This window comes from Gobio gobio, assembly GCF_949357685.1.
Source record: "Gobio gobio genome assembly, chromosome: 25".
NCBI classification, from domain to species: domain Eukaryota; kingdom Metazoa; phylum Chordata; class Actinopteri; order Cypriniformes; family Gobionidae; genus Gobio; species Gobio gobio.
Genome location: NC_137121.1, coordinates 8620768 through 8692856, shown reverse-complemented (window position 1 = coordinate 8692856; position 72089 = coordinate 8620768). Strand labels below are relative to the sequence as shown.

At 40.0% G+C, this 72089-nt stretch overlaps 1 protein-coding gene across 1 annotated transcript; it reads left to right on the top strand.

Annotated features, from left to right (window-relative positions):
• Positions 1–19454: 19454 nt before the first annotated feature.
• Positions 19455–38754, top strand: LOC307121804 (beta-1,4 N-acetylgalactosaminyltransferase 1-like; the record flags this gene model as incomplete). The annotated part of the gene is made up of 9 exons (XM_079809562.1): positions 19455–19606; positions 21216–21322; positions 22051–22088; positions 22304–22484; positions 22772–22858; positions 24278–24459; positions 24544–24687; positions 24819–25047; positions 38573–38754. 9 exons carry the CDS (start codon positions 19455–19457, stop codon positions 38752–38754), a joined length of 1302 nt encoding a protein of 433 aa, XP_079665688.1.
• Positions 38755–72089: the final 33335 nt, after the last annotated feature.

The window sequence follows — 72089 nt, the reverse complement described above, 5'->3', positions numbered from 1 at the left end:
TAACAACTAGTGTAGTTCCAACGTGGCATTTGTAGTAGAAGCACAATAAAAACAACCTTAGTTGTAATGTGAAGTTTGTTGTAAATAGACAGTAGCCACAACACTTACCATGCTTTTAATGCCTTTTAATGTAAAATCCAAATATTGTGATGTAAATAGTACTTTGTCCTGTATATAATGTATGTGTTATATATTATGACTTTTTCTCTTTCTTTTTTTTTTTTACCTGAAAAGACCAAAAGGGCCTTTCGGACTCAGTCAGCCCATTCTTGTTCATGGAAAAGTAATGGAGAAGACCGAAAGCAGCAACAGCAAATATTTGCAATGGTAAGTATGTGTTGGTTTGAACTCTTTATCAAGCATTTGTTGTTTCTTAAACATATTCTTACAAACCCCATGGCTCAATCAGTGAGAACATATTCTTAATAATTCACAAGATTTAACAAGCTGTCAAATTCATATGATACTCGTACATATTTGTACAAATACTCGTACATAATCCTGCAGCTTTTACTCCGACTCCTGCCATTGGCTACAGCCTCAATTCCTGTACATATTTATCATGATTTTTGTAAATCAGTTGCGCCCCTTCTTGGAAAGCAGTCCCAGAAAGAAAAGTTTATATTAGGTCCAATGTATTCTTTAAAATGATTACAAATTGGGCCATTGGGGAGGTCTCTTCACACCTCATGACCTACCTCTGTTTGCAAGAGTGGAAATGCTCACATAACATCAGATATTCAATTATTTTGTCATCAGTTGCACTGCTGATAACGTCCCGTTGGCATGTAAATAATTTACGTGATCAAAAGATCAAGTAAATAATCAACATTTTTAAACAAATTCATATGTGCTATTAAAAATATACTTTTAATAATGGAAATGCACACCTATCAGTGAACTTGTTTCATAAATGTATTTAACATTTAATTATGCAACACTTTTTAAAGAAAGAAACAGTTATGTATGAAATCACAACTTGCATGCAATGTAATGAAATTTCCTTTCTTTCTGTTTTGCAGGATTACTTGCAGATTACTTTTATGAGCCAACCCTCACAAGAGCTACTAGTTAGTTGTAGCAAATCTTGGCGTAATCAGGTAAATAATATTTTTAGTATATCAGTATTTACTCATGAAATGCTCCCCTGAATCGTATGTAAATTCATTTTATTGTAACTGTCTTAATTTATATGTTTCAAAAACAATAGTAATTGCAAATAGAGTAAGTTTAGAGTAAGAGACTTTCTTGTTTTACAGCAGAGAAGAAAGACCAGACCCTTATTTCGAAGCAAGCTAATCGAATAAGTCCTTTGTTTAGGGTGAGGAAGGAACATGGCCATCTTGTGCCCAAAGACGACAGAAAAGTGCGCAAGTCCATTGGTATGTCTTGTATTGATGTATTGTCTTGCTTTAATATGTAGTACAGAATTTGATGTTGATCTCTCAAAGGACAGCTGTGATCATTCTTTCTATACTCTGATAAAATATACACCATTATTCATGTCTAAATCTTTTTATAACTCCTAAAATGAGCAAATTAGGTTCTGTATCTTGGATTTATCTAAAATGGTAAATATTTGTTTCCCTTTTTGATACAATTATTATTAAAATGATTGCCTTTTAGCATAAAGGCTGGAACACTTTTGGCCTTCAATTCTTAAAAATGGCACCGTCTGTTTGTCTTAGATAAAAGCAGACATGTATTGAAGGGTTAAAAAAAAACATTTAGTTGGTATAAACTCCAGGTATTTCTCTATTGTTTTGTAGACCATGGGTGGTTCTGTGTAGCTTTGGAAGATAATGAGTTGTGGCATATATTAGGAATCAAATAGTAAATGTTCTTTGAATTATGTGAAATATCTGGTTAGTTTTTTGGCTTGAAACAAGGCTTTATACTCCACAGACTAAAACACATTGCATTTGTGTTTTAAGATGGATAGCAAGAGAAGGCACACACTTCAGAAGATTCTACAGGAAAAGACTAATGTGCAGCCAAGGAGGAATACAAGAGGCAAAAACTCCAGTCTCTGAGAACTATGCATGGCCATGGGTGCTTCATAAGCATGGTAAGTCTTGTGCCTCTGTACCTATTGTATTGCCGTATTTTAACAATTTTACATTGTGCAGGCTATCACAAGTGATGCTCTTGAAACAAGTGACAGAAGAGTATGTTGTCTTAAAAGAAATCTAGCATCACTGGCAAAGGCTAAGAAGAGACCATGCCTTTCTAAAATATATTTTTAAAGATCCGCTGTTTAAAAGGTTGCTGTTGATATGGGTAAAATATTTTTGTCAGTACTTGGCTAATATTATGTGCTGCAATATTATATACATAATGCTCCAATGTGTATATTATATAATGTACTGACTGCGGCTTTGTAAATTTAAATTAGGAATGGGCAACTCTGGGCCTTTTGAAATGGAGAGTTTACCTCCAAGACTAATCGAGCATGCCTGGAATTTGTAACTAAAGTCTTCAGGTTTACTTATAGATAATTATAGGCAGGCAGGTGGGTTTGAGGTTGGAGCTAAATCTGCAGGACAATGGATGCTGAGGCCCAGAGTAGCCAACCACTGCTTAAATCATGCAGAACATATGCTAACCTGACTACATTAAATTTAATTTGAATTGTGTTTTTTCTTTTACTTTTAGACCAGGACTGGAGAATGCCTGACAATGGGATGTTACAACTTCTTCCTCTGGTTGAGAAAAGGCTACACCACATCAGTGACCACATCATCTGTTTATCAATTATACACTATTGGGTACAAGTGGGCAAACTGTTTAGAAGAAGAAGAACAGGATAGAACATGAACATGATAGAGGGAAGAACAAGAAACCAGTCTAGCTGTGATAATGAATCATTATTTTTCAACACAATATCAAATCTGTTTTCTGTATCATAGTTGACTGTATTGGACTTATGTCAGGTTGCTATTTATTGACTATAGCTCAGCCTTTAACACCATAGTTCCCATTAAGCTAACACACAAACTCCTGGATCTAGGCCTGAATTCTTCTCTCTGCCTCTGGATTGAAGATTTCCTCACTGGCAGACCCCAGGCGGTGAGAGTAGGCCAGTTCACCTCCACCTCCATCACCCTGAGTGTTGGAGCTCCACAGGGCTGTGTGCTGAGTCCCCTGCTCTACTCTCTCTACACCCATGACTGTTTGTCCACACACAGCTCCACCTCGATCATCAAGTTTGCTGATGATACTGTTGTCCTGGGTCTCATCTCCAACAACAATGAGACGGCATACTTGGACGAAGTGGAGCAACTGACATCATGGTGCCAGGACAACTGTCTCTCTCTGAATGTTAACAAGACCAAAGAACTGATTGTGGACTTCAGGAAGAGACAGCATCGGTCATACTCCCCTCTCATGATCAGCGGGACACCGGTAGAGAGAGTGAGCAGCTTCAAATACCTGGGTGTGAACATCTCCGAGGATCTGACCTGGACTACACACATCCAGACACAGGTGAAAAAAGCCAGGCAAAGACTGTACCACCTGCGCCAGCTGAGGAAATTCAGGGTTTCACCAGCCATCCTGAAAACTTTCTATCGAGGGGCGATAGAAAGTGTCCTGACTCAGTGCATCACAGCGTGGTACGGGAACAGCACCAGTCACGACTGCAAAGCCCTGCAAAGAGTGGTGCGCTTATCCGAGCGCATCTCAGGCTCAGCTCTCCCGTCTCTGCAGGACATCTACACCAAACGCTGCAGAGGTAGAGCTACCAAAATCATCAGAGACATTAATCACCCTGCAAACTCTCACTTCACCCTGCTGCCATCTGGTAAGCGCTTCCGTAGCCTGATGGCAAAGACTGAAAGACTCAGGAGGAGTTTCTTCCCCCAGGCCATCAGACTCCTGAACTCAGTCACGTGACTTCACTTCACCACGCACACGCATAAGCATACGGTTTTTTAACATTAACATCCACATACTGCAATTGCACTGCACTTTACTTTCCTATTGTTACTGCGTAACAACCTGTAATAAACCTTGCACATTATACTTCTTTATATATACATATATATATATTTTATGTTAACCACTTATTTTTAAGTCTACAGTTTATCTCACTTATCATATCCACATATTTTTTATATTTTTATTTTATCTTATTTCCTATTTTTATCTTTACTTGATTTATTTATAATTCTACTTATGTTAATACTTTTTATTCTAATTTTATTCTATTTCTATTTTAATTTCTTGTAACTGTTATTTGCACTGTCCATGGAGCGGACCTGTTTACATTTCACTGCCAGTTGTATATTGTGTATATAACTGTGTATGTGACAAATAAAACTCTTGAATCTTGGATTCTGTGGCACTCATTTGTGTGGCTTCAGCAGCTGTGAATGGATTAATATGATCTTAATGTATTTTTGAAGACACATTTTTATTTATCTTGAATCAAATTTTTCTTTATGCTACTTTATCATCTGTATACTGTATCCTCCAATAAAGAGTTGAGTGATAAAGTATGGTGAATATTGTGTATGGTGTTTTTAAAGTAAATACACATTTTATGAGTTGATTTAGGTTATCTAAGTAATTAACAATATTATTTTACTTGAAACATAAACATTTTTCATCTGGTTATATTATATTTGGTACAACAATGCACCAAAAAGTTGCATTTGCATGCTGTGACAATATGCCAGTTTTCAGTGAAATAAAGGGAAGGATTTCAAACACAGCTTAACTGACGATGATCCATGTTGATAAATCCGGTACATCTACTACTGCAATAAAAATTAAAGCATGCACATTACCGATGTCAGGTACGTGAAAATACATAAAATTTTGGCAATGTCTCTTTTGTTATTTTACTTAATGGTGCATTGTCCTATATTTAATAATAATAGTGAAGTGTAAATCTAAATAGTTTTTGTTTAGACTGGAAACTGGATAATGGCAAGTTGTTGTGGGTTCATCCATTATATTTATGGGTGTTTATCCATAAAAGAAAATAAATATTCATAATTATATTACATTTCTTTCAAATATTTCTGTATTTCATCAGATGGTCTCACAAAACCCATCAAAACCTAATACAAGCATGATGTTAGAATAGAAAAGAGAAAATACTCTGATATTTAAATGTGACTCAAAGTTTGTTGTCCATGATGAGGAAAATAGATCTGTGTATGTTGTACTGCCCTTCCGCCCTCAGGGACCCAATGAAGGCCCCTGGAAGAGCAAAAAAAAGCACATTTCAAATGGCTGTTACTCAAAGTCTGGTTAGCGTATCACAGAGAAAATTGGCAGGACAACTGCTTATGCTATGTTTACTAAATAATGTTGGGCACAGTTTTCAGACAGATATGGAAAGCTGGCATAAAGGTTTTCTAAAAGTGCTCACAGTAAAATATCAAATTTCAGCCTGCCCCTCATATATGTCATAAAGGTTTACACAATGAACATAATTAGATATCCAGTTGTCCATTAAAGATGTCATCTACTTAACATTTATTGTCTCATTATTAAACGTTTTAAACGACATTACCCATATACCTTTGTCAGTGTATCAATGCAATGGGAAACATGGCGCTGTAGTTCATTGAAGTGTGCAGAAATGCTTAGGGTTAGGGTTGGGATCTCGGTAAAGGAGTAATTTCTCACAACATAGCGACACTTTATAGTTAACTTAACGTATTACTAACGTAACAATAACACCAAAACATACTTTGTAACATGAAACGCCGTTTTATATCGGTTAAAAGATAGTCCAATCACAGCGAGTTCTGCGATAAAGTCCTAGCCAATGACAACGCAGCAGAACAGAGGCGTCACACTTACTTGTCCATTTATGGAAAATGATGACAGATCTCATCCGGTTCCAACTGAAGGGATATCCTTAAATATTTAATATTTAGGCTGCTAAATATTTATTTCTTCTAATTAATCAATACAACTCACATTTTAAAACAAAAATCTCCTTTGTGTGGTTAAACTGATGCATAGATATATTTGGAAGAGAAAACTTTCTCTCTCTCTCTCTCTCTCTCTCTCTCTCTCTCTCTCTCTCTCTCTCTCTCTCTCTCTCTCTCTCTCTCTCTCTCTATATATATATATATATATATGTGTGTGTGTGTGTGTGTGTGTATTTATATATATATATATATATATGTGTGTGTGTGTGTGTGTGTGTGTGTATTTATATATATATATATATATATATATATATATATATATATATATATATATATATGTGTGTGTGTGTGTGTGTGTGTGTGTGTGTATTTATATATATATATATATATATATATATATATATATATATATATATATATATGTGTGTGTGTGTGTGTGTGTGTGTATATATATATATATTAGATCACTTCTTTATGCCATCGTTCACCATCTGAACTCTTGGAATTAAAATAAATGTAACAAAAGCATAATGAATGCACACAATTTTGTAAGCATATTCCAATATTTAATGTCAAACAGTTTAAATACAAATGTAGCGGCCAAACTACTGCACAACAGTATAAAATAACCATGCTGCGGTACAAATAAAAGAAATGAGGTTCAACTTTATCTGAAAATATATTGGTTTCTTGCCTTTAAGAAATAAATAGGCAAAAACATTAAGAACATTTTACATTCTCAACTTTAAAACTAAATAAACTATATCCTTGTGATTATTGTTCACTTCTATTGTAACTAAATGAAAGGCCAATTCAAATAGATAATGGTTGTTATAAATGTTAACCATTTTCAGTAAGAAAATGCTTTAATAAAATACATTCATGTTACATTTACATTAGCAAGGTAGTGATATAATGATACCATATATTTAGTTATGGTGGACATTTACTATAGTGAATACTATCCCACTGTAATAAAAGGTTTAATGAATACATATTGATTTCAAAAGGTGTTCACTCTCACTATCTTCATTTGTTCAAACAAACACTGTTATACAAATGCATATATATGCAAATATACAAATGCAGATATATACATTGGAATATAGCATCATGAAGTCGATGGCAATAAATATGTCCTTTACTAAAACTCCTGATGAGCACTGATGCTTTTTTGATAAAGGCATAAGCAGACATCAAGTACAGTTTATGAATATTGGTTCTGCATATATCGAAGAGATCATGAGGAGGAGTGGTACTCCACGTGAAGACTTTGAGAAACTGTGACATAGCAAAGGGTGCACCTCACTGGACATATCCTACGCATGCCCAAACAACAACACCCCAAAACAGTTATGAAGTGGACACCACCAGGAAGACGCAGGAGACAGGGAAGACCAAGGAAGACATGAGACAGATGTTTCGTGAAGACCTGAAGAATGCAGGTGTTCCATGAGAAGATGTGAAGAACGTGGCCACAGATCGAATATGTTGGAGGACACATGTTGCCCAGTGTGCCCAGGACAGGACATGATGATGATGTTGTTGTCCCTTTACATAACTGTAGGATTTCCTTCTGTAAAAAGTGTTGCATAATTAAATGTTAAATACATTTATGTAACAAGTTCACTGATAGGTGTGCATTTCCATTATTAAAAGTATATTTTTTTTTAATAGCACATATGAATTTGTTTTAAAATGTTGATTATTCACTTAATCTTTTGATCACGTAAATTATTTACATGCAAACGGGACGTTATCAGCAGTGCAACTGATGACAAAATAATTGAATATCTGATGTTATGTGAGCATTTCCACTCTTGCAAACAGAGGTAGGTCATGAGGTGTGAAGAGACCTCCCCAATGGCCCAATTTGTAATCATTTTAAAGAATACATTGGACCTAATATAAACTTTTCTTTCTGGGACTGCTTTCCAAGAAGGGGCGCAACTGATTTACAAAAATCATGATAAATATGTACAGGAATTGAGGCTGTAGCCAATGGCAGGAGTCGGAGTAAAAGCTGCAGGATTATGTACGAGTATTTGTACAAATATGTACGAGTATCATATGAATTTGACAGCTTGTTAAATCTTGTGAATTATTAAGAATATGTTCTCACTGATTGAGCCATGGGGTTTGTAAGAATATGTTTAAGAAACAACAAATGCTTGATAAAGAGTTCAAACCAACACATACTTACCATTGCAAATATTTGCTGTTGCTGCTTTCGGTCTTCTCCATTACTTTTCCATGAACAAGAATGGGCTGACTGAGTCCGAAAGGCCCTTTTGGTCTTTTCAGGTAAAAAAAAAAAAGAAAGAGAAAAAGTCATAATATATAACACATACATTATATACAGGACAAAGTACTATTTACATCACAATATTTGGATTTTACATTAAAAGGCATTAAAAGCATGGTAAGTGTTGTGGCTACTGTCTATTTACAACAAACTTCACATTACAACTAAGGTTGTTTTTATTGTGCTTCTACTACAAATGCCACGTTGGAACTACACTAGTTGTTATTATTAAATATGAATAACTGTTTAAAAGGTCTATAGCACGTCACGTGACAGTGTTTAATCGCCCTATTAGCAAGGTGTGTTGATTTAGAAAGCAAAGAAAAGCGAAGCCTGAGTGGAAATGAAAGATATAATGCAGTGACTGAACATAATCTGATGAATAACGACAGAAAATACTTTATATCAAACATTCATGGCTACTCACCAACATGTGGCCCACGTGCACTGATGCCAAACATCGCGATGTATTCTGAATGAGACTTCTTCAGCGAGATTTCACACCGATAGAATACCGGCAAAGGTTTCCCATTGAAAGCAATGGAGTTCCCAGTTCGTCTATAGTCTGACGCCGGGGGGTATCGCCGTACCTGTGGCGTCTTCAATATGACGCCGCGGGGCGGATGGAAACGCAGATCGCTTTTGGGTCTTTTCTTCACACAAATCAATCGTTTGGCCTCGGAACAGTTGGAATACTTGACATTTTTCAATAAAGTGTGCATGTTGTCTGTTATATTCTGTGTTTTATATCATATAACGCAAATGGGTAGGTTAAGGGGCGGGGTTGGGCTACTTTCAAACGTGTCTGAATAGCGTAAATACAAATCAATAAATGTAAATAAAATAATGCTGGCTGATTAAATTGAGAATCATACTCCAACATGTCATAATGGAAAAATTATAACCCAATAAATAGTTACATCGTGATAACATTCACATGCCCAACACGTCTGTGTATGACGCCAAAGGTGTCTCATTGGAATCACTGCAGTACCCTTAACGTCGAAAAATGCCTTTCAAGGGGTACCCTGTACGTAAAAAAGTGACGACGAGGGGTCCTGACCAAGCGTCAATATGTGACGAGTGGGAGTGAGACTGTGTTGGTTTTACAGGTGGGGGAGTCCCTTTTAGAAGTACGCTATTATATTTTATACTTTTATTAATTCTTTTGAGAAACCATGAGAAAAAGATGAATAATGACTGAGAGTCAATGTCCAGAAATGATTAATTATTATTATGTTTTTAACTATTTTGCGATGTTTGCTGTCAAACTCAAAAAGAGTATATTTTTAATGATTAAAAAATGCCATTATTTTATTTAAAAAAGTTAGTCATTGTATTTTATTGACAAAATATTTTAGTTTGTCTTGGATTTTATTTTATTATATCAGATATCATTTTAAGCTGTCATTTGGTCATGTAACAATGTACCCCTCACATGTTACAATGTGCCCCTCACGTGTTGCAATGTGCCCCTCACGTGTTACAATGTGCCCCTCAAGTGTTACAATGTGCCCCTCACGTGTTACAATGTGCCCCTCACGTGTTACAATGTGCCCCTCACGTGTTGCAATGTGCCCCTCACGTGTTACAATGTGCCCCTCATGTGTTACAATGTGCCCCTCACGTGTTGAAATGTGCCCCTCACGTGTTACAATGTGCCCCTCACGTGTTACAATGTGCCCCTCACGTGTTGCAATGTGCCCCTCACGTGTTACAATGTGCCCCTCACGTGTTACAATGTGCCCCTCACGTGTTGCAATGTGCCCCTCACGTGTTACAATGTGCCCCTCATGTGTTACAATGTGCCCCTCACGTGTTACAATGTGGCCCTCACGTGTTACAAGGTGCCCCTCACGTGTTGCAATGTGCCCCTCACGTGTTGCAATGTGCCCCTCACGTGTTACAATGTGCCCCTCAAGTGTTACAATGTGCCCCTCAAGTGTTGCAATGTGCCCCTCACGTGTTACAATGTGCCCCTCACGTGTTACAATGTGCCCCTCACGTGTTGCAATGTGCCCCTCACGTGTTACAATGTGCCCCTTAAGTGTTACAATGTGCCCCTCACGTTAGAATGTTCCCCTCATGTGTTACAATGTGCCCCTCATGTGTAACAATGTGCCCCTCAGGTAATACAATGTGCCCCTCATGTGTTGCAATGTGCCCCTCAGGTAATACAATGTGCCCCTCATGTGTAACAATGTACCCCTCAGGTAATACAATGTGCCCCTCATGTGTTGCAATGTGCCCCTCAAGTTTTACAAAGTGCCCCTCACATGTTAGAATGTGCCCCTCAAGTGTTACAATGTGCCCCTCACGTGTTACAATGTGCCCCTCATGTGTTGCATGCAATGTGCCCCTCACGTGTTAGAATGTGCCCCTCACGTGTTAGAATGTGCCCCTAACGTGTTGCAATGTGCCCCTCACGTGTTAGAATGTGCCCCTCACGTGTTAGAATGTGCCCCTAACGTGTTGCAATGTGCCCCTCACGTGTTGCAATGTGCCCCTCACGTGTTGTAATGAGCCCCTCACGTGTTGCAATGTGCCCCTAACGTGTTGCAATGTGCCCCTCACGTGTTACAATGTGCCCCTCACGTGTTAGAATGTGCCCCTAACGTGTTGCAATGTGCCCCTCACGTGTTGCAATGTGCCCCTCACGTGTTGTAATGAGCCCCTCACGTGTTAGAATGTGCCCCTAACGTGTTGCAATGTGCCCCTCACGTGTTAGAATGTGCCCCTAACGTGTTGCAATGTGCCCCTCACGTGTTAGAATGTGCCCCTAACGTGTTGCAATGTGCCCCTCACGTGTTGCAATGTGCCCCTCACGTGTTGTAATGAGCCCCTCACGTGTTAGAATGTGCCCCTCACGTGTTACAATGTGCCCCTCACGTGTTAGAATGTGCCCCTAACGTGTTGCAATGTGCCCCTCACGTGTTAGAATGTGCCCCTCACGTGTTAGAATGTGCCCCTAACGTGTTGCAATGTGCCCCTCACGTGTTGTAATGAGCCCCTCACATGTTGCAATGTGCCCCTCGTGCGTATACAACGCGTCTGCTAATGTCTGATTCGCGAACCAATGACTCCTTTGAATCGAATCATTTTAGCGACTGGTTAGAACAACTGATCCATCCAACACTGAACGACCGAATCAGATTCAGTATATTAATTTACTCAGAACACCTCTGAAACGAGAACACAAGTGTGCTTACCCAATTTAGCAAGAGTGGATAGTAAGAATTAGTTTAATCATCCACAGTCATTTAGCTTATTTATGTTGACAATGTGTAGTGAAATATAATTTAGTGTAAACTGGAGTTAGGTGAGACCAGAACAAAGTTGTTAGCTAGCTGATAATTTTACAAAATTGTATATGGTAGAAAATTAGGCTATTTGTTAATTTTTTAATGCTACTTTTTAATATTGATATGATTATACCAAAACAATTATCAGTAAATATTGTAAAAAAAATGAGGATCAAACATCAAGGTAGAGATCATACATAATATCAGATGTCAAAATAAGATAAGTAAAAATTACAAACGGTTTCTTTGCATTTATTTTAAATGTATTGTCAGTATTGCGCTCACAGATCACGTAGGTAGAGTACTTCTTTACTGTGTGTGTGGATGACCATGTCTGTCAGACACCACCGAAGACCATTTTTGACCTAGGAAAAACCCTGATTTGTTGAACTACTGTAGAGTAAACAATTGAATTGTTGAAGGTGCAAAGACGACAGTCAGTATAGTATAGTTGTGATTGTGCTGTAAAAAATACGTTTTATTATGTATGAGCTCCAGTAACACACACACGTCTTCAAAGTGGATTTACATAAACCATATAAAAATGCTTACTAAATGTTTATTTAACATCTGACTGGAACATTTTTCGTTAAGTATTGCAGATGACATCACAGCATGAAATATAATAGACATCTGATCAGAGTGATGTGTGTGTGCTATAATGTAGAGTTCACTGTTGTCAACACTGCTTACTTTACATGAATGTAATGTTAATAGATCTACATAAATAACTAAACATAAGTTATCTTTTTTATTTGTCCATACTGTTGATGAATTGAGGAACATTAACACATCAGCAACTACCTCAACATTTAAATGTAGTATTGAGCACATAAACTTTTATGCTTTTATCAAGGTTTAAGATCCAGGTAACGTGAATGTTGTCTGATGTTACAGGGGCAGAAGAGCACGTGTGTGTTTATATGGTGGAGACTGGAGAGAGGGTGATGAAGGAAGCCTGTCATCAAAGGCTTTGAGTGAGTACACTACAGAAATGAATAAAACATCAATTTAAATCTTAAAGGAGCTGTATGTAGGACTGTGGCCAAAACTGGTACTGCAATCACTTTCAAATTACTGTAGAGCGGTGTATCCCCTCTCCCCCTCCCCCTGACTCGAGGCTGCCAGATAGGCTGCAGGATCCAGCAGGAACGTAGGCTGCTACAAGAAGCTTTCAATGGCAAGTGGCGAGTCGTACACAGTCAGTTTTTTTTCTTTCTGTTAATTATGTTTATGCTTCAAGAGCGATGTTTTGTGAAGTAATTATGAATCGCAAAAATTTACTAATGGCGATTAGCCAAATATAATCGTAAATATGAACGCTCGTATGTGACAGTACATTCCCACATGAAAAAATACTATAGTAAAATTACAGCAAAGCTAAATAACATTAGCAATGGTCATACAGGTCAACTTGCAGCATGTTTTGTCCACTATATATGCGAAGAACGAATGAGGAATAATGTTTACAGAGGTAACATTAGGCTACTGTCTCAAATACGTTTTCACATTGCCATAATAGGCGTCCTAATGTTGTTTTCCTCAGCGTCCCAGCATAATGACAGAGAAACGGGCTCTGATAATGCATTACTAATGTTAGCAATGACGACTCGCCGTTTTTATTTACCAAACAATTCCTTAACGTTACCTTTCCAATTCAATGACCCACCTCCTCCATCTGCGCTAACCTAACGTTACTTTGCACGAACATGCATAACTTTGTTCGACTGTCATGAATATTTGAAATGTCCATTTACATTAAGTACAAGTTAGCCAAACATAGATGAACCTTAACGTTACCTGTCCAGGAGAAAATTAGCAACGTTGGCATCAGTCTTCAAATTATTCTCCGTTTTCAGCCGTCTCCATCTTTCAAAGGCATCTCTTATACAAATCCTTGTTTTATTTCGGACACTGTCACAATGTTTTTCTGATTCATAACGAGGTTGTTTAGGTTTCGTAAAGTTAGACATTGTTTATCCAAAAAAGTTTGTAGCTGCAGCTGTGTTAACTAGAGCAGAGCTGGCAACCCGAATGCAGAAACACTACCGACTTTGTGATTGGTAGATAGGTGGAGGGTGGCGCTTCAGGCCAAAACACAACATGTCAACATCAACATCAGTTGAGGGCTGCAACTTCACTTTTAAAATGACAATATCTTGGCCTGACAACTGTTGTCAGTGATATAAGTATTTTTAATTAACATGATTTCTTAATGTCTAGTGACATATCAGGGCCATTTTATGATGAATTGAAATACATTTCTAACATACAGTTCCTTTAAGTTGTATTTTATTTTAATTTCAAACAGAGTTATTTCAGCACTTTTCTGATTCTTTATGTCTGTGCGTTTGCTGCAGAGCTTCTGTGGTTGAGCCTTGCTCAAGGAAACCTTCTGCTTATCAGTTCAGTGTTTAGCCCACTACACCACAAAAGTCATAAAGCTACAATACAAATAGCATGTAATTGTAAAAATATTAAATTAAATATGGCAAGAAATGGGATGCTGACAACATGAATTGTAAAGCGTTTTAAGTAGTCGTGCTGATGGAGAGCAGGCACACGGATGTTTGGAGCAGACATCAGCAGTCAGAGATTGTCCCGCACATGTTCTCACTCTTGCTTCAGGGTTGTGGGGTTCAGGAGGGACATGATGGACGGCTACGACAGGCGAAGGTGTTCACGGTGGTCAACTGCTTCATCAATATAAAGCCACAGAATTGGCACAGCTGTGTTGAGATGGCAGCAGATGTGGGGTTCACCGCCTGTAAATGCGTGATGGTTTGTTAGAACAATATGTTTGAATAAAGCTTTGTTTCATGTGTTGGTGACTTATTCATTTGTGATGTTTACTTTTATTCATTCTTTTACTCATTAATTAATGTTTCCTATTGTTGTCAGTAAATAAAATATTTTATTAACTCATGCATTTATTCATTGCTTGACTGAAAATTGGTATTCACATTGGCTGCATTTGTCTAGTGTGTATTCATGCATCGCTATGTCATATGACAAGTTGCATTTTGCTTGTTTTACTAAAACAATATATTTTTCAGTAAAAAGAACAAGTAATATAATTAAGTATTGGCCAGCATTTGTTATTATTATTGTAAGTGTTTTAGTGGGCTAGCAATGCAATTCATTCTGGGGTAATCTTAATTTTTAATAGTGATACTTACATTTTTCGAGTATAAAATAAACAGTTTTCTCCAAAGGTGAGATCCTTGAGCAGCTGAAAGACGTCTCTGTGCAGACACTGAGGGAAACCGCACAGGTCGGGCTGTGGAGTTACTGATGCTGTGAGCTCTCACTGCACCTGTCACTCATATCTTTTATTTTATAATTATTACATGGTTGTATCTTTAACAATCATAATGATAAAACAAAACAAATATCATGGGTTTGCATACATTATATACAAAGAAAAAAAACAATAACAAGGTTATCTTTGAATAATTCATCATAATGCAATAAAAATGTTATTTCATAAGCTTGAGGGATGAAACCGGAGTTACATTTAACAAGGAAAAGGAAAATATAAAGGAGATCTAGGCCAATTTTGCTTGTGGATGAAATTTTTTGCATATATTTCAACATATTAAAGAGATCACGATTTTGGGTTTTGGTAAGGATAAAACTGGGTCAGATTAGAAGGGTTAATATCACAAAATAAATGGGCAGCTGTTTCTTCAACAAGACCACAAAATTAGCAAGTTTAACCAATATTAAGATATGTATAGATCGATGAATTAAACCTGTCACTCGTCTTTCAAGTCGTTGCGCTTGAGATAACGTTGTAGGTCACATGATAACGTCAACATGGCGCATAAAGTGCGGCTCGCATTCATACTTAAGGAGATCAGGCAATATAGTACCTACTCTTTTAGAGCTCGTTAAGTAAGTAGCCTACTTATTGAAAATGAATAGGCTACCTACTCAATGAGTAGGCCTATGCGGTTTCGAACGTAGCCGACGTGAAAGTGGATGTTTTCTTCCTTGTATTCTGATGGATCCCAACAAAACTTACAACATTACCGCCACCAACTGTTGAGCATGAACCAAGCTATACACAGGTTATACTAAATAAACCAATCAAAATCCCTCTGGAAGTTTGTAGCCTACAGTCCACTTGTGGTTAAAGCTCCACCCACTTGCTGCTGACCCGCCCATTTGCGGCTCCGACCTCCGTTTATTTACCCATCTCGCCGGCTGCAACTCCCAGTCCCATCATCCCATATCCACCTGCTGCTCTGCACCAGGTAACGAACACTGGCACTTATGGCTCTTTATTGACACAGGTCTATTAGCGTCATTTGACGTTTCAACTTTTTGATATATCTTTTTTTATGCATAAATATAGCCTATACATATAAATAACGTTGTTTTAATTGTGATTGAATCGTGGCAGATTTAATCATGAACAGAAACCTCAAAAACATTTTCATCGTCATCATTTTATCGGGTTTGCTGACGTTCTTTTATACTGACGCGGGGTTCTGGAGTAAAGCTTTAGCTCAGATATTAAGGTAAGTGTCACTGTTTCGTGTGACTTACACTCTGAAAATTAAAACCTGAAAACCTTTGTTGTTGTAATGCAACCTAATATTTTGGACCTCGATTGGGCTACTGAATTGTAGCTAAGGCAGAAAATAAGGCTCTCAGTGATTTCTGTAATCTTGTTGGGTATTAAAAAGCCAGGCTGTTCAGAATATCAATCACCATTAAAACGGAACACATTTTATACATGGAGAAATCTATCTGGGTCTATAATCATGAAGGGCTTTGAAGCCCTAATTGATTCTACCTTGTACCTGCCATCATAGTTCTTACGATTACATGAAATCAATGTGTGTTAAGAGAAGGGGATGGACATTTTCAGTAGAAGAAAATCTAAGTGGAGTTATAGTTGAAGTTAAAATTCACAATACATTTCTTGAAGAGTTTCCCGATGTTTAAATAACATAACATACTCCATATTTTTGTATGCAAACAAGGAATTATGTTTATTATTCACACACACACACACACACACACACACACACACACACACACACACACACACACACACACACACACACACACACACACACACACACACACACACACACACACACACACACACACACACACACACACACACACACACACACACACACACACACACTACCAGTCAAAAGAAACATGACTATTTTCCATGTTTTTGAAAGAAGTCTCGTCTACTCATCAAAGCTGAATTTATTTGATCAAAACAGCAGAAGCTTTAATATTGTGAAATATTTTTACAATTTAAAATAACAGTTTTCTATTTGAATATTTAGTAAAATGTTATTTATGTGATGTTAAAGCTGAATTTTCAGCATCATTACTCCAGTCTTCAGAGTCACATGATCCTTCAGAAATCATTCTAATATGATGATTTGATGCTCAAGAAACATTTATTATTTTTATTAATAATGTTGAAAACAGTTGTGTACAATTTTTTCCCCCCAGGATTATTTAATGAATAGAACGTTTATCTGAAATATAAAGCTTTTACAACATTATAAACCTCTTTACTGTCACTTGATCAATTTAATGCATCTTTGCTGAATACATTTATTAATGTCTTTGAGTCCCCCCCCCCAATACATTTTTTATTATTATAAAAAATATAATAATATTTTTTTATTATTATTATTATATATTTTTTTTTTTACAAAAATATATATATTTGGTTTTTAAAGTGCCCTATTATGCTATTTTAAAGTTTCCTAATTTATTTTTGGAGTCTCCAACAACAGGTTTACATGCATCATAAGTACACCAAAAAATAGAGGGGTCTGAAAGTGCAAAAAATAAAATAAGTGCACTGGTATTTTTTGTTGTTTTAGATTTTGTTTTAGATTTTGACCCCATGCTCACATTCATTTGGCATTCTTTGCAAACTGCCAGCCCTGGCAATGACTGAGTGAAGTAAGTCCATACTTCACTTTGGGGTTTCCTCCTTTCAGTCATCTTTAAAAAAGTGTTGAAAATTAGTAGTCTTTCATATTAATTTGAATCTTCATGTCACAAAAATAATTTTATTTATAAAAAGCATCAGCAGCAACTAATGTCAACAATAAGCAAAATAAATGTAGAATGTGTAATGTTTTCAAATGGAGAAAATGTATTAAAGACAGGAGTCATATCAACTTTGCAGAAATGTAATACTTAATTTTAAACTACAGTTTTAGTAGATTTATAAACTGTTTAATAGGTTAAAGAGTGAAGAATAATTCGCTGGATAATGTTAAATAACTGAATACAATTCTCTGGAATATTGGAATATAACAAACAAAACATCGTAATTTATTGCATTTCTCAAATGGTATGTTAAGTTATATCAGAATTATTCATGTTTTTGTCGTTCTAGATTATGAAATATCTGCTGACAAACTAATGTTTATCTATGCATTACACAGAACTACTCAAACTGCGATCGTTCGCGGAGATAATAAATAATGAATATCCATAGAGTTTTTTAGCCTACTTTGATGTTTATTAGCGAATTAATGGTTAAGTAAATGTTTATATAATTAATTACGATGTTTTAAACAAGTGAACCCGAAATACAGACGACTTCACGAGACTATTGATGAGCATAGACAACAGAGAGAGAACTAAATTCAGCGCTTTTATTTCCAACATGTGCTCATTCATGGCCGTATTATTTAATTCCTGCAAAGTTGCATCTGTATTTGGACAGGATTTGACAGATTATTTTACGTGGCTCGGTGAGCTTGTCTCTAAGAGAGACGAGCTCACGGAGGCAAATAATCCGTCAAATCCTGAATAAACTAGCTAGATTTCAGGCATTAATGTAACATCTAATTCGTGTATTAATGACTTATGTTAAATAAAGTTTATTAATTACAGCAAAGCAGGCAAGTACCTGGGGACGCCGTTGTCTCGTCTCGAGAATTGCTTGCGCGCAATTCTCAAAACGCCCACAAGATGGCGCCGTTTATCGGTAAATCCGATATTACAAAACCGATATCCGATTATGGTAAAATGCTTAAATATCGGGGAAAATATAGGTAAATCGATATATTGGTCAATCACTAATCATACGTTTATGCACAGGTTTATTTTCTCATAATATAGGCTACATTGCACATCTCCACAATGTTCAAAGATTCTCAAACGACTCGATGGATGAATTAGTCTCTCTAAATCCCTCCTTTCTGAGAGCATACTGTGCTCTGATTGGTCAGATAGCCCAGTCTTTTGTGTTTGGTCTACCGCTTGGTCTACCGCGTAGCCTACAGCGTGTATTTCGGAAGCTAGATGCTCATTACCTTAACTGAACTCCAGCTCTGTTCGGAGGCTTCCTAAAGCTCAGCGATTGTACACACTGTAAAGACCGTAACGATGATGTCGATTTTACACCAATCCTAGCGTGAGTCCGAATCGACGATGAAACATTGGAAGAACGATGGGAACATTATGAGATGTTTCAACTGTAATTCTTCACCATCAGCATTGACGTGTGTGTATGTGTGTGTGTGTGTGTGTGTGTGTTCCTAATGTATTGCGGAGCACATGTGGGAACTGTATCAATAACAGCGAATACCCAGCACTAACGTGAATGACTGATGGAACATTAAAGTTTGCAAAACAAATCTTGCTCCATCCTTTATCTTTACTTATAGTAGTAAGAACCAGGAACCATATTACAAATTAAAATGTTATAATGAGTAATGGTGGTGTGGAAAGACATTTGAAACGATTCACTCCTGCTTTGGTTTCATTTGGTGACAAGTCTATGTAAATTGCACTCAATTGTGCTTTTTTTTCCACTCATACAAGAAACTCAAGCTCTCAAGCTCTCAATGATCCAGAGACTACAGAGTTCCCCAAAACAAAGTGAGTAGATTAATTTCACTTTGATGTGCAATCCAGAACCTGTAACTATTTGTTTTAGATTTGCTTTTCATGTATCGTCTCAGTATAGGGCCTTTTCACAATGACAATCCAACACCGTGTACCTGCCAAAACACTGAGCCTGCAAACCGGTTTGTGCCAAAAGATGAGCTGGATGACTTACAGAAACGGCGGGCAGAAGAGTTCAGACAACACCAGATCAGGTTTCTCACAATTTATCTGATCTTTTCAGTGTGGAGCATGTATAGACCAAAACCACAATTTGTACCAGGCTATAAACATGTTTTCATCTGCTGTAAAGATGGCCATTTTAACATGGGGCTCAATGAGATTCTGCTCCTTCCTGAAGCCTGTCTCTAGTGGCCAGTCGATGAATAGCAGTTTATGTCACTTCCGTATTGGCTTCAAGAGAAACTGCGGCAGGTTGCCGCTTGGTGACACCCTATAAAAGTGACAAAGTGACATATAAAGTAAAAATTATGTGTTATAAAGTTGGAATTGCGTGATATAAAGTCAAAATTGCGTGATATAAAGTCAGAATTGCGAGATATAAAGTCAGAATTGTGTGATATAAAGTCAGAATTGCGAGATATAAAGTCAGAATTGCGTGATATAAAGTCAGAATTGCGTGATATAAAGTCAGAACTGCGTGATATAAAGTCAGAATTGCGTGATATAAAGTCAGAATTGCGAGATATAAAGTCAGAATTGCGTGATATAAAGTCAGAATTGCGAGATATAAAGTCAGAATTGCGTGATATAAAGTCAGAATTGCTTGATATAAAGTCAGAATTGCGAGATATAAAGTCAGAATTGTGTGACATAAAGTCAGAATTGAGAGATATAAAGTCAGAATTGTGTGATATAAAGTCAGAATTGCGAGATATAAAGTCAGAATTGCGAGATATAAAGTCAGAATTGTGTGATATAAAGTCAGAATTGCGTGATATAAAGTCAGAATTGTGTGATATAAAGTCAGAATTGCGTGATATAAAGTCAGAATTACGTGATATAAAGTCAGAATTGCGTGATATATAAAGTCAGAATTGTGTGATATAAAGTCAGAATTGCGAGATATAAAGTCAGAATTGCGAGATATAAAGTCAGAATTGTGTGATATAAAGTCAGAATTGCGTGATATAAAGTCACAATTGCATGATATAAAGTCGGAATTACGTGATATAAAGTCAGAATTGTGTGATATAAAGTCAGAATTACGTGATATAAAGTCAGAATTGCGTGATATATAAAGTCAGAATATCATTATATAAAGCCAGAATTGTGTGATATAAAGTCAGAATTGTGTGATATAAAGTCAGAATTGCGAGATATAAAGTCAGAATTGTGTGATATAAAGTCAGAATTGTGTGATATAAAGTCAGAATTGCGAGATATAAAGTCAGAATTGCGTGATATAAAGTCAGAATTGTGTGATATAAAGTCAGAATTGCGTGATATAAAGTCAGAATTGCGAGATATAAAGTCAGAATTGCGAGATATAAAGTCAGAATTGCGTGATATAAAGTCAGAATTGTGAGATATAAAGTCAGAATTGTGTGATATAAAGTCAGAATTGCGAGATATAAAGTCAGAATTGCGAGATATAAAGTCAGAATTGTGTGATATAAAGTCAGAATTGCGTGATATAAAGTCAGAATTGTGTGATATAAAGTCAGAATTACGTGATATAAAGCCAGAATTGTGTGATATAAAGTCAGAATTGCGAGATATAAAGTCAGGATCTGCAATTTTCTCAGTTTCATTTATAAATGACCATGTCCCTTAACAAAAATAGTGGCATGTGTCTCCCAGGACAGGGAAAGAAAACGATGTTCTTATTCTCGCCCCTGCCAACACCCCACTCCAGTATCCAATCAGAGGATTCAGAGTGACGCCCTTGAAAAAAACACTCATTCCTGGTGAGTCTGATTTCTGATGATCTGAACTTTCTCAAACACGTCAGGTTACAGAGAAGACCAGTCAAATCTTTTGAAATGTTTTCTTCTGCTCACCAAGGCTGTATTTATTTGATCAAAAATACAGTAAAATGTGAAATGTTATTACTGTTTTCTGTTTGAATATATTTTAAAAAGTAATTTATTCCTTTGATCAAAGCTGAATTTTTAGCATCATTACTCCAGTCTTCAGTGTCACATGATATTTCAGAAATCATTCTCATATGATGATTTGATGCTCAAGAAACATTTATGATTATTATCATATTATGATTATATGTTAAAAAAGTAATGCTGCTTCATATTTTTGTGAAAAGTATACACTACTATTCATAAGTTTAGAGTAATTTAGATTAAAAATCAGAAAAGAAATTAGAAGAAAAAAAACTTTTATTCATCAAGGATGCGTTAAATTGACAAAGTGATGATAAAGACATTTATAATGTTACAAAAGATTTTTATTTCAAATAAATGCTGTTCTTTTGAACATTTTATTTTGTAATTGCAATAATCATTATATTACTTTTGTACTGTAATTTGAGCAAATCAATCAATTAAAATAAAAGCATAATTATTGTCAAATTTTAACCATTAGTGTACAGTGTATATATATAAAAATTTGAATTCATTTAGGTGTTGCTATTGTTGTTATGTCATTTATATCTATATTAATGAATGTATCATCATTAAAGGTCTAGCGCTGCAAACACAAAACAGAGCAGTGTACAAGGTTTGTCCTGATGAATATGGTTTTCTTGCTAAAGGTGGTGGTTTTTTTACATCTCAATCATTGGTTTGCTTCAGATGGTCTCTGTATGGGGGTCTACTGTGTTTTTCCTTCTTTTATTCAGTGCTTTGTGCACTTTTGATCAAACATTTTTTTAAAGAAGTCATTGTGATGTTAAAGAGAATCAAATGAGCTCATAGGATCTGAAACCTCTCCAGGTGTCTCTGAGGGTGCAGAAAGGGCTGCTCTCAGTGCCGGATGTTCAGGAGGGTGAGCAGGTGGACGGCCAAAATGAGAAACATCTGAGCATCTCATCCAGCAGCCTCCAACAGCTCAATGAGCTGCTGAGCAGAGTGACCTACACCAGCACCGTCTACCACATCAAGACCCAAGACCTCGGTACCTACATTCAGTCATCATTTACTCGCATGTCCTTCTAAACCTGCATGACTTTCTTTCTTCTGCTGAACACAAAAGGAAATGTTTCGAAGAATGTTATGGTCCAAAACAAAATTAGACCCCATTTACTTGTATTGTATGGACAAAGTTTTTTCAAAATTACTTGGAATATAGTGCTAGAGTCATATGGACCACTTTGATACTTTTTTTTTAACTTAAAACTAATGTACTTGCTCATTTCCATTTATATGTACAACCATTAATTTGACACATTTTCATGTCTTTAGCGTATTTCTCTTTTGAGGACCATGAGGTCATATTCCCGATTGAGATCAGACGTTTGTCAGTTCCTGTTCTGTTTGACCCGGGGACAGGTGAGCTCAAGTGTTTACACATTTTTAACATGTTTAATATACTTGCACTTCTGAACAGTTTTATTTGAGTTAGTTTTAATTGTATTTTAAGTTTTTGTCTTTTTAGTACTGCAGCTTAAATTCAGTGGATTTCCAAACATTTAAAATGTTTGTTCAAGTTTTTTTAAGTTTGTTTTTTTTATTTCAATTAATAATTTAATGATTTTTAATACATTTAGTTTTAATTAACAGTAGTTATTACACCAAAATTCACATAAATTCTAAAACTCATTTTTTAAAATCTGATAAGAAGATATACGCATAATCTCTGATGGAAACAGGACGTAGGTTTGCATGTAAATCTTAACTCCCCTGATCTCAATGGGCTGAGGTTTTTAGCGTCCTTGTTTACGCTGCAGACCCCGGGTCGAATCCCGCTTGGAGCGGGTTGAGAAGAACCGCTTACATTTGGTGCCGTGACCCGGATGGGAGTGAGTTTAGAGGGGTGAATGTAACAGACATAGGCCAGGAAAAGCTGTGCGTGTAAACCTCACTCCCCTGATCTCAAGAGACTGCAGTCTTCCTTGATAGCGCACCTGCCTTCCACGCCAGAAACCCCAGTTCAAATACCGCTCGGAGCGAGTCGAGTTGTTCCGGTTACATTTGGTGCCATGACCCGGGTGGGAGTGAAGTTAAGGGAAAGTTTGCATGTAAACCTTAACTCCCCTGATCTCAAGAGGCTGCGGTTTTTAGCGTCCTTGTTAGCACACCCGCCTTCCACGGCGGAAACCCCGGTTCAAATCCCGCTCAGAGTAGAACATTTGTAGTTGAGTATGAGTAGTTACATTTGGTGCCGTGACCCGGATGGGAGTGAGGTTTAGGGGTGTGAGGGTAACGGACATAGGCCAGTAAGAGCTGTGCGTGTAAACCTCACTCCCCTGATCTCAAGAGACTGTGGTCTTTAGTGGTCTTTAGCATCCTTGTTAGCGCACCCCCCTTCCACAGCATCGCCGGAGACCCCATTTCGAATCCCACTCGGAGCCGTTTACATTTGGTGCCATGACCCGAATGGGAGTGAGGTTTAGGGAAGTGAGGAAGTAGGTTGTAAACCTTGCTTCCCTGATTTTAAGAGGCTGCTGTCTTTAGCGCCCTTGTTAGCGTCTCCGCCTCCCACGCCGGAGACCCCGGTTCGAATCCCACTTGGAGCCGTTTACAGAGTAAAATTAAATTGGCACCTTTAGATGGAAACATAGTAACAACAGCTTCTAAACAAATAACAGATCTAATCAAAGATTGTCTATTATGTGAACACAATCACCACACTGACCTTTTATGGACACGTAATTCTCTCTCTCTCTCTCTCTCTCTCTCTCTCTCTCTCTCTCTCTCTCTCTCTCTCTCTCTCTCTCTCTCTGTCTCTCTCTCTCTCTCTCTCTGTAGACATAAACTCCCAGGTGACTGTACTAATTAAAGCATTTTTGAGATATAAAGAACTAGACATCCTCATCAAGAGTATCCGTCGGTTCTACCCAAAAATAAAGATCATTATTGCTGATGACAGTCTGAAACCTGAGAAGGTGGTCGGTGACAATATAGAACACTATATCATGCCCCCGGCACAGGTACAAACATCAGGTTGTTTAAACTGAATGTTGTTGTAATTTGCTTGAAATATAAAAGTTTAAATATATAGTTTGGCCTTTCAGGGCTGGTTTGCAGGCAGAAATCTGGCAGTGTCACAGGTCACCACTAAGTACTTCCTGTGGTTGGACGATGACTTTGTGTTCCTGGATGAGACGCATATTGAGAGCTTTGTGAAAATTATGGAAGCCGTTCCTGAACTAGATGTGGTAAATATATCAGTTATATCATCTTGATGATATAAAAGTTGGGGTCTTCTGGATTGTGAAAAACCTTGACTGATTTTGAAGTTCTGTTTTGTAGTTATTATTCATTCATTCATTCTCTCTCTCTCCATCAGGTTGGTGGTAAGGTAAACGGAAATAAGTTCTTCTTTAATCTGGAATATGAGGAAGGGAGCAGCGAGGAAGGTGGCTGTATCAGGCGTTTCTATGAAAAAAGTCACGCGCCTCTGCCAGGTTTTGACGGCTGCTTCTATGCAGATGGAGTTGTCAACTACTTCATGGGCCGTACAGATGCTGTGCGGAGGGTCGGTTTTGATCCATTCCTCAAAAGAGTGGCTCACATTGGTAGGTGGACTTAAAAGTGTTTATTGAAAACATTCAGATCAGATTAAGTTACCCGATTTGTTTTAGATGAGGTCTGTTGATAAATTATTTCCCAATAGACCTGCACTGTAAAAAAATTAAGGCCTCTCCAATTCAACATTTTCTAGTGACCGATCACATCTAAATTTTTCAAATGGCCAAATTGAATTTCTGTGAATTGAATTTTATCCATTGTGGCAACAGTCTGTTAACATGGGCTCCATAAGAAATAATATGTTGAGCCAAGGAAAACATTTAATTTACCAACACTGTAAAAAATTTCAGGCCTCTCCAAAAATCTTAAAAATTTTCTAGTGACCGATCATATCTAAATTTTTCAATTGGCCAAACTGAATTTCTGTGAATTGATACAATTTAATTCACAGAAATTCAATTCGGCCAATTAACAAATTTAGATGTGACCAGTCACTAGAAAATTTTAAAATGGAGAAATGTTTTACAGTGAAACTGTGAGGTTGGTCCAATTAAATATTTTAAATTGTAGTAACAATTGTTTATTTCTCACTGTCCCAAAAGACAAAAATGACTAAAAACATAAATATATTAAGCAAAATAGAACACAGACAACAGGGTTGACATTTTATCACATTACTTTATTAACAAGTCAATTCCAACACAGGATATTTGGTGAGAATACATGAATTTCAATAAGGAAAAACTCTGAATACACTGAATCAAGTTTCTGCATAACAGGATGTCTTAATGTGGTGAAGAAAAACGCGGCACTGCAGGCTAACATTAATGACAAAGCTCCCCTGCATCACATCTGGCAAGAGACAGAACAGAAGTCTCTTCATTATATAATGAGAATGAGACGAATGAATGGACGCATAAGAAAATCACGAGCTTGACGTGTTTGATATTAAAAGGCAATAACTCAAGCCCTGAAAGAGGCCGATGCCAAACGTGTTCAACAGTCGCATGCCGCACATATCACGCAAATGACTTAATTGACTTATTACCTATTATTTTATACATATAAGACATGAGGAAAATAAAACTATTGGCTACCATTAGATAATTATGTAGTAAACAAGAACACACCCATGAAACCAATGAATGCATGAACTCGTGATTATACAAAATGTCTTTTAAACTTCATACCTGGTCATGAAGCAAAATGGGGGGTAGGTTTGGTGCACACGTGTAACGTTACCGAACGGTTTAAGAGTGCAATCTTTAACAGTTCACATTCGGCTTATTTTAAGCGCGGAACACACTTCAATCTGAGTTCCCACACGAACATATTAAGTATTCAGTCCATTTTATCACGAAATGTTGATGAAGTTTTGACGCTCAATGTGGCGTGACTGATCACAGCTCAAGCGGCTGCGCGACGCGATCATCTGTGAAGGCGATCGATCATCTCTTCCTAAAGAATAAACATGAATGACAATCTGAAGGTATGCTGAGGATACATTACAACTTACTGTCATGTATATATGTGGTGTAATCGCTAAATCAGTGTTTTGAATGGCAGAAAGACCTCAATATAACTGCTTGTAATCTAAACAATGTCATGTAATGTTAGCATCATTTAGGCTACCTCAGGCAGTCATTCAGTGTCCACAGAATTATATTCACTAGAGAAATCGTCTCAGGTTATGACTATAACCATAGTTCCCTTTCGAGGGAACTTCACACTGCGTCCACTAGGGACAGCTTTGGGAACGCCCACAGCGTGATGGCGTCTGATGCACGTATGTCAACTCAGCCAATGGCGAGAGTGAGCGTCACGGGCGGGTGACGTCACGTCCAGGAAAGAATAAATATACATCCGGTCCGATCGCACTTCAGCTAAACTGCCGAAGCAAGGGATCACAGGGATGCAGGGAGTATGGCAAAGGGACGCAGTGTTTCGTTCCCTTCTCAGGGAACTATGGTTAAAGTCATAACCTGAGACGTTCCCTTTCGAGGGAACTTCACACTGCGTCCACTAGGGACAGCCTTGGGAACGAAATACCAAAACGCCATAATACCAAATGCCTGTCGTGTGAAACTGTGGCACATTCAAGACAGGAGCACTGAAGAACCTGGAGCACATTCCAGGTCAAGATCATAGTATCTCACAAACGTAAGGGGACCAACCGGCCGCATCGCAGACTTCTTTGAGGGAAACCCCCGATACCAAGGCCTTAGAGGCCGCCATACTCCTAGTAGAGTGGGCTTTGACAGCTAAGGGACACTGCTGATCAGAAGACCCATAAGCCAGTGAGATAGCCTCGACTATCCACTTGCTCATTGTATGTTTGGACGCAGGGAGACCCCTGTTCTGAGGTCCAAAACAAACAAACAATTGATCCGCTTTCCTCCACAGGGCAGCTCTGTGGACATAAGCATCCAGTGCTCGCACTGGACATATAAGGTTCAATCTTTCCTGGTCTGGATTAACAAATGGAGGAGGACAGAGAGCCTGCAGCACTATAGGCCGTGGAACATTGGTTAACACCTTCGGAACATACCCTAATCTAGGGTAAAGGAAAGCTTTAACCATCCCTGGTGCAAACTCCAAGCACGAAGGGGATATTGATATCCCTATCTCTCTTAATAGAAGAGATGGCAAGAAGGAATATGGTTTTCAGAGTCAGAAACTTTTCTGAGATGATGTCAAGTGGCTCGAACGGAGCCGCAGATAAACCTTCCAACACTATAGCCAAATCCCAAGTAGGAACTCTGGTGCGCACCGCAGGCCTCAGCCTCTTAGTGCCACGAAGGAAACGAGTTACCAAAGGGTTCCTCCCCACAGTAATACCATCCACATGGGCATGGTAAGCAGAAATAGATGAAACATACACCTTTAGTGTAGCAGGGGTCAACCCAGAAGAGAATCGCTCTTGTAAAAAATCAAGCACTGAACCAACAGGGCAGTTGACTGGATCTAACTGTCGTTCTTGACACCAAGAAGTGAACAACCTCCACTTCAGGGCATATAGTCTCCTCGTGGATGGAGCTCTGGAGCTAAGAATGGTCTCCACTACCTCGGTAGATAGACCAGACTCTATGAGCTCGGCCCCCTCAGCGGCCAAACCCACAGGTTCCACATTTCTGGGCGGGGGTGAAATATTGAGCCCTCTGCCTGAGATAGAAGATCCCTCCTGATCGGAATCTTCCAAGGTGAGCCATCGAGCAGTGTTACAAGGTTCGAGAACCAAATCCGGCTCGGCCAGTAAGGAGCTACTAGCAGTAGACTTATCCCCTCCCGGCGAACTTTCTCCAGAACTCCCTGGAGCAGAACAACTGGGGGAAATGCGTACAGACGCCGCCTCGGCCACGTCTGTACCATGGCATCCAGTCCCAGAGGAGCTGGATGTGTCAAAGAGAACCAGAGTGGACAGTGCGTCGTATTCTGAGACGCAAACAGATCCACTTCCGCCTGGCCGTAAATCTCCCAAATGAGCTTCACCACCTCGGGGTGAAGTCTCCATTCCCCTGGCCTCAGCCCCTGTCTCGACAGGATGTCCGCTCCTATATTCTGGGCCCCCGGGATAAAGATTGCTCTCAAGGAGAGTAACTTCCCCAGCGACCACAGGAGGATCTGGTGCGCTAGCTTGCACAGTGGGCGCGAACGCAGACCCCCCTGATGATTTACATAGGAAACCACCGATGTGTTGTCCGTACGGACCAACACATGATGGCCCCTCAGGTCCGGGAGGAAGAACTTCAACGCATTGAAGACTGCCATCATCTCCAGGCAGTTGATGTGCCACGAAAGATGATGGTCCCCCCACAGACCCTGAGCTGAGCGGCCTTCCATTACCGCTCCCCAGCCCGTGAGAGAGGCATCTGTCGTCAGGGTGACTCGACGACATTGTGCCCCCAACACCGGACCCTGGGACAGGAACCAGGCTTTCTTCCATTTGACCAATGCGCGGAGACACCGCAGCGTGATCTTGATCATACGAAAAGGGTTCCCCCTCGGGGAAAACCCTCTGGTCCTGAGCCACCACTGTAAGGGCCTCATGTACAGCAGGCCAAAAGGAATCACGTTGGACGCCGCTGCCATTAACCCCAGCAACTTTTGAAACTGCTTGACAGTGAATGACTGGCCTAGTTTGACTCTCTTTACAGCTGACAGAATCGCAGCAATGCGCGTGGGTGAAAGCACTGCCCGCATTGCTACGGAATCCCAAACCACGCCTAGAAAAGTGGTCCTCTGTACTGGAGAAAGCACACTCTTCTTCGCATTCAGCCTCAACCCCAACTTTTGAATATGCGCGAGGACAACATCTCGATGCCAAACCGCCATCTCCTGCGACTGTGCCAGAATCAGCCAGTCGTCTATATAGTTCAGAATGCGTATGCCCTGCAGCCTGAGCGGGGCCAGAGCTGCATCTATGCATTTAGTGAACATGCAGGGTGAGAGAGCTAGACCAAATGGAAGAACCCGATACTGGTACGCTTTGCCCCCGAAAGCGAACCTCAGGAACTTCCTTTGTTGTGGAAGGATGGAGACATGGAAGTATACGTCCTTCAGATCTATTGTGACAAACCAATCCTCGGATCTGATTTGGGTCACAATCTGACTTAGCGTCAGCATCTTGAATTTTAGTTTTCTGACTGTACAATTCAGACGACGAAGATCTAATATGGGGCGCAACCCTCCATCCTTTTTTGGAACTAAGAAGTACCGGCTGTAAAAACCCAACTCTCTGTTCTGTACAGGGACCTGTTCTATAGCCTCCTTTTTTAACAAGGTTTCTACTTCCTGTTCCATTATCAGAGCCTGCTCGGGACGTACTGATGTTACCAGCACTCCGTTGAAACGAGGTGGGTGGAACCCAAACTGAATTCTGTACCCCTTTTCTACCGTCTGCAGGACCCATAGCGATATTTGGTAGACATTTCCATTCTGCCAGAAAATCGACTAAGGGAACCAGCCTCGCCGAGTCACGAGCTCACTGGAAACCGCTGCGCCCCGAAGCACCAAGGGTGGCGGGGTTGGCAGAACGGTCCCCTGAGGGCAACGAAGTGGAGTGGGCACCGTATACTGAGGTGAACACCAATCCACCCCGCGGGGGGGCGCCCTCGGAGACCTGACGCTGCTGGCGTCAGGACCTCTTTTGGCCTGAAGCCTTCTTCGCCTGAAGCACGACCCTCAGGTCGGTCTTCGGCTTAGAAGGCTTCGGCTGAGAGTGCCGACCTGGCCCACCGTATCTCTGAGGTGGAGCACGAGATGCGACACTCTCTTTTTGCTGCTGCCTGTATGAAGAGCTAGACGGCTGGGGCTGCTCACGCCCAGCAGCCCCAGAGGGTTGGTGGCGGCGCAGGAGATATTTTTTAAAAGCCTCCGCTTGTTTTTTATTCTCCTGAAATCTGTCGACGACTTCATTTACAGCGTCGCCGAACAGACCAGCGGGATCAACTGCCGCATCAAGGAGAAAAGCCCTGTCTTTATCCTTAATATCAGATAAATTGAGCCACAGATGTCTCTCTGTCGCCACCAAGGCTGCCATAGACCGCCCAATAGCTCTAGCGGTCTCCTTGCCTCAGGGCTCACTGTTTCACCGCCATCCAAATCCCCCAGCAGTTCAGCCTGGTACGCTTGCAAAATACTCATTGTATGCAAACACGCACCAGCCTGCCCTGCTGCCGTGTACGCTTTCCCCCCTAGCCCTGATGTTGTCTTTAATGGTTTAGTGGGGAGCCTGGGGGCCTTCAGGGACGATGCCGACGCAGGGGACAGATAACTCGCAAGCGTCTGATCCACTTTAGGCATCGCCCCATAACCATATTCTTTCAGCCCCCTTATATCACTGTATGTTTTTACTTGAGGGCTGAAAAGACGTGATGAATATGGTTTCTTCCATGATCTACACAGCTCACTGTGTAAATCAGGAAAGAAAGGAAGACCCCGTGGTGAAGGTGACACATTTGACGTCAAAAAGCGCTCGTCTAATTTGCTTTTCGGACGAGCGCCTTGTTTCTCGGCTGGCCAATCAATATTTAACTTCGCCACAGCGCAAGTAATCACCTCCACCAGCTCTTCGTGTGCGGGGGAAAGAGATGGCGAATCATCTTCCCCCAATCCGACGCTCAAAACATCCACCTCCTCAGAGCTGGAGTGTTGAAGTGACGAGCTCTCACTCTGGGGGGAAGAAGCCGCAGCGCGGGCTTCCAACACCAGCAATTGAGCGACAGATCTCTCGGGTGAAGGCAGAGAAAGAGCGCTCGCGCTCGTCTCAAACCCCGCCGAGAGATCCATCTGCGATCCCCATGATGTCCTTCTCCGCTGTGCCTCAGCAGCAGCGGGTCCAGAACCAGAAGGAACGCGATCCTGATCACCCTTCTCGAAGAGTGACAGGCGGGAGCGGAGCATGCGAAGCGGCAGCTTCTCACAATGCTCACACTCAGCCCCCTCGAAGGCTGACAGAGCATGCTCCACTCCCAAACACATCACACACAAATCATGTGTATCTCCACCCGTAAGGAAACGGGGACACGGAGGAGTACACTGTTTGAATACTGATGCATTCGCCATTTTTAAAATGAGAATTATTGTGCTTTTGACGGACAACAATAAATAGACGGAGACAGTTTTCACACAGATCGCTTAGCTGAAGCAGAAAAGCTGAAGTGCGATCGGACCGGATGTATATTTATTCTTTCCTGGACGTGACGTCACCTGCCCGTGACGCTCACTCTCGCCATTGGCTGAGTTGACATACGTGCATCAGACGCTATCACGCTGTGGGCGTTCCCAAAGCTGTCCCTAGTGGACGCAGTGTGAAGTTCCCTCGAAAGGGAACAACTCATTCACTAAATATATGCTCTATAGCATATATATATAATATATATATATATATATATATATATATATATATATATATATATATATATATATATATATATATATATATATATATATATATATATATATATATATATATATATATATATATATATATATATATATATATATATTCATTATATTCTACTGAACCTGTTAGGGATGTCTTGATTATTTCATGCATGTTAAATAAACCTGTCATGAAAATGACAGACACTGTGTATAAATTATTATATTTCAACAACGAATTGGAGAAAAAACTATTTTATAATTAGATTTAGAAGTTAATGCAAAAACTGCCTTATGTGAAGTTTACATGTTTGCATACAATGTGTTATTTGAGTGTTGATTATTATACCTAAAAATAAATAGCAACTGAATTTAGGCTAATAGTTTGGGCTCTGTTGTTAAACTTTAATATTAATGTGCAAGTAAGGGCTCCCTATATAATTTACAGAAATATCTTCAATAAACTTTTAGATATAATTTAATTCATTCAAGGACAGACACTTTTTTTTCTTCTTCAGTAAACCAGTGTTTCCCAACCGGGGTGCCGTGTGACGAGAGCAGGGGTGCCGTGTAAAAGTCCTTCAAATATATATTTTTTTCAAATTTTTCAAATATTTGTAAACTTTGTTCTATGTAGGGCTGTCACGATATCAGATTTTTCACACCACGGTTATTGTGGCCAAAAAAATCTATGAAAATCTTGAAAATCTATGAAAATCTTGGGGGAGAAAGTTATCAAATGAATTGGTAACACTTTACCATAAGGTTGTATTAGTTAACATTAGTTAATGCATTAGTTAACGAACTAACCATGAACAACAGCTGTTCAGCATTAGTTAATCTTCTTTGTTAATGTTAGTTAATATAGAGATGTTCATGGTTTGTTCATGTTAGTTCACGCATTTTAGCAAGATTTTAATAATGCATTAGTAAATGTTGAAATTAACTTTAACAAAGATTAATAAGTGCAGTTCATTATTAGTTCATGTTAACTAATGTTAATTAAGGAACCTTATTGTAAAGTGTTACCAATTAATTTTTACTTTGTTTATTTGGTTTAATTTTTTACCCAACAAACATAATTGGATAATAATAAACACAGGGTAATACTCTGTTACTGATAAATTGTCTTTGAAGCTCCCTATGAAATAACAAGAGAGGAAATACTGTCAAGTTCAACAGATGATGAATAAATATTAACATAAATGTTATTGGCCATGACTAGATTGCAAATACAAATACAAGAATAGACATTATTCATTAATTAAAAGAAACTGAGACCGCGACCGTCGACTGGCTCTGACTGGTGACTCTGACCGCCGCGTTCCTTCAGCGCAGCTGAAAGAGTGCTATGGCCTTTTTACACCTGCTCACTTAATTCGTTTTCTCTTATCATAACCTATATCTATCATATTGTGAAGAGATCAGGAGTAAATGTCTTCCGAAATTCTTTCGAGGCGAATTTAAATCCGATCACAGATGATCCACCGCTGCGTGCGAGTGCTGAGTGGGCACTACAAGAAGATGCAAGAAAAGACGCAAACGGCCGCCAGTGAAACTTAAAGTAGACCAAGGCTCAGAATCAGATGCTCAAAAACACAATCATCTTCATTAAAACGAATGAGACTAAATGCTCTTACCAGTGCTTAGGTCGCTCGTTCTCCTATTACGGCCGTTGATCTTGAAATGAGCCGATAAATAAAATAGCCTACAACTCATATCTGTTGCTTTCGTTGTCGTGAACTGAATTTGCATAGCCTATAGAGTGGAAATTGAAGATTGGATTTATATTCATTTTGCGGAGAGTTATAAGGTAAGACATTGCATGTTTTTATTTTCATAGTTTAGATTGTGTAGCCCGTTTCGTTTGCAGGCGCCGTTGCGTGCGAGCCTCAGCTTGTCAAAAATGCGTTTTTACAGTGGTGGTGATAGTAAACATTTAAACTTACATTGTGATATGCTAAGTATTTTATATATACTGATTTTATTATAGGAAAGACAAGTCAAGTGTTGATTTGAGAGGATAAATTGATCAAACATGCGGTTAACTCACTGCCGGCCGCTGGCCTTGGTCATTAGGAAAAAAAAAAAACCTTTAATTTAACAAGCAAAAATTTCCCCGATTTTTTTTTTTAATTAACTTAATAAAGAAACTAAACGAAATATAACAAATTTGACATTACAAACAAAGCTGAACTATTTTTATGGCTGCAACAATGTAATAGAGAGGGAGGAAAAAACACGGCTCCAGTCAGACTCGGGACACTGAGTATTTATGTGTCATGTTATCATACCAGTCCTGTTCATTTTAAATATTGTGGTTATCGCCAATACCGGTATATTGCTACACCCTAAATTAACATGATGTCGATATTTCGTGCTTTGAATATCACGGTTATCGTCAATACCGGTATATTGCGACACCCCTAGTTCTATGCAATGTTCGAGTGCTGCCGTATGTTCGAATATGACCAGTCATTTTCGCCGTCATCACCCGGGTGTAGTGCCAGAAGACGCGAATGAGAAGTCGCCCTGTGAGAAAATTCCATCCGAAAGCGCGCACACATCTCACAGTGCGCAAATATTGAGTTCTCTTTCAAGTCTTGCTCTTGAACGGACAAACTCACACAAAAAGTATGTCAACATGTCCATCTTGATGAGTATTCTAGCAGACATAGTCTGAATATGCCTTAGATAAACTTTATACAGTCGAGAAAGACGACATATCCGAGCATTAGGTCTTAAAGGTCCCATGGCATGAAATTTTCATTTTATGAGGTATTTCAACATTAATATGAGTTCCCCTAGCCTGAATATTGTCCCCAAGTGGATAGAAATGTTGATCGGTGTAAAACCGAGTTCTGGCTGTCTTTCTCTGCCTTTGAGAAAATGACAGGCCAGACTAGCCAATCCTGAAGTCTCCTGGTTTGACGTCCAAGCAGGAACGGTTACCGCCCTTTCCTCCGCCCAGAGAATCTGGCACGCCCATGCAAGCGCTCGAGAGATCATTACTTGTGAACGAGTGAATGCTGGCAGTTTCTCAGTGTTTGGGTGTACAAATGAAAACAGAAGTCTTTTTTCAGTTCCTTCTGATCTGTGATCAGTGATTTCTTATGTGTAGCTAATTATTTATTATTCGTGCACACACTGCGGCTTCTCTCTCTCCCGACAGAACGGTGTTTTCGTGTTTTCTATCTTGTGAGTCAGTGTTTTTGTACGTCCTCGTCGCGTCTATCTGTTCTTAAATGTGCATACAGTCGGGAGTTTCTGCTTAACATCGGCAGAGCCACATCTTTAGAGATAAACCTCACGCACGCCGAAGCTCGGCCTTCAACATCCCCGACCCCCAGTAATGCATCTGGCCCACAGCGGAGGCACCAAACGCAGCGTGAGATTAAGCAGAAGGGGGGTAAGCGTGAGGGTATCCGGCTAGGCTAGCCAGCTTTCCCCACAATAAACTGGATTACATTCGATTACTGCTGTTGTGTCTTTGTTTGCGCTGTGTAAGTTACTCAATGCGCGTCACTGACGCTTTTCATATGATTGGAACATATCTAGAAATAATGCTTTAATCAAACTTACTAACTCGTTCATCTCGCTGTAATGGTACATTGCATGTGTTACAAAGTTGGTAGAATAATGATGAAGACGGACTCGGCGTGACTGGGACTCGTGTTTATTCAGAACTCTCAGATACAAACACAATAAACTCGCGCTGATAGACAGCGCTCTCACAACTCCGTAGTTACTATAAATAACTTTGTTAGCAATCGCTCCGTCTCCGTGATGTCCGGTTCGCGACCGAATCATTCTTTTGAATCGGTTCTTTTTAGTGAACCGAACCAGTTCACCAAATCGGACTGAATCGTTCTAAACGGTTCGCGTCTCGAGTCAGCGCTGATCCATAATTTACTAAAGTTACTAACTTTCTGACATGAGTGACAGCCCCTCCGACTAGAAATAAACGAATAACCTGAAGTATATTCTAGTAACTACAACAGTTCACCCTGAACTGAGACATGCTGAGAGAACTGATGAGAAGTGTAATTATATTTGTGTAATTATCCGCCCTGGAACGGGCGGCCCAGTGAGATAGCGAACTGCACGGGGAGACGGTGTCCGCACCCCTCCCTCCCCCGGGGGAGGACCGGGGGGAGAATATTTTTTGGTTTCGGTCCTGCCGCTGGCTCTCCGGAGTCCAGCGGTACCCACATTCTCAGAGCAGTTCCCTTCCTTCCTAGGCCCTGAGAGGGTCAGGTTGGCAGTGTGTGACGCCCCCGGGCCTTGCCACTTGCCACATTTTCTTTGTTTTACACTGCAGATCGATCAAACGGGTGTTCGTGTAGGCTGTTAATTGTAAGACTTGCTTTGTGAAGTCTTCATGTTATTTATGAGAGGCTGTTACGAGCTACACAAACACAGCCTTCGGCCGTAACATACAGAGCCACACATTGGAACATGTGTCGCCCGGAGTCCCGTCTCCTGCTCCCACAAACACCACAATGTCACCAGTTTCGAGTCAGAGAGGAAGTTTGTTTATTACTTGAATAAAGAAAACCAAAAGGATGGCTTGAAATCACTGGGTCGGCCAAAATAACAAACAAAAGATGGGGATCTACCTACTCATTAAAGATCTTCCCTGGAAAAGAGATAACAAAAGAAAGACAAAAGTCTTACCTCCCTGCTAACAAAATAAACAGGAGAAAATATTCATTAAACAAAAGAGGGCCTCCCACTAACAAAAGGTCTGCATGGGAAAAAGGGTAATTCAACATTTACCGGCCTATACCGCTAACAATTTGTACTCCACACCAGGATTTACTCTAAATGCCAATCCAGCAGCGTCACACACACGGCTGGTACCACGACAGGAAGCAGGAGAGGGAACTCCTCGAGCAGTCTTCCTTCCAAGCTTTTATCCACCAAGCGATTCCCGGCTCCACCCACATAAACAGCTGCACCTGTTTCACAACAATTAGCTTGGAGCAACAGGGGGAGAGAGCACCTCACACATGACTTTTGCTCCACATATCACGTTACAGGATACAAATAAGCACAGTGACAATCAGACACGTAACAGAGGCAGTATTGCCATTTCTTTTACACAACGGTCTACAGTTTCACACACTTTCACATGTTTCTTCCATCTGCTGACGGTGTCGCCATTTCTCATTTCACCCGTTTTTGTGCGTACGCCTGGGTCAGAGCTTGCGTGAAGGACTGCACATTTTCCCATCAAGTTTGCTTTTTATAAATACCAATTATTGCGTAGAGAGCGGCGTACGCCTTCTTTTGTGCGTATGCAACGTTTATAAATGAGGCCCCTGAAGTCATACGATATCTTCATGTAAAGAACAGAGTTGATGTTTTAATCGCTGAAATGATGATCCCGCCACTCCGTGAACGCACGCACGCACTCAGTCATATTCAAATAATACACCCGACTCTTAAACATGACCCAATCGGTCACAAGACACACGAGAGCCAATGACATTTTACAATCAATGGTGACATAATGACCCAATCGGTCACGAGACATATGAGAGCCAATGCTATTTCACTATGAAATCTGACGTGACGTTTCTTCAGGCGGCAACTTTTGAAATTTGAATGTGTGCATGATTTTCGGCGGATGGAGACGCTGATCGCTTTTGGGGATTTTCTTCACACATATCAATCGCTTGGCCTCGGGACACTTGGAATATTTGTACTTTTTGAATAAATTGTGCCTGCAGTCGTGTCTGCCTGTTATATCCTGTATTTTATATCATATAATACACAAATGGGTAGGTTTAGGGATGGGATGGGGATGGGTTACATGTTCAAACATGTCTAAATAGCGTAAATAAAATAGATGTAAATAAAATAATGCTGGCTGATTAAATTGAGAATCACACTCCAACATGTCATAATGGTATATAATTTCATCATGACGATAACGTTCCCATGCCCAATGCGTCTGTGTATGACGCCAAAGGTTTCTCATTGAAATCAATAGAGCACCCTGCGCGTCGAAAAATTACGCCTAGGGGCACCTTTAGCGTCTTCATTGTGACGCGGAAGGCAGTTGACCATGCTTCAGATTTTGACGCCTTGGGAGTGAGAACAGGTTGGAACAGAGCTGCTCACACTTACATCATCTGATAAACTAAAAAGAGAAAAAGACACGATTGGTAGGAAAGCAGTTACAATTTGAAAGTTAAAATGTATAGATATTTTAAGAAAGAAATCATTGTCCTGTTGCGAGTGTGTTGACAGTCTGTGTGGTTGTATAGTTGAGCTCCAGAAAATCATCAACGAGGTGGCTTTGACAGTTACAGGCTTGAAAAACAAAAAGACGGGAATAAAGAACCCTAAACTCTAACACAAAGAACCATTTCAGCATATAAAGAGTTCTTCAAGATTATACGGTTCTAAATAGAACGGTTACTACATGTAAAGAACCATGTTTTTTTTTTTAGAGTGTATGATACCTTTTGGTATCTTATGGGGTTAAAATAGCCTTCTTTTTTTCATGTGAAGAACATTTTAATAATCTAAAGAAACATTTTCCACTATAAAGAACCTTCTGTGCAATTGAAAGGTTCCATGAATGTTAAAGGTTCTTTATGGAACCATCAATGCCAAGAACCTTTATTTTTAAGAAACAAGAATCTGTTTTAAATTTTTTTTTTTCTCAATTATATACAGAATTCTTCGTTGACGGACTTGGAGAGTTATTAGTTGTCACCTGCAAAGGTCTCAAAATTGGTCACCAAAAACACAATCACACAGACAAGTACCAATTCTACAGGCATCCTCCCAAAAGTGAATCAGTGGAAAAAAGGACACACTTTTTTTTCAAGAACCATCTGAAATGCATTCAATTCTAAGGAACACTTCAGGTGAAATATGGTCACTTCAGGTCACTCACCTTATTAATCATTAATTGGATTTTTTATTTACTCTATCAATCAAATGCTTTGACACATCTGCTCATTCTTTATTGTGACTAATGGAAGAATGAAATGCATCCCTCAACCCGCTTGCGCTCTATGGGTGACCGGGCTTTTTCTTCCCTTGCTCCAAAACTCTGGAACTCTCTTCCGTATGAGATTAGACATGCGGAATCTGTTAGTGTTTTTAAATCTCTTCTTAAAACTCACTTTTTTAGACTTGCTTGTATGTGATTTCATAGTTTTTTATTAGTATATTGTATTTTTGTACATCTGGTTTATGTTTAGTATTTTGTTTTGTTATCTCTTTTACTTTTACACTGTGTCCTTTTTGTAAAGCGCATTGAGAAGTTGCATTTAAAGGCGCTATATAAAATAAAGTTTGTATTATTATTATCATTATTATTATGTGATCAAAACACGTAATAGAATAGAATTGAATAGAATAGAATATACTTTATTGTCCCATTCCTGGGAAATTTGTCTTGGACATCATGACACGGCCAGTAGGCCTACACAATACAATACAATTAGTGCTGGGCAAATTAACGTGTTAACGCGGGCGATACATTTTTTCAGTTTAACGCATTAAAAACATTCAACGCAACGTCCGTTTTTATATCCATTTTTGTCCAGCGTTACATTATATGATAACGCTCTTATTCATGTAAATGCTTTTATACCATCTGCGCGACAAGACACAAGAGAACGCGCTGTATTACACACTTAAATTAAAAGTTGTTTTTTTAAAGCCTAATAAATGTTGAAATTGGTAGTTTTCAGTTATACTGTAATGTAATGTCATTGATGTTTCATAGAGACATTATCAGTTATACTGGCCTTCATTCATAAAAAGATGCCATTACAACACATATTTAAAATATGCTGTCTTTAAATAGTTTCTACATTAATTTGGAGAGTAACTGAAATTAATACAATATCAAAATATTAAAAACTTTAAATTAAATTTGATTAATTCATTAAAAAATTTAATCGATTCCCAGCACTAAATAAAATAGTTGACTGTTGTCAAGATGGCGCCGAGGACGGCCGCAACGTCGCAAGCTCTGCTGAAGCATTGTAGTTTTTTGTTTGTTCTGTTTATAGTTTTTGTGTTTTTTGTCTTGGATGTTGTCTGCCTTACTACGTACGACAGACAGACACTTTTGGACATTGGTTCGGCAATCGCACACCGAAAACCGGACTTTAAATTCATCAACGACGACACGCCGTTTACAAACACAGCAGCGGAACCCTTTGTCTGGGTGGCCCGGCCGCGGAGACGCGGCCGGAGAAGGGGCTGTAGAGCTGGCGTACTCGTCAGATTAAGACGCCGCGCAAACCGACCCCCGCTTCCCAGTATTTTACTGGCAAATGTTCAGTCTCTGGACAATAAACTCTGCGAGCTGAGAGCGCGGATCTCTTTCCAACGAGACACGAGGGACTGCTGCATTATCTGCCTTACAGAAACTTGGATGTCCGCTGAGATTCCAGACTCAGCCATCGAAACCACGGGGTTCTCCGTGCATCGGATGGACAGAGAAAAAGATCTCTCCGGGAAAAGCAAAGGCGGGGGTGTGTGTTTTATGATCAACCGATCCTGGTGTGATCAGAGGAACGTACACTCTATCAAGTCTTTCTGCTCTCCTGATCTGGAATTTCTCATGGTTCTGTGCCGACCATTCTGGCTACCGAGGGAATTCACCGCGGTCATCATCACAGCGGTGTATATTCCCCCACAAGCCGACACAGACCGGGCACTAAAGGAACTGTATAGGTCAGTGAGTGAGCAGGAAACCGCGCATCCTGAGGCTGCGTTTATTGTGACCGGGGACTTTAACAAAGCCAACTTCAAGCGCATCGCACCCAAATACCACCAACATGTTAGCATCAACACGCGAGGGAACCGTGTTTTAGACCACTGCTACTCCCCCTTCAAGGAGGGTTACAAGTCCCTCCCTCGCCCACCATTCGGCAAATCAGATCACGCGTCCATTCTACTTTTGCCCGCTTACAGGCAGAGACTGAAACAGGAAGCACCCGCCCTCAGAACCATCCAGTGCTGGTCAGACCAATCGGACTCTATGCTACAGGACTGTTTTGATCACGCGGACTGGGAGATGTTCCGGTCGGCCTCTGATGACGACATCGAGGTCTACGCTGATAGCGTAACGTGTTTCATCAGGAAGTGCGTAGATGACGTTGTTCCGACCAAAACAATTCGGCTGTACCCAAACCAGAAGCCGTGGATAAATGGGGATGTTCGCGCGGCACTCAATGCGCGGACCTTCACTTTTAACTCTGGTAATGCGGAGGAGCATAAACAAGCAAGTTATGCCCTCCGGAAAACAATCAAAGCAGCAAAACGCCAGTACAGGGACAAGATTGAAGGACAGTTCAACACCACCGACTCCAGAAGCATGTGGAGGGGAATTAACACCATCACAGACTATAAAGGGAACACAAACTCCACCGTGAACACCGCTGCCTCTCTCCCGGACGAGCTCAACACCTTTTATGCTCGCTTTGAGGGAAATAACACCGCCCTCACGGAGAGAGAGCTCGCGGCTGAAGATACAGAGGTTAGTGCACTCTCCGTATCTGAAGCGGATGTTACCCGATCCTTCCGGCGGGTGAACGTCCGAAAAGCTGCGGGTCCAGACGGGATTCCCGGCCGCGTCATCAGAGCGTGCGCGCGCCAACTGGCTGGAGTTTTCACGGACATTTTTAACCTGTCCCTCTCCCTGTCTGTGGTCCCCACATGCTTCAAAACGTCCACCATTGTTCCTGTACCTAAGCAGTCAAAAACACTCTGCTTAAACGACTGGCGTCCTGTTGCTCTGACCCCCATCATCAGCAAATGCTTTGAGAGACTAGTCAGAAACCACATCTGCTCTGTTCTCCCCCCCTCACTGGACCCACTGCAGTTTGCATACCGCAAAAACCGCTCCACTGATGATGCCATTTCATCAACAATTCACACTGCTCTCTCCCACCTGGAAAAGAGGAACACATATGTGAGAATGCTGTTTGTAGACTACAGCTCAGCATTCAACACCATTGTGCCCTCCATACTTGACATTAAACTCCGGGCTCTCGGCTTAAACAGCTTGTTATGCAGCTGGATCCTGGACTTCCTGTCAAACAGACGCCAGGTGGTCAGAATGGGCAGTAACATCTCCTCACCACTGACTCTCAACACTGGAGCCCCACAGGGCTGTGTTCTCAGCCCACTCCTGTACTCTTTGTACACACATGACTGTGTGGCAACCCACAGCTCCAACACCATCATCAAGTTTGCTGACGATACGACGGTGGTAGGTCTCATCACTGACAATGATGAAACGGCCTACAGAGAGGAGGTGCACACTCTGACACGATGGTGTCAGGAGCACAACCTCTCCCTCAACGTCAGCAAGACCAAGGAGCTGGTGGTCGACTTCAGGAGGAATGAGAGAGAACACCGCCCCATCACCATCGATGGAGCACCGGTGGAGAGAGTCAGCAGCTTCAAGTTCCTCGGTGTCCACATCACAGAGGAACTCTCATGGTCCGTCCACTCCGAGGCCGTTGTGAAGAAGGCTCATCAGCGCCTTTTCTTCCTGCGACGGCTGAGGAGGTTTGGAATGAGCCGCCACATCCTCACACGGTTCTACACCTGCACCATAGAGAGCCTGCTGACTGGCTGCATCACCACCTGGTACGGCAACAGTACCGCCCGCAGCCGCAAAGCCCTGCAAAGGGTAGTGCGCACGGCCAGCTGCATCATCGGAGGTGAGCTTCCCTCCCTCCAGGACATTTATGTCAGGCGGTGTGTGAAGAGAGCTCAGAGGATCATCAGAGACTCTAGCCACCCGAACCATGGGCTGCTCTCACTGCTGCCATCAGGCAGACGGTACCGCAGCATCAGATCACGCACCAGCCGACTCCAGAACAGCTTCTTCCCACAAACAATCAGACTCCTTAACTCTTGACCCATCAGGATCATAACACACACTGGACAGAATATCACTCAGCACAACCCACTGTAGATAAACACACATTATATACACATTTATTTATCATACAGCATCTATTGCACTTTGGATTTCAATTTTTCAATCTGTGAATAATATTTTATACTGTACATTGTATATTATTATTACTATTATAGCGTAATGTATATTGTTTAGTGTATGTTTAGTGTATATTGTTTAAAGTATATGTATATTGTAAGTATGTGTATATTGTTTAAAGCTGTGAGAACTACACTCACATTGTGTAAATTATTTATTGTTGATTGTAGAGTTTACTGTGCTGTGAGTAATTGTGGGCGCATCAGTGTAATCTGATGCTGCTTTAAATGTTGTACATGTCATGTCATGACTACCATGTTGCTCGGAACTGCACCTAAGAATTTCACCTACTGTTGCACTTGTGCATATGTAGAGTGACAAATAAAGTGATTTGATTTGATTTGATTTGAAATACATACGTAATAATAATAAATACCCCCAAAAAACAACAACAACAAAAAACACACACACATTCTAATACTGTATATAAAATACAGCATCATATTGTTTTCACCCCCTTTTTGAAAATACATGAAAATGCACTATCCACTCTTAAATGGTTGCAATTTAAGAATGCTTTGGAATATAGACATAAGTTTCGTCTCATTTTAAAGAAGACAGTCAGCAGATTATTGAAATCACTTAAAAAAATGAAAGTATGAAAAAGTTATGGAAGTTTAAATTTACTGTAAATCAAATGTACTGTACTAAATATTTTATATGTTACAAAATAAATTGTACTCTAACATTACTATCAAATCAAAGCCATATGTCTAACCAATTTGTGTTCCAAATTTGAAGTTATCACAAAAATTAAAGTTCCCATGAGATTTTGTTTAGGCGCTGTACCACAAATAGCCACCGGGTGTCATTGAAATTCCCTTTCATTTATGCAATCTCCTGTAACAAATGCATGTATTTTTGTCCAAATATCACCAAATATCATCAAATATAATCTTTGTGCCAAGATTAGAAAAAGCTTTTTATTATAAAGTAGTTCAAATTAATGTTGTGATATGAAACATGACGACGCCCACTAGGGGAGGAGGCCACTAGAAGAATTTAGAGTACCGTATCCATGGTAACGCAAGGTCCAATTTCAAAACAGTTTTCACAGGATGAATTTTGAGTTCGTAAGCTTTCGAATGATATATAGTTTGTGAAGATCAGGATAAATAAAGGATATAGAGGCAAATATGCCCACCGGTGGGCCAGTGAGAATTAACTTGTTAAACTAACTTGAATGGTTAGATTCACACTGAACATTCACTCAACCAACTTCATGCATCCTGGGTTGTTTTTTAAACACTAATGAAGGAGTTCACATGCAGTCAGCTGGTTTTGACTTTGACTTTTCCTTCAATATCCACTCCATTTTTGTTTTTTGTTGTTTGGAGTAACATGAGTTGGATCTTGTAACTAAAGAGCATTTGAAATGTTTATGAGGGTAACAGGTAATGAGCTCAGGATAATGGGTGAGGATAGTGTGATCTTTATTTCTCTTCTTAGAATGTAATTCAAATGTTATAGTTACACTGAATGAAGGTTGCTGAAACAAGTGCAGCCAAGTCAGTGAGGGGCGGCGACATTGGTCTGCTTTAGTTACATTAGTTACAAGGCAAGGCTGTACATAATGGCCTAGCTAGTGCACAAAATAAATCCAATCCAAAATGATATATATATGACTAGTCATGGGCCAACAACAAACAAACGGGGGTAATATAATAACAATAATATTCACAAAACCACGAGAGAAGTATCACAGCCACAACCTTTCAGAGTCCACCGCTCATCCAGCTCAACATAACTATGAAAGCATTTAAAGCACACATCTAGAATCAACAGAACTTCTTCTTCCAGTGACCAACAACCACAACTTGGCTTGGCTTGGCTATAGTTTACAAAACTCAACACATTTATTGTTTATAAAAGGTATATAAAAAGGTGTCAGAATACACAGTGCATCACAGTTTGTTGTGTATGGGGCTGCATCGCCGCAGACCAGTCAGGGTGCCCATGCTGACCCCTGTCCAATCAAGCGTCTGTGGGATGTGCTGAACAAACAAGTCTGATCCATGGAGGCCTTACCTCGCAACTTACAGGACTTAAAGGATCTCCTGCTAACATCTTGGTGCCAAATACCACAGCACACCTTCAGTGGAGTCCATGCCTCGACGGGTCAGGACTGTTTTAGCAGCAAAAGGGTGTGTGTGTGTGTACAACACAACACAACACAACACAACACAGAAACAACACAACCTGGAATCTGTTTTCAGGTCTCTCCTGCGCTGGAAAGATTTTCTATTATTAACATGGGTCCTAAAGCTCTTGCCTGATCATAACCTTTCTTTTTCCAGTGATATTCCTCTGACCTTTTCTCTTTCGTACTGTCTCTCAGTCATCTCAGTATTTCTTCAAATCTCCCTCTTGCAGGGGAGTAAATCGCGGAGGGGACAGGACCAGGAGGGTTTTGCTCAATATGACAAGTGGCAGATCAGAGGGCCTGCTGCAGTTGAATATCTAAATATCTGAATATCATAGTATAAAATACTATGTGCACTGTGGAGCACATTGTGTACCTAACCCAAGGCATGCACACAGCTTCAAAACTGCTGCAACATTCTCTTGACTGGGTGCATCAGCTAGGAAATCTGTATAGCCTGTCTGGTAAATTCAAAGAAAAGTTTAACCAGATTGCTAGGGCAGATCATCTCAAGCCCTCTAAAGCCTCTCTGTCAAACACGATGGACAGTACGACACAAAGCAGTAACATCTGTTCTCAAGCAGTATGATTCTGTGCTCACTTCCTTAGAGGAAATGTCAAACAGTAATGCTCCTAGTGCAGCCACCGCCAATGGCTTGCACCAACAATTTCTCAAAGGCCAGACCTTCCCAGCTAGAATTGTTTTGTTATAAGAATGTTCTGAGAACATTACCATGCATTGTTCTATAAATGTTTTCAGCGGGTAGTTTTATTTTTGTTCCCAGAATGTTCTTTTAAAAGTTAGGACAACATTATTTTAAAACATTCTAAAAATGTTTAGTAGTAACATTCTTATAACATTATTCCCTAACGTTCTTATAACGTTTTCAGCAGGTAGTTTTATTTTTGTTCCCAGAATGTTCTTTTAAAAGTTAGAATAACATTATTTTGAAAACATTCTAATAATGTTTAGTAGTAACATTCTTATAACATTATAACGTTCTTATAGCGTTTTCAGCGGGTAGTTTTATTTTTGTTCTTAGAATTGTGACAGGGCGCATAGCTACTGTCTCGGTAGCGATGCGCTACCTATTCCCGTTCACAAAGACTGAGTGCAAATGTTGCTTGTATTCGTTTGTATAGCGTGTTAATGTGTTCTGTTAATCCTCATACTGTTTTAAATCAGCGGTTAATCTAGCCTTTCATCAAAACACCATAGTAATCCCGTAGCTTTCGTGTGCACACTTTTAACATCTAAAACTACGGCTATAGCTATTACTTTCAATACATATCTGACTGTTTAAAACCATGCCATTACTTCACAATCATAATTTGTTACAATAACCACGCAACACATGTTTTTGTTAATTATGTATTTGTTTATTTAGTTTAAAAGGAACATAGCTTTGACATACCATCTTTAAGTCTGACCAGCGTCTCCTGTTTGTTTGTGTAAAGGAATTTTTGTTGCAATGGTGGGGTTTAAATAACGCTATGACTTCCGGGTCAATAGGAAGTGACCCGGAGTTTTGAGTTATTTTTTGGTTTAGCTGTTAATATGACTTGTGGCTTTGCCAAATGTTAGCTGAAATCATAGAAATTATATTCTGTATTTTTCTAATTTTATAGATGTAGCATTTCAGCTGTTTTTAAGCATTTATGGTTTGTTTACCTGAGCCACCCCTGCATTGTATTATTGAATTGGTATGTGCCAATTCCAGGGGTGCCTTCATGTGTATAAAAGACTAGTAGTTTCAATCTCTAGGGAGGGGGAAGTGAGAAGACATAAGTCTGTTGATACCCTAAGTAAAGTGACTTGTGTAAAGGTCAATTTCTAAGCAGCTGTAAAATTATGATTGTTTTTCTTTGTTTTGGACTCTCATGTCCATTTATTTTATTTACTAAATAGTATTTTTTTTTTCTTGTATATATATTTTTTTCTCTTTTCTTAATTTTGATTGCCTTTCTTTGGCCTTAATTGGGGTAAATAAAAAGATCCCATCTGTTAAAACTCATCCAACTTCTCCTGAGTGCTTACATCTGCTCACAACACCTCAGTCACATCTACCCTCAACATTTGGTGGCAGCGGTTTCCGGGTAAACAGTGTCCGAGCAGTACTCAGTGAGTCAAGATGGACGATCAGGGCAGAGGTACGGCACCCCCTAGAGATGGTTCAGTAATGGGTGCCAGGCCCAAATCCACAGAGTTACCCAGGCATCCCACTCCTGTGGTCGAAGACAGGACAGATCGCTTGGAGAAGATTGTGAGAACGATGGTGGAGTCTCAACGGCATCAGCAGGACCAGATAGATGCAGAGACGCTCCGGCAAGAGCGGAGATGGAAAGGTATGGAGCACCAATTCAAGCAACTACAGCAATTGGTGAGAGGTGATCCAGCATCAACGCAGGCGACAAGGCAGTCATTAGCCGGACTGCAGCAGATGGACCCACCCAGCTCCCGCCCTTCGACAGCCTTTGATCCACTCAACATGCCTTTTCTGGATGTACCAACTCCTCAGCCACATCCAGATCAGCACCCAGCACCGAGGATGCAGAGCTCCCTCAACTCCACCGCCCTTGGCCTTGCCACACCTTTGAACCTCCAGCGGGGGTGGAAACCCCCTAGGATGTCCTCGTATGAAGAGGACGAAGATATTGAACACTATTTAACCACCTTCGAAAGGCTCGCAGCAGCAAGTCAATGGCCCCATGAGACTTGGGCATTGTACCTTGTGCCCTTATTAAATGGTAAGGCCAGATCTGCTTACGTAGCCATGTGTGTTGAAGACAGCCATGATTACATGAAAGTGAAACAAGCCATTCTCAACAAGTTCAACATCAGCGCCGAGACCTACCGCCAGCGTTTCCGCTCCAAGTCCATCAAGGAGGGTGAGACGGCGAAAGAACTTCAAGCTCGGCTAAAGGACCTGATGGAGAAGTGGCTAGTTCCAGAGACGCGGACCAAGGACCAGGTATGCGACCAAATCGTGCTGGAGCAGTTCCTGGGCATGCTGTACCCTGAGCTTCAGGTGTGGGTGAGAGAACGCACCCCAGGTTCATCGGCACAAGCAGCAGATCTGGTGGAGACCTTCATGGCTGCCAGACAAACCAGAAGAGGCTATCACCTGGGTCCACAACAGCAGGACTGGAGAAGACCCTACCAAGCAGTCCAGAGAGAGCCAGAGAAGACAGCCTCCGGTAGGTCTGCAGGTGGTAGCGGTCGTGCGTTTAGGCCCTCTAACAGCCCCAATAGCCCCAGTGTTAGCCCCACTCCAGCTGGAACACCTAGAGTACCTATATGTCACGGTTGTGGTCAGCAAGGTCACATTAGGCCCAATTGTACACTAAAGAAAGTGTCTGATTCCAGACTATGTTACCTACCTGGCCTTGGCAAGCACTTACCTTGTGTGTCTACTGATGTTACTGTCCCGGTGAAGATAAGTGGAAAGATAGTCCAGGCTTTAGTTGACTCAGGAAGTAGTCAGTCTTTCGTTCTTCAATCCTGTTTGAGGTCTGATTTTCAGCCCGTGGGCAAAGTGAGGGTTCGCTGCATCCATGGCGATGAGTCTGAGCACCAGACCAGCGAGGTTCTCATTGAGATTAATGGCCAAAAATACTTGTTAACCGTAGGGATTTTGGATAAATGCCCTTACCCAGTGATTTTAGGCCAGGATGTGCCAGTTCTTACAGAGCTATTGCAAAGTGTGAACACAGTCAGTGCTTATGTTACAACTAGAGCGCAGGCTAATAATAAACTAGACTCCAATGTGTGGTCAGAGTTACCATTTGAGGGTTGTCCTGGGGACAAACCTAAAAAGTCCAAGGCAGAGAGACGTAGAGCAAAGGTGGCAGGTACAGCTGTGCAGGAAAGTCTGTCCTTCCCACAACTAGAGGACACTGAAATCATTGATGAAGACTTCAAGAAGCTTCAACAGGAAGACCCCACGCTTAGCTCTTGCTTTTCCTCTGTTAAGTCCGATGATGAGGCTAGAGAAGCCATGAGGGAGGGTGACATGTGTTTTGTAATCAATAATGAGAAACTGTATCGAGTGAGTGCAGACACAGAGCAGTTAGTTGTTCCTAAGATTCTTAGAGCCAAAGTGTTACACCTAGGTCATAGCATTCCGTGGTCAGGACATCTAGGCAGGGAGAAGACTGAGAGGAGAATCCTGCAAAGATTTTATTGGCCAGGTTTCAGTAAGGACATAGCAGAGTACTCTAGGTCATGTCCAGAGTGCCAGTTGTCTTCTCGCTCCAAAAGAGGCTTAAAAGCTCCCCTCATCAGTCTCCCAATTATTGACACACCTTTTAGTCGCATTGCCATGGATGTAGTTGGTCCCTTAGAGAGGAGTAGGGCAGGGCACCGCTATATCTTAGTAATTTGTGATTACGCAACACGTTATCCTGAAGCATTCCCCCTCAGAAATACTAAGGCAAGGCAAGTGGCCAATAGTTTAATTCAACTTTTCTCCCGTGTGGGTGTCCCCAAAGAAATCTTAACCGATCAGGGAAGTAACTTCACCAGCAAGGCGTTGAGACAGGTGTACTCCCTGTTAGGGATCCGGGGCATTAAAACCACACCCTACCACCCGCAGACCGACGGCATGGTTGAACGATTCAATCAGACCCTGAAGTCGATGCTGCGGAAGTTCGTGTCAGAATCAGGAGCTGACTGGGACCAGTGGCTTCCTTACTTATTGTTTGCATACAGAGAAGTACCGCAGGCATCCACCGGGTTCTCCCCCTTCGAACTCTTGTTCGGCCGGGAAGTGAGAGGCCCACTTGACATCCTCCGAGAGAGTTGGGAGGGGGACGCTCCTCACCAGCCAACCAACATTGTGAGTTATGTCCTGAAGATGCGGGAGAAGCTTGACCAGCTGAGCTCCAGGGCCCACCAACACCTGGCCCAGGCCCAAACGAGGCAGAAAACGTGGTATGACCGGACAGCACGCAGTCGCACCTTTATGTCCGGACAGAAAGTGCTGCTGCTGTTGCCATCATCAGAAAGCAGTTTGCTGGCGAAGTGGCAAGGCCCTTTCAAGGTACTTCGCAAGGTCGGCGAGGTTACCTATGAAATCTCAATGCCAGACAGACGTCGCTCCAAACAGATCTTCCACGTGAACCTCCTAAAACAATGGATTGACCGACCATCTTCTATCCAAGACCAGCTGTGGGCACGGACCGTGGAAGAGGAAGAAGAGCCGTCGGAGCAGTACTTTCCTACTGCGGGCGGCGAGTCAACCTGCCCTTCCGTTACCCATTTGACAACTGAACAGCAGGAGGACCTGCTTAAAATCATCCCAAAAGGCCTGTTCCGAGACCAGCCGGGGCGAACCGACGTCATCACGCACGACATCCGGCTGACTTCTCCAGGCCCCATCCGGCAGACCACCACCAGGGTTCCAGCGCGACTGATCCCCGCGCTGAAGCAGGAGGTGTTGGCGATGCTGGAAATGGGGGTGATCGAGGCATCACACAGCGAGTGGTGCAGTCCCGTGGTCCTGGTGCCAAAAAAAGGACGGGGGGCTCCGCTTCTGTGTTGACTTCTCGAAACTGAATACCATCTCAGCATTTGACCCATATCCCATGCCCCGTGTGGACGAGCTGGTGGAGCGCCTGGGAAAGGCGGAGTTCCTCAGCACCTTAGACTTGTGTAAGGGGTACTGGCAAGTGCCACTCAATCCCCAAGCACGGGAACTGACCGCTTTCAAAGCTCCATCTGGCTTGTTCCAGTTTAGGGTTATGCCCTTTGGCCTGCATGGAGCAGCAGCAACATTCCAGCGTCTCATGGATGAGGTCCTGAGGGGCGCTGAGGACCATGCCGCGGCTTATATCGATGATGTCATCATTCACAGTTCGTCATGGGAAGAACATCTTCAACACCTCAGTGATGTCTTCCGAAGGATTCGGCAGGCCGGGCTGGTAGTGAATGCCAGCAAATGCCAGCTTGCCCGGTCTGAAGTGTGCTACCTGGGATATGTCCTGGGTTCTGGCACCATACGTCCTCAGGTCAGCAAGGTGGAGGCCATCCGCAGCTCCCAGCCGCCTTCAACCAAAAAGGGGGTGAGATCTTTTCTGGGGTTGGTCGGATGGTACCGGCGTTTTATCCCCAACTTTTCGAGCCGAGCAGCTCCCCTGTCAGACCTCACTCGCAAGACCAGTCCCAATAAGGTGGTCTGGACGGCTGAGTGTGAGGCAGCTTTCCACAACCTCAAGGAGAGCATGTGCCACGACCCGGTGTTGCAGAGTCCTGACTTTTCCTTACCCTTCACGGTGCAAACCGACGCTTCGGGCATTGGCCTTGGAGCAGTGTTGTTGCAGGGTGAGGGGGAGGACAAAAGACCCATACAGTTTGTGAGCCGCAAACTGTTCCCTCGTGAGACTCGGTACTCCACCATTGAAAAGGAGTGTCTTGCTATCAAGTGGGCTCTGGACACTTTAAAATATTACCTTGTTGGCAAAGAGTTTGTCTTGGAGACAGACCACAGACCCTTGCAATGGCTACACCGAATGCGGGATTTTAATTCCAGAATCACCCGATGGCACCTGTCCTTGCAGCCATACAGGTTTACTGTGAGGTATAGGGCAGGTAAGGACAATGTCATTGCTGACTTTCTTTCGCGTCATGAGCTGGACCTGGACGCTCTCTCTTAAGGGGGGGGGTATGTGACAGGGCGCATAGCTACTGTCTCGGTAGCGATGCGCTACCTATTCCCGTTCACAAAGACTGAGTGCAAATGTTGCTTGTATTCGTTTGTATAGCGTGTTAATGTGTTCTGTTAATCCTCATACTGTTTTAAATCAGCGGTTAATCTAGCCTTTCATCAAAACACCATAGTAATCCCGTAGCTTTCGTGTGCACACTTTTAACATCTAAAACTACGGCTATAGCTATTACTTTCAATACATATCTGACTGTTTAAAACCATGCCATTACTTCACAATCATAATTTGTTACAATAACCACGCAACACATGTTTTTGTTAATTATGTATTTGTTTATTTAGTTTAAAAGGAACATAGCTTTGACATACCATCTTTAAGTCTGACCAGCGTCTCCTGTTTGTTTGTGTAAAGGAATTTTTGTTGCAATGGTGGGGTTTAAATAACGCTATGACTTCCGGGTCAATAGGAAGTGACCCGGAGTTTTGAGTTATTTTTTGGTTTAGCTGTTAATATGACTTGTGGCTTTGCCAAATGTTAGCTGAAATCATAGAAATTATATTCTGTATTTTTCTAATTTTATAGATGTAGCATTTCAGCTGTTTTTAAGCATTTATGGTTTGTTTACCTGAGCCACCCCTGCATTGTATTATTGAATTGGTATGTGCCAATTCCAGGGGTGCCTTCATGTGTATAAAAGACTAGTAGTTTCAATCTCTAGGGAGGGGGAAGTGAGAAGACATAAGTCTGTTGATACCCTAAGTAAAGTGACTTGTGTAAAGGTCAATTTCTAAGCAGCTGTAAAATTATGATTGTTTTTCTTTGTTTTGGACTCTCATGTCCATTTATTTTATTTACTAAATAGTATTTTTTTTTTCTTGTATATATATTTTTTTCTCTTTTCTTAATTTTGATTGCCTTTCTTTGGCCTTAATTGGGGTAAATAAAAAGATCCCATCTGTTAAAACTCATCCAACTTCTCCTGAGTGCTTACATCTGCTCACAACACCTCAGTCACATCTACCCTCAACAAGAATGTTCTTTTGAAAGTTAGGATAACATTCTATAAAAACATTATAAATGTTTTGTGATATTCCTTAAATGTTTAAACGTAACATTTTTAGAACATTATCCTCTAACATTTTATAAAGTGGTAAGTTTTATTGTAGTTCACAGAATGTTCTCCTAAGAGGTATGATAACGTTCTATTAAAGATATTCTAAAACAGTTTGGGAATATCCTTGTTAAAATGTTAAGTGATAATATTTTTAGAACATTGTCTATCCCAACAGTCTTAAAATGTTTCCAGAATGTTCTCCTAAAAGATACAATAATGTACTTTAAAAAACACGTTTTTAGTGATAACATTGTTGGAACATTATGCCCTAACATTGTTATAAAGTTTTTTTTTTCTAGTTTGTTAAATGTTCTCAGACAGTTTTATTTAGAGTCGAACTTCATGCTTCAGTAACATGCAAATGTTGTGTAACATTTTAAACTTTATTAGCTTTAACAGAAAGAAAGTGGTTAAGCTGTGTTCTCTTTACACATTCATGTGCACATCATGAAATACAACTATGAATATTTAAAAAAAAAAAAACTTTTGTATTAGTACCATGATAAAAAAATAAATAAAATAAAAAACTGCTCAAGAAACAACAATGATTAAACAACAAAAATTTTATGAATTAAAATCAAAAAGTAAATGCTGTTGTCTTTCATGCATGTACAAATAAATAGGGAAATGAATACAAATGAATGCATTACAATTAAGTAAATATAGAAATAAAAAATAAAGTAAAACAAAATAGTTAGATACAACTCTTTTTTTTTTTTTTTTTTTACAAATAATTTATCATTTGTTTATTTATATTCATATATTTTTCTATTATGAAATTAATTGATTTATAAAACAAAGATGGATAAATGAACCAAACTACTAAAAACAGGTAACGACATTCAAATAAATGTCAATTCTATGCCATTAATTATGTACATTTTTCTGACAAAGGAGTATTTTCTTTGGTTTTGTCAAATGAAAAAACGTGATTTGAAAATTTGCATTACCATCTCAAACCACCCTGTCACTAAAATCTAGCTACATGTCAGCTACAATGAGACTGTAAACTGTAATGCAGTGGGTCAGTTACTTTTTTCAAGTTCACCGAACATGGCTTTCTTGTTTAGCCAGAAATTTTGCTATGTCTACCCTCTAAAGCTAATAAATTTTCATCTTTGATCTAATCAAGTTAGTGTTGTCACGATAGTGGAATTACTAATTTCTATATAATGCTTATGAAAAATAAAGTCACCTAAATGTATGTGAACAAAGCATCATTCGCTGCATAGCGAATACTTTACATCCTTGTCTTTTGAACAAACGCTTAACACTGACCTGAGTCACTCTGTGAGGAGCATATCTCAGTGTATCAGCTACACAGTTTTCAATTGTTTTTTGCAGAGTTGTCGGGTGGATCTTGTGGCAGGCCTCTAAATATAAAGAAAGGCAAAGAGGGAAAAGATCAACCCTTTTATTAATTAACGTCCTGTAGTAAGCACCCAATTCAAGCTGAAATTTAAAAAAAATCCTTTACAGTAAGTTTTCGGATTTATCATGTTTGATGGCAGATTTAGTCGCAGCAAAAGTCACAAGTAGCTTGTGAAGCAATAGATTACTGTATGACATTATCATTAAAGCAGAATATCTCAATGGAGATTACTATACTCCGACTTACTGTACATGTTTGCCAGTGTTTTATGATAATCAGTGCTTCTTCTACAGAGAGTATGTGCACATGGTTGCCAGATTGCAAAGATTAAGCAAAAAATGCATAATTGGGTGGATTTAAAGTCTTCACATCTAGCAACCGCAAGAATGAATGCTTGTGGAGGATATTGAAAAAACAGTCTCCTCTTTTCTCTTTTCAAACTTACGGATTATGATGGGATATATAGCCAGGTCCTGAAAATGTATTTTCCCCTTTCGACCCTTCAAACTGTAATTGGCCCAAAGGCCATTTGTTCCAATTTTTCTCATCATTCGTCTTACAGAGTCACCAGGAGTTTTACCTCCCAGCAGTGACAGATAATCAACCTGTAAAAAGAAACAATGCAGAAAAATAGTTATCTGATAGGACAAGGCATATTTCCTAGTGAATTCCTTTCCTCTCAGTGTTCCTTTCATTAGGTTTGACTCTTCAAGTAATAAAGTTGTCAAATTCAGCTGTAGTTTTTTCAAACACATTGTCCAAACAAATACAATGAGCTTGATAACTGATCATGACTGAGTGTCGATATATCTGCCCTTTCCAATGAACACAAAAACACACAATAATCTCAGACTGTTCCGATCAGATCTGACCTCTGACCTGTACTGCTGCCTGAATCAAAATCACGGCCAGAGGAGAACAGGGGCCAGTTGCATATACTGCTTAGACTAGTCTTAAAAGTTAGTCGTCTATTTTTTTCTTCAAGACTGTTCTTAACTTTTTTAAGTCAGTTACATTTAAAGTTAGATTGGTCTAATTTGAATCAGAAAAGTTAGACTGATTTCTTCTTGACTAATTGCTAGTATGTCAAATTAGTTCTTAAGACACATTCTAAACATAATGGCTAAAAGTTTATGCAACTGGCCCCTGAAGTGTCTAATTTAAGACCATTATGATTAAATCTTAGGAGACCATTTATAAACTTTGAGCACAATGAAAAATTAGCAAATGTGTTTTTCCTTGATATGATATGATGTGTTTGTTCCTATCGTTATGAATGCCCGTGAGGCGTGCGTATTTTACCCCTATTTTCTTAAATGTACAGCCAGCCAGGGGTAAAAACAAAATGGATTAATGTTAAAATGGAAACTGACTTGGGCTGTCCTGGTTGTATCTGGCTGAAAGAAATCCATTGATGGGGTGACTAAAAACACAAGGTCATAGCAAGTTAGAAAGTCAATGCAGTTCACTGAAAGTATATATACAAATTTCTGAGGAAAACAAGACAAAGATAATACACAGACATCAAACACTTTGTGGTTACTCAGTACCATTTACTTACAGGAAGGCATTTTTGGCATCTGTGGAGTCTGATTCATCGTGGCAGTGGCAGTTATTTTCTTCTTCACTCTCTTGGCAAAGGGATTATATATATATATATATATATATATATATATATATATATATATATATATATATATATATATATATATATATATATATATATATATATATATATTAGGGGTGTAACGATTCGTTTTAACAACGATTCGATTCGTATCACGATTTGAGGTTGTCGATACGATTCAAGGACGATACTGGTTAATTTAGAACGATACGATCCGAAACGATTCAGTGACTTGAAATCGATTCAGTAACTTTTTAGCCAAAAATTGTGTGACTGAAATAAATATCTGGATACTGGTCAGTGCAGGTGAAGTTTCCTAGATTCCTGTTGTTTCTTGTAAGGGAATCCGGTATCAATTAATTATGGATATAAACAGACAAGTAAACAACAATTAATGGCAAATGCATTCAAATTTTATTTGAATAAAGTGCAACCAACAGTTTAGGTTGAATTAACAGGAAGTTAACCTTTTCTGCTCTCATTTTCAATATTCAATACATTTTCAATAAAAGCACAGGAAGTGCAACCAACATTTCAACAGTAGGTTTACCTGCTACTTCTGCTTTTGTTTTCCAACATAAAAATATTACAATATTAATATCAAAAATAAAGTGCAACTAACTTCTCTTCAGGTTTAATTAATAGTAGGTTTACCTGCTAATTTTGCTGTTGTGTTTCAACATTAAAATAATATAAATACAATATTAATATAAAAAATAAAGTGCAACTAACTTATCTTCAGGTTTAATTAATAGTAGGATTACCTGCTACTTTTGCTGTTGTGTTTCAACATTAAAATAATATAAATACAATATTAATATCAAAAATAAAGTGCAACCAACATTTCTTCAGGTTGAATAAACTGGCTGAACCTGCTACTACTCTCAGTTTAATAAACAAACAATATTTAACAAAAGATAAAATGTAACCAACTACTCTTCAATGACTACAGATTTTTTCCCCAAAAATATCAACATGATCTGACCGCGGAACACTTCTTTGTGCGTTCACTATGTCGCCAGCAAAAACTCGCTCTGCTGGCACACTGGTGTCAGGAATGCACAGGTAACAAGCAAGGGTTGAAAGGACAGGTAACGTTAGCTCTTTCTCCTGGTGGCTTGATAATATCGCTCGTTGGCTTCTCCTCTGCCATCCGCGATGCTATGTTTTGTTTTCTTAGCGCTGCTGCTGGTGCGTGCGTTGCGATGATGTCACAGATAGGCAGACTTAATCGAGTAACGTTTGACGCCTTTATCATTAAAAGTGCTAAGAAAAAACATCCTTATAAAGTCTGACGTGCTTAAATCCAATCCGTTATTTCCTATTATCGATACAATCGATTGATTACCTTTTAAAACGATGTTAGATCGATATATGTCGTCCGGAAGGCCAAGTTGCCGAGCACAGATCGATGTAGTTAGATCATAGGAATATAAATCGATACATCGATGTAGTAGATGAATCGTTACACCCCTAATATATATATATATATATATATATATATATATATATATATATATATATATATATATATATATATATATATATATATATATATATACACACATACATATACACACATACATACATACATACAGTGTATTAGATATTCTTTTGAAAAATGGAAAGAAATACAAAGAGCCACCAAACAGTCTTTTACCCGAGTCGAGGCAGTATCTAATTTGTATTTGCACATACAAATTAGGTGCTTATATTTACAAAATGAGCCTACAAACGCAGGAATAAGCCCTTTTAAACAACGATTTTTTTTTAAAAAAAATCACGAAACTAAATGAAAATGTTTAGTGAAATTAGGAAATATTTAAGAGATCGGGAATTTAGATATATGAGCATATATTTTGTTCTCATGTCACAAGTAATAATAGCAAGGTTTACTGAGTTTTACAAAAAAAATTTGTAGTGTCGTTTTCGGTGAAGTGTACTAAAATAAACATCATCATCTGTGTACATTAGCCCACTTCTTCTCAACGCTTTTTTCTGATGGTTTAAAGAACAATTACTCCGAGTCGCCGTCTGTCGTTTCAAAGAATAGCACAACGGCGAGCCTCGTCCGTTTGGGGAGGAGCGGCGCAGTCAGCGGAGGCTCGCGCTGCGGAGACAGGCGAAAGTAAGGGCGCGGAATGCGCGGCGCTGGCCGCTAGGTTCAGCGTTGCCCTTCGGATACAACGCGATTTGCGTTGCGCTACGCCAGAGCAAAGTAGGCGGAGTTTTCAAAACTTTTGGATGCCGCGCTGGTAATCGTCACAGAGCGCAGCGGCAAAAGTTGAAATATTATATATAATGTGGCAGAGAGAATGTTCTTCCTTTGTTATTATGAAACATTGGGACAATGTTTTATTGAGATCATTATAAAAACTTTCAATTTAAGAACATTCCCAAAATATACTCAAAATGTTGCAAGTAAAATGTTCTAATTTTGTTAACTCGTCACATTAGAAGAACATTTTATAAAAAACATTCAACATCTCATCTCTCAATGATATCCTCAAAACAGTTTTATGTGGCAGAGAGAATGTTCTTCCATTGTTATTATGAAACATTGGGACAATGTTTTATTGAGATCATTGTACAACTTGTTACCTCAGAAACATTCCTAAAACATCCTTTGAATGTTGCAGTTAAAATGTTATCTTGGTTTACATTTAACGCTATAGGAAAAAATAAATAAATGAGAAAACATTCTTAAAAAATTCGTTAAACATTACATTCAAATGTTTTCTTCAGAACATTAACCAAACTTGTAGGGAATGTTAGCCAAAGTTCTGAGAACGTTCCCTGCTAGCTGGGTTACTGGGTCTTGTGTTGGCAGGAGCTGTGATTGGAGAATTGGAGTGTTTGAATGCTTCTCTCCAAAGAAAGACACAGACTATCTCTGGCATGAAAGTTGCCATTTCTTGTGTTCAGTCTGTCTTGAAAGACAAAATAAATGAAGATGCCTTTCAAAGACTTTTTGAACAAGCAAATGTGATTGTGGATTCTCTAAATCTAGAGCCTATCAAAGTTCCAGAACAAAAGGCGACTTCCTAAGCGTTTTAGTACAGATGCAAGCACATACAAGCCAAAAACTGCAACAGAGTATTACAAAGTCGAGTTTTATCAGGTGCTTGATGTTTTTGAGTCAGAGCTCAATGAACGTTTTCATCAGGAAGATCTGCTGACCTTGCAGAAACTGTAGAACACTCGGCTCACTGGATAAATTGATTTAGTGTGTTGTGAGTATCCTGAGATCAACAGCCAGTTGCTTGCAGTTCAGTTACCAATGTTTAGGCATAACTACCAATTTGGATCCAGTATGGAGGCAGCAAACATTCTTAAAGGTTTGTCAGTGGAAGTCCACTTTTCACTTTTCAGTGAAGTGGAAATTCTGGTCAGGTTGCTTCTGGTTGTACCAGTGTCATCTTCTGAAGCAGAAAGGAGCTTTAGCACCCTTAGAAGGTAAAAACTTGGCTACGCTCAAGTATGTCACAAAAGAGACAGAACCAGTTTGGCAGTTTGTCATGTCCACCAAGACAAGTTGGACCTCTTAGACAACAAGTTGGTGTGCCAAGAATTTGTTGTTGGTTGTGAGAGACGCAAGCAGATATTTAGAGCGTTCATTTAAACTAATCATAATCACTGTTCTGTGCCTTTGAGTAAGTGGTGTATCTAAATTTCATGTTTACAGTTGTTCAAGAGCCAATGTGTTTCCCTTTCAATTTTTTTTAAATGCAATAAGGTGGAATGTAAAAATGTTAAAATAAATGTCTAAATGTTGTCTCTTTCATATTTGTATATGTTGAATTTGTAATCAGTTAAAGCATAGATAGATAGATAGATAGATAGATAGATAGATAGATAGATTGATAGATAGATAGATAGATAGATAGATAGATAGATAGATAGATAGATAGATAGATAGATAGATAGATAGATAGATAGATAGAAAGAAATTATCCAATAACAATACACATAACAAAAAAAATAAAAAAAAATAACAGGCAGCATACCAACGTTCAACCCCCCCCCCCCCCCCCAATGTTCAAACCAAATCTACGCCCTTGGTGAGACACCAACTCCTTCTTAATTGGAAAGCAACAAATGCCCCGTCCAATACACTTTGGATCACTGATGTCATGTCCTTTCTAAAACTGGAAAAAATAAGATACTCAAAACAAAGCAATCTCGCCAAATTTTACAATAAGTGGCAACCATTCATGCAATTTTTACAGGCTAACCAGGCCTAACTCTAACACGCACCCTTTTCCTTTTTTTTCATTTAATTTATTTTTTTTTATTTTATTTTTTTATTTAAATAAAATAATTTATTTTAAGTTGTATGCAAATATGTTTATTGTTATCCAAATGCCGTCATTGTTTTTTGTGTGCATACCAATAAATATATGAAACAGAATAATCATTTAAATAATTAATTCAAAATCATTGTTGAAACATTTGCAGTTAGCCTACTGTATGAATAAAAACAATACTACAGCACAACATAAATACATAAATGCATAAACGCAACAGCGATTTCAGGTTACAAGGCATCTTTATTCCGATTTCAAAATGCGCGCTTTGACAGTTGTAATACACACGCTGAAGTGTCTCGTCCAACCCAAGGTACTGCGAACTGGCAGTGTCCTCCTCAGACCGGATCTCAGAGACGGGCATCCTGGAGAGCAATACTCAGCATAGCGCTTTCAACCCTTGCTAGCGAGGGGAGTTAATCTGCTCAATCCTAGGATCTACTGAGCTCTTATCTTTATAGAAACACTCAGGAGGCCAGATTGGCCTACAAGCTGATCTAATCGGGAGGCCTCGCGAAGGGCCTACAACCGTCTGATCAGACCCCGGCAGCTTCGGGCTCACAGACGACCCTCAAAAAGAGGGGAGCTCAAAAAACTGCCCGGTAGGTAAACCAGGGTGTAGGCTAAATTCTACCAGAAAGACTCGGGAGATAGAATGATGAATGAAGCATACATTTATTGACAGCCCAGCAAGCATAATAAATTTTGGCATAGGCCCCGCCCATAGTTTATAATCCGAGGGTAGCGGATCAGCATATTCCTGCCTGAAGATGAAGGCAGGGGCGCAGCCGACCCCCCTTTTGAAGTATGGACGGAACCATCCTGGTGGTGGTGGGGAGGGTGGAGGTTGTTGTCGCATTGGCATCTGCGAACTCAAACATGTGTAAGTACGACCTTTATACAGAAAATATGAAGACGTGATTGGATAAAGATGAAGTTAATAAGTGACGAAGTGATTAAGTCTTCCTGGCAGAACTTAAGCTGAAGCTTCCATTTCCCTCACTTGGGGACCAAGTAGCAGAAGCGACACTCAGTCGCGCTAGTGTAAGACCGTCCTCAGATGCTGCCGGCTAAAGGCCAGATTACTGATAGCAGGTCTCCACTCCTAAAACACCCTAGACCCTCTAAACGGGGGGAGTACCACATACACCACCCACCTGCATGGAGGTCCTACTTTTATTAGTGGCCTACCATTCCGTGCGAGGGAGTCAGCCATGGCAATGCTCTGGCTTCAAGGGAGCTTACTACCAAACCAACATATAACTAAGGTTGTTATAAGCTCTGGGGGGCAGGGTTGAGCTACACATACAATCTCTTCGTATTTGTACAAAAGATGGCCTAAACCCTGCCTCACAACCACTGGCTAAGTCGCTATCAATTCTGCACAACACCAACCTGCATTACTAGTGAAGACCCCAGAACGCAGAGAAGGGGGCGGGCCTTGGCCGGACGACTCTACATGAGAGGAGGCTGACATTAGGGATACTAAAAAACTACATTCACTCAGTGAAGATTGCCCGGGGCGCCAGCGCTTTTAGCGGACGCCTCCATAATCCCTAGAAAGCCCAGGCTAATATAGATCTATACCCGAGGCCAGAGAGGGCAACTTTTAACCAGACAAAGGCACTCGGGCAGTGCCAGTCATATACTAGAGCTGGCTCTAGATCTAACTGTAGTTCTAGCGTTAGTCTGAACCTGCATTCTCGAAAAACTTAAACTGAGAGAGGATGCAAACTGCCTTACCCTGAGGTGGCCACCAGTCACCAGCTTAAAACTAGGAGAAAATATACACCTAGCAATATGCTACATACCCGCAGGAATGAGCGGTGCCTTCCCAGAGCTACTCACACATTTTTAAGGTCTTTGGAGATGTATAAACAGTTTTTCACCCATAGCGAGCAGAACGGCTCTTCTATATATTTCTCATTCCCTTGCTGGCTCTCTACTAGCAACACTAGCTCACCATGGAGCCCAAGCAACTGGTGTGTAATGATCGTTCTAGCCACCTAACCGGGGAACTACAGGCCCTACAGAAATATCCAAAGATCCAAAGCGATCCCCGAAGCCCTCTACAGGAGCATAAGTCAAAAAATATATTAATATTTTGCCTCTTATGGGGGACTTACTCGCCTGTGACGCGCCATGATATCCACCCACAAGCTTAATTCACAATTTGTATGCTTAGGTGCACCACTACCACGGGCCTGAGGGGGGCGCGCACACAGACCAGCCAGGCGGGCCCTAGAATATCATCAACACGGGCCCACCCAGGCCGTATGTAAGAAGCGCCTGGGGCAATGATGAAGAAGAGGAGTGAGGGTCAATGTAATTAGCTCACCCTCAGGGAGGAGATCCATCATCAACGCTGACTGCGGTTTGTGATACACAGCTCCTAATTCTCCCGGGAGTCCGCCTCTCTGCTCCCCTCCCTCGACCGTGGGGGCACACGAGAGGCAATGCTGGCCCTCGGGCCCCGTCTCCGGTCCTCGGACCGTGCCGCCTCCTGCCTGCTTGGGACCCGGATCTCAGTGGTATGCAGGTCCTCAGACGCTGCCGAATGTGCCTCCGCGATGCTGGCCCTCGGGCCCAGTCTCCGCTTGTTGTGCGACCACCGCGTCAGGAAAACATCCCCTGATCGAGATCCCTCAGCAAACCTGCCCGGTGCGCATGAAACACCGCCATGGTGTAAGAAGTAGCACTGGGCTGACCTGCTGCCGTGTATGCCCTGCCATTAAAGCGACACATCGTTCAGGTGGCAGGGTTGGAGCTCTCAGTGTCCTCGCCCACCCAGATGCGAGATTGCAAACATCCTGTTAATCGGTGGCGACGACACATACCCATATTCTATTATCCTCCTGACATCAGCGACATGCCGCTGATGTCAGTGAATATGAGCCGAATATAGGTTATTCCATGCCCTCTCGATCTAAATAGGAAGATCAGGAAGGAATGAAAGCCCAACTGAGCCGATGATTATGGCCGGGGAGAAATCGATCGTTTAGTCTAACATGAGCGATCTCTCCTCTAATGCTCCAACATGGCAGCCGCAGCCCGCCTGCAGCGTGTTTCATAACATTCAATGGTTCAGCATACACAGTTGTGATGGCTGAGAAGATTAATCCCCCTTCTCACAGCCATCTCTAGAGCACTTGCAGATAAGTCTCGTCAGCCGCCAGATCGTCTAAGGGAAGAAAGCCTTCCCGTGACGATCAGCGAGCTCTATCCGAGAAACCTGTGACGTGCGTCCGCGCTCAGCCTCGGCATGAGCGGGACCACATCATCAGTCTCGGATGCCAAACCCTCTTCCCTCAGGAATAGAACCAGACGAGAGCAGAGCGATCTTGGATTGACAAACGCTCACATTATACAAACAAACAAACAACTCTATAAGAGCTGACTGTGCATGCTCTTGATCCCAGGCAGAAAACACACGGCTCGTGTGTATACAATAATGAATCTGGATTACCTTAACTCGAAGCATTCAGACAGAATAGTCCCTGACGAAAAAGGCGCCCTTATATACTTCCTGGTCGCACCTTGATGACATCATAGGCTGTCGCCGGTCAATAGCATTGCTGTGATTCGATAGTAGTTCAGACACCTGTCACGCTGGAGGCGTTCCCCGTAGTGTCAGCTGACGCAGCGCAAGTTCCCTTTCGAAAGGGAACGAAAAACTCTTTTTCTGTTTGCCAAAAAACACAAGTCAGATTTCTGTTTCCTTCAGGAATGTCATTCTACTAAAGACGATTACAAATGGTGGAAATCTCAGTGGGGTAACGATATTTGGAGTTCACATGGCACTGAACACTGCAGGAGTAAACATTTTGAGAAATACATGGGGATATGGGATTCAGATAGTTTGGGCCACTTTCATTTATTAGTGATTTCACTTATATAATATACACTCACCTAAAGGATTATTAGGAACACCATACTAATACTGTGTTTGACCCCCTTTCGCCTTCAGAACTGCCTTAATTCTACGTGGCATTGATTCAACAAGGTTCTGAAAGCATTCTTTAGAAATGTTTGCCCATATTGATAGGATAGCATCTTGCAGTTGATGGAGATTTGTGGGATGCACATCCAGGGCACGAAATCCCTGTTCCACCACATCCCAAAGATGCTCTATTGGGTTGAGATCTGGTGACTGTGGGGGTTGGTTGTGCGTGAAAATCCCAGTAACTGAGCAGATTGTGAAATACTCAGACCGGCCCGTCTGGCACCAACAACCATGCCACGCTCAAAATTGCTTAAATCACCTTTCTTTCCCATTCTGACATTCAGTTTGGAGTTCAGGAGATTGTCTTGACCAGGACCACACCCCTAAATGCATTGAAGCAACTGCCATTTGATTGGTTGATTAGATAATTGCATTAATGAGAAATTGAACAGGTGTTCCTAATAATCCTTTAGGTGAGTGTATATGAGTACAACACTTCTCTGGATAATAACATTTTCTTTGAAATGTTAGATGAGAAACTCACATATTGGTCAAATAAATTCCCTTATGCATTTCCATACTAGGAGATTTTAATGTATCAATTAATAATTCTTTGGATAGATATCCTCCAAAGAGGACAGCGTGTTTTAGCCCTGCACTGTTAGGGCTAATAGATAAATTTGAATTGGTGGACATTTGGCGAGACAGATACCCGTAACTTTAATTGTATGTCTTTGGAAGAAAAATCTGAAATTGCAGATTTGCAAACTAAATTAGATGATTTATACTTATCGAAGGCTAGGGGTGCTTATATAAAATCCAGGAAAAGATGGCTTGAAGAAGGAGAACTTAATTCTGCATATTTCTTTAAGCTTGAAAAACGGAATTTTACTCACTCAACAATTGAGCAGTTATGTGTTGGTGGAAAAATTGTGAAGGATCCGAAGGATATAGCGAATTTTAGTGCCAACTTTTATAAAAATCTTTATAGTTCAATATGTTCAGAGCAGATAACAACTTTGTTTCTAGATTCAGTTAGTTATATTAAAGTTATCTCTGAAAGTGACAGAATTTGTTGTGATGGCGTTGTCACTCATGGGGAAGTACAAAGTGCAATTAAGAGCTTGAAAAACAATAAATCCCCAGGATGTGATGGGCTTACAGCGGAGCTGTAGCCTACAAATTATTTGCTAATGAACTTGCTCCTTTTCTAACTAATGTTTTTAAAGAGAGTATTGATAAAGAAGCTTTACCTCCTACATTAACGCAGGGTTACATTAAACCAAAGAAAGATCTTACCAATTTGGACAATTGGCGACCCATCACACTCCTTAACAATGATTATAACATTTTGCCATTATATTTGCTAAAAGACCTAAAGAATGTTTGGACAGCGTTATAGATGAGACTCAATCTTGATTTATGAGGGGCCGACACATAACAAATAACATTAGATTAGTTTTAGATTTATTTGATTATGCCGAATTGGTGGAACATAATAGTTATATTCTTTTCCTGGATTTTTATAAAGCTTTTGATTCAGTATAGAACATCATTTTATTTTTAAATCATTGCAAAAATGTGGTTTTGGTGAATATTTTTGTAAGGCCATAAGAACTCAGTATTACAACGGTAATAGTACAATCAAATTAAAATATGGTACTTCTCCGAGGTTTAGCTTGTCACGTGGTATCAGACAGGGATGTCCAATATCCCCTTATTTGTTTTTACTAGTTTCCCAGATATTTTCTTCTTATATTTCTAATAGTGGTCTTCGTGGTATCTCTATTGCTGACAAACAGATACTCATCAGTCAGCTGGCTGATGATACCACACTTTTCTTGCACGATGCCAACCAAGTTCCGTTAGCACTAGAGTATATCCAGCAATTCTCAAAAGTGTCAGGCTTATTTTTGAACCTTTCAAAATGTGAATTGATGACCATCAAAGAGTGTACTTTGTCAGAAACGTGTAATATTCAAATTAAAGATCAGGTTTCATATTTAGGTGTTATTATAATAAAGAATGAATTAGAAAGATGCTCGTTAATTTTTAATCCACTAATTGAAAGTACACAGAAGAAACTTTATATGTGTCGTTAAAGGGCAGAATTTTATAGCCAAAGCTGAGGGCTTGTCCAGGTTAACATACGCTTCTCTTTCTTTGAGTGTCGACACTGCCATTCAAAAAAAAAATTGATACAATGCTCCGCAACTTTGTTTGGAAAAATAAATCTAATTTTGTTCGAAAATCTGTACTTATGAACACCATTGAGAAGGGGGTTTAAACTTTCTTGATTTTACCACATTAAACAACACCTTTAAAATAAATTGGATAAAGAATTTTATTAATAAGCCCTCTTCGATCTGGAATCTGATCCCTAATGTTATTTTCTCCAAACTAGGTGGTTTAAAATTCTTATTAACCTGTAATTATAACATAATGAACATTAGACTGTATTGTTCCTGTGCCATATGTCATTTCTTACTGGAATGGTTTTGTAAATAATATTACCTGGAAGAAAGTTTCGACAGTGCCTCACAAATACCTGATAACCAACAAAATGAGAGAAATTCTCTTTAAGTTAATTCATAGGTTTTATTCAGATAAGTGCTGTCTCAAAAGACTTAAAAATGACATTAATACCCTCTGTTCTTTCTGTTTAGAGAAACCTGTATCTACTTTACATTTATTTTGGAATTGCTCTCACAGTGACATTTTGGTGTGATGTTTGTGACTTTATCAAAGGTTATGTGAATCCTAATTTTACTTATAAAAATGTATTTTTTGGTTTTCATGAAGGTGAAGAGAAATATATTTATTTTATAAATCTTATTTTTCTGTTAGCCAAATATCACATTCATAAATGTAAATTTTCTAACTGTAAACCTCTTTTTTTAAGATTTAAACTTGAGATGAAAATGTATTTTGAATCCATTGAGTTTTCTAAAAACGTAAAAGCTACGAGCTGTGTTTAAGGACTTGGAGATTAATCTTGACTGAAGGACCTTGGTGTATCATTCATTTATTGTGTTATGACAATTATGAAAATTGTTTTTATTGTTCCTTTATGACTTTAATAACAATAAAAAAATAAAATAAAATAAAAATATCCCTGGGGAGGACCCGATTTGTCATGACAACGGAACGCAGTTTGGCACGAGCTATACCTTGTTATGACCGCTAGATGGCCACACCGTACACCGCATTGAAAAGCCATGGTAATAAGAAAATAAATATAGGTCTACATGTCAGAGGCCAGGGCAATATATAATAGGCAGGGGCGCAACTACCCAGTGCCAGAGGGGTATGCAGCAACAATTTTGGCGCCCCCCAAATAAATAAGTGAGCCATATATATATATATATATAACAGTCACAAATTGACAAACATTAACATTATGATCGGATTCCAATAAAGAAACGAAAAGAAAGAAAATAATTAGTATTTTTATAACGATTCCAAGTAGGAACCGGTTCTCGATGCCCAATAATGTTGCTACCAAACATTCTAGAACGCTCTTTAGTTCCTACTAAATTGTAATATGGCGTGCCTTTTCACTTGCCCATTTATCTATTGATGGTAATTGCAAAAACTGTCATGCAGATCGGCTGAGGATTGGAACCGATGATGGTGAATTTAAATTTTACTGTAACTGTATTCATAGCCCTGAGCGAGATGATTGACAGGACGATAGCGGAGGCACAAGCGCAAGATCACTTTTTTAAATAAAAAAAACACAAACCACAAACTGAGGGTTCCCCGTTTTAAATGGGAATTTCCAAATATCTTGTATTTATTTGTTATAATTGGGGTATAGCAATTTTAGGTCATCTGTCTTATTAGCTTTTTTTTTTTTTTTTTTACAAAAGTTAAATTTTTTTTATTGTACTATTTTATTGTTGTTGTATTTTCATTAAAAATAGGCTAATAACGAACAAAAAAATAAACATTCGTTTGAAAGTAATTAAAGAGGAAATTATGCAATATCATATGAGCACGTGTAGGCTACTATTTTCCAGAGCCTATATCAGCACGATTGCAAAATGCCATATTAATTTTATACAACAGTTCAATAAACAACAAGTTGTCATTTTTTACAGTTTTGCTATATTTTTCCAAAATTAGAAAACAAAGAAACAAAATTAGATTCAAACAAAGTATAGGGTTCGTTCTCGAATAATTCACTGTTTTTGAACAGTCGGTTAGAACGAATTAGTTGAATGATTCTATTTCTAGAATCCATTACACTGCCAACTATACTGGCAGTTTTATAGTTTCATAGGCCTGGAATAATTGAAATTCTCAACATTTCATATTTCTATAATTAAAATATTATATTTAGAACATAAATCTAAAAATCTCATTACATTATAGGCAATTGTAATTACAGTGTAAGTGGATTTTGATAAATGGTAATAAACAGGTAAATCTGTTTTTTCGGCTTTGGAAGGTGGAGTGGATTTTGGAGATGGGAAAGCTTCTTGGAGTGACACGTACAGGTTGTACAGTTGTGCTTTATTCATCCTTAGTGCTTTGAGTTTGAGAAAGGCACACTACAAATAAAATGTATTATTATTAATATTATTATTATACAGCCATAGTCTATCGTGGTAAATAATGTAATTACTTAAAAAGATGGTCAACAATATGTAACGTTACCTTATAAGAGGTGTGCCCTAAAAAGTGAGCATGCAATTTTGAGAAAACCAAGGAAAGAGCACGTTCCTTTAGTCTGTTTGGATACTTCAAACACAAGTTTGCACTGCCTGTTTGGTTTACCTGTTTAGCCTACACCTTAATTTACGACGCGTGATTTACCATATAAGCGTGCGTTCTTAACTTGCCCTCTGGGGTCACAGAAAACGGAAACGCGCTTTTTAAATAGCAAATCACGTGTCGAGGACGTGCGCTTTTGAAGCGTGAAATGCTGTCAAATCGCACGCTGTCAATGCACAATCAGACGCCCGCCCGTATATGAACACTTTGGCTCGGCGCCGGCGCCCCCACCAGGTGCGCCCACTCGCGATATTACATTATTATCCAAAATTCTATTATGGAATCTCATGAGGGCACCTAGCCTGTTAGTCCTCTAAAATGTTATATAATATTGAGGAAATACAGAAATGATTTAGAAACGCACAACAGCAGCTAGGCCTACATATAGAAAAAAAAAAAAAACATGTTTATACCATCGCTTTGGCGCTGCATAGCGCATACCCACTTTTTACGCCACTGACAATAGGCTTACTTATTAATATTGCGAAATATTATTACAAATTAAAAAACAAACAAACATATATTTGAATATGTCTTGAAATGTAATTTATTCCTGTGATGCAAAACTGAATTTTCAGCATCATTACTCCAGTCTTCAGTGTCCAGAAATCATTCTAATAGGTTGATTGGCTGCTAAGCAACCGGAAACAGAATTTTGTTGATAGTTTTGCCAGAACAAACAGGCCATGCTAAACAGTACAAAACCAGTGCAAAACAACTTGGTGAGATTTTATATTGAAACAGATTGGCTCAACAATATATAGATGTGCATTCAGACACAAAACCACACAAACATTATGAATTATGCTGTCATTAATAGATTTATCCAGGCTACTGTAGATTGATGCTAAAGACACTGAATGTGGTGACCCACAAAGAGGACTGTTAGAGACATTCACTAAGGGACTGTACCTTTAAGGGAGAAGGAGAAGATTAGGTGGTTCCGGTTGAAACGTTTGTTCTGATGTTTTGATCTCACTCGCTGTTGAGTTCCGAGTTGAATAATAATTGGAGAATAAAGCTGACTCGACGCATCTCTGTTTCTCGTCTCCTCCTTTATTGCACTCCACACTGAACATGTATTCTTCTGTTGGCATTTCTAATCTTGGATTGACATTAAAATGGATATGGCTTTATATTGTCAACTGTATGATATTTTACTTTTTTTTTTTTTTAACAAACCCCAAGTCTTAAAAAAAAAAAAAAAAACTGATTTTGTTAACGACTTTTAGCTAAATTTTACATTCACAACTAAAAACACACACATATATTAGGCTACCTTCTGTAAGACTGACCTTTGATACACTCAAAAAAAAAAAAGGTTCTATATGGCACCAAAAATGGTTCTTGACTCGTAATCATAGGGGAACCTTTTTTAGTGCTATATAGCACCAATTTTGGTGCTTCAGTGGTTCTTCAGCGGTTCTTCAGAGGTTCTTCACCGGTTGTTTGACTAAGGTGCTATATAGCACATCTGAAGAACCACTGAAGCACCAAAATTGGTGCTATATAGCACTAAAAAAGGTTCCCCTATGATTACGAGCCAAGAACCATTTTTGGTGCCATATACCCCTTTTCCACCAAAGCAGAGCCAGAGCTAGATCGGAGCCAGAGCCTAGTTTCAAATCGGTTCTTTGTGTTTCCACACCCAAAGCACCAGCTCCGAGCCAGGAAAAGTGGTTCTTAAGTAGCACCAAAACATTGCTGGGCTAGAACAGGGCTAGAAGTAAGAACCGATTACGTCAGGCGCTGGGGGCGGGGTCAACAAGACGAACACAAACTTTAGATCCTAATTTGTCTATACAAATTACGGCGAACTGCATGAATGCGTTGGATTCGCAGTGTTTGCGTTGTGTTTTGATGCCGATGTAGGATCGTAAAGCCATGTGAATGAATAGTAACGCAACGTTTGCATTGTTGATGGAAGGCTTGTTCGCAGCGGTGCTGTGCAGAGACCGATCGCCGTATGACAACGAGTCCAGCGAGAGCATATGACTCCTTATGCTTTTGATTCACTCATGCGTTTTTTTTATATCATACGTGGATCGGTCTGCGATGCATCTCGAACAAGCCTGGTGTGTTTGTGTTTCCCGCTGCCCAGGGTGGCCAGGTTTTCACAACAAAGCCGCCCAATTGCTACTCAAAACAAGCCCAATCGCGTTCCAGGGGGGGATTCCCCAGTAAAAATCACATTTGGGGGTAAAATATGTGTTTTTTGGCACTAAAATTCGCATTCCCGGGGCTAAATATCACATAATTGGGGTCGCTTCATCCCGCGGACATGAAAAAACAGCCCGCGGCAAAACCACATACTTGGCAACACTGCCGCTGCCTCGCTAGCGTTGCTAAGAGAGATGAGACGTATACAGTGACGTAAAACATGGCTCTGTTGTGGCTCTCAGCCCGTGGAAAAGCAAACGGTTCTTAGAAGGCTCCTCAGTCGAACCAACTATGAACTGGGACTAGCTCTGGCTCTGAATTAGCTCTAGCACTGCCTTGGTGGAAAAGGGGTAATATAGAACCTTTTTTTTTTTAGAGTGTACCCTTTCAAAAATGAGAAGTCAAAACAATAAACTGATGGAAACGCTTTGTAACTTAGCAATGTTATCATCAATTGTTTTCACAAGGAAATTGTGTAGTGCAGAGATAACATCTAAAATTGGCATGGGTGAGGCAGCATTGTATCTGATGACAATTCTCCAACAACAGAGCTACAACTGTGAAAGAAAGAAATCATATATATTTGAAGAAGAAGTTTGTTTATGGATACAACAAATATCCGTAACGGATCCACTGAAGTCGTACATATGACCTGAGACCTGTGCATATGTTGAATTGAAGCAGATACGGTGATCCTGTAGGTTTAGGTGTATGGAAACAGGCTGAAAGCTGAAACAAATTTAGCTGATGAGCGTCCGTTGGGCTTCTTTGATGTGGAAGCGATTGGAACGAATTTAGTTCTTGAAAGCCTCTGACGACCAGAGACCATGTGCTTAGATCTGGTGTTTTGGGGAGGCCTTTTTGGGAAGCTGTGGTTGCTGCACCTATGTGGAATGAATGGTTAGAAAAGTTGTCTGCTGGGATTCCGGATTTTATCAATATGGACTTGGGGTGTTTCTGGAACCAGAAACGTGTGACGGGCGGTTGGAGTTGTCTGAGAAGAGTGGGTCAGACGGGAATTTAGTCTGCAAGCTTCTGAAATGTAG